The following is a 72,089-nucleotide window of genomic DNA, read 5'->3' as shown; positions in this document are numbered from 1 at the left end:
TTTTGGCTACGTTTTATGTCATAGGTTTATTGTATGTTGTTAACCGGACCGTGATCTTCAACTCTCACTGGATCGGTTCACTGCTGAGTGTGAAGTGGCTGGGACGCGAATCAGCACCTTTCTCGCCCAGAAAAGGGTGGAGTGCCATCTCCGGGTCGGGGATGAGATCCCCCCCCCAAGTGGAGGAGTTTAAGTATCTCAGGGTCTTGTTCATGAGCGAGGGAAGGATGGAGCGTGAGATCAACAGGCAGATTGGTGCGGCGTCTGCAGTGATTCGGCGGACTCTGCATCGGTCCGTTGTGGTGAAGAGGGAGCTGAGCCAAGAGGCAAAGCTCTCAGTTTACGTCGATCTACGTTCCTACCCTCACCTTTGGTAGTGAGCTTTGTGTAGTGACCGAAAGGACAAGATCGTGGGTACAAGCGGCCGAAATGCGTTTTCTCCGTAGAGATAACGTGAGAAGCACTGCCATCCAGGAGAAACTCGGAGCGGAACTGCTGCTTCTCCGCACTGAGAGGAGCCAGATGAGGTGGCCCGAGCATTAGGTCAGGACGCCTCTCTGAGGAGTTGTTCAGGGCACGTCCGACCGGTAGGAGGCCTCGGGGAAGACCCAGGACACACGTTGGACAGACTACGTCTCTCAACTGGCCTGGGAACGCTTCACAATCCACCGGGAGGAGCTGGACAAAGTAGTCGGGGAGAAGGAAGTCTGGGCTTCCCTGCTTAGGCTGCTGCCCTCGTGACCTGACCTCGAATAAGCGGAAGAAGAAGAAGAAGACGGATGGATGAGTCGTATAGGCAGGTCCAGTCACGCTACTTAGAAGTCTACGTTCCGACTTTTCAACCCCAATTTAACACACTTCCTCTCTTTCGTGACCCTTTTTTTCCATTCTTGGCCATCTTTGGACTGCTGTACATTGTTCCCAAATCTGTTTAGGATCGTCCACCGCGATAGGATATGAAATTGACTTGTAAAGAAGAAGACAAGTATTCACTGAGGAGTTTGCCATTGAAGGTTGATTTCATATTAGGGCTGTCTGTCTGTATGCATGTTAAACATATGGTGTGTGTGTGTGTGTGTGTGTGTGTGTGTGTGGAAGATTGTGCCTTATATCTCTACCATTGACTTGGCTGTACACACGTCACACAATCTCACTTTTTATACATGGTTATATTTGACATATGCTTAACAGGGGCCAAGGGGATTGCTCACAGCATTGTGTGCATATGTATGTGTGTGTCTGTATGAGTGTGTGTCTCCCTGGGCAGCAGCCGTCTGTGCTCCTGAACCAATCCAATGAAGTTGTCTGGCTGTCTGGGAATGACAGCTTCATTATCTCGTATGAAAGTGGGACAAATGGAGGCTTGTCTGTGTGGATCACACCAAGTGTAAGCATGGCAAGATGAAAAAACAACATTAACACACACACACACACACACACGCAGCCTGGCTGACAACCCTTGACTTGTTTTTAGTTGAGTGGAAGCTCAAAAAGTTGTTTGGAAAATGACCGACATCTGGGGAAAAAAATATGCCTCTAAATCAGGGGTGTCCAAACTTTTTCAGGCCACATCCTGAAAAATGAAAGGATGCAAGAGCCACTTTGATACTTTGTCAACCTACACATGCAGATATGCTAAGACGTTGCGTATATTCAGAGAAAAAACTGCATCTAAGCTTTTTGATATACAGTAGATGAAAAAGCATATTGTTAGCATGAACTTTGGTCTTTGCTTTTTGTTGCTGTTTTTTTTCCCCAAAATATTATAAATATACTTCCTGTAATTGGCTGGCGGTGTACTCCGCCTCTCGTCCAAAGAAAGCTGGGCTAGGCTCCAGCATACCTGCAGTGAGAACAAGCAGTACAGAAAATGGATGGATGGATAAATATACTTCTTCTCCAATAATCTTCTAAAATGTTCTTTTCATAATATTATGATTTATTCCCATAATATGATACCTTTTTCCCCAACCTAATTTTCCAAAAATTACAACTTTATTTTGTTTTGTTTATTTATCATAAAGTTACGACTTTTAAAAGAAAACATATTTGAATACCTATTGTTTTTATTTATTTAATATTTTAAACTCATAATATTATAAGTTTATTTATGTAAAATTGTGACTTTTTTTTCTCAAGAATATTACTTTTTTCGCTTCATATTTTTGCTTTATTTTCATAATAATTACAGCTGTTTTTTCCCATTTCTTTTATATATATTTTTTTCAACTATTCAACTTTGTACTTATACATTTTCTTCTTGTAATTATGACTTAATTCCCATAATATTTGGTCTTTATTCTTGTAACATCAAACTTTTTCCACAGCCTAATTTTCCAAAAATGCCAACTTTATTTTTATATTATGACTTTAAAAAAATTAATTTTTCTTTAATATTTCAACTTCATGTTACTAAAATGACGTTATTTTTTATGTTCTCTTTAGATTATTACTTTTTCTCGTTAGATTACAACTTTTTTCTCTTAATACTTTGACATCATTCTTGCGAAAGTACTGCTGATGTTTCTATTTCTGCTGCTGTTGTTTTTCTTGTTAAGTTTTCTTATTAAATTATATTTTTAGAATGTTCCGTGGGCCAGTTAAATAAACAGCCGCGGGCCGCAAATGGCCCCCGGGCTGCACTTTGGACAGCCCTGCTCTAAACTGAAAGAGGTCAAACTGTCACCACCATGTGTGATAAGCGAGCAGCTGAAGGATTATCTCCACAATTGTGTTTTGCTTTTGCTTTTGCTTTGGGTTTGGGGGATTTTGTGTTACCACCACATAAGAATACCTGCAGTAGCAAAGGAAAAAAGTGTGCTGATGACCACGGAATCAGAAATGAAACTTATGAACATGTAGCAACAAAAGTGGCACACAAAAGATCAGTAAAATATGGCCAACACATCAAAAATGAAAAGAAGAATATAAAGTACTCTTTATGTGAGGAGACTCGCCTACCGGGCAAACTCAGTAATCTCCCTCTCATTTAATGGTCAACAGCTGCTAACTTCTTTTTGCACTTGTAAAATCTGCTACCCTCCCTGTTCTCTTCCTCAAAAGCCACGCCTACATCCAACGCTGCAACTAGTTTTATTTCAGTTTTTTGTTTCATCGACTTTACTATGCTTGCTTCACTTTGTTTTCCACTTGTTTGACAAAAAGTGCAAAAAGGAGCAGCCTAAACATGGGACGATAAGAGAAGAACACGAGAAGAAAAGACGCACGTGCACTGGAAGTTAGTCTAAATAAGCGAACCAGCATTCAAAGCGGTAAGTGCCAAATCAGTTGAATGTAAATGTGAAAGGAATGTCTGACAACATCCATAAGCGTGAAAGTAAAAAAAAAACAAAAAAAAAACACTAAGCATGGAGCCTAGTTAACAAACAAAAACATCACTCGTAAATTTTGTCTGAACACCTTTAAGGCATGCAAAGTTTTTATTTTTACATTTCTTCGGCGGTCAACTTCTTTTTACATTTGCATCTGCAAAAAATGAGATGTGGGACTTGTCATTGTTATCATGTTAGGTTCCTGAGGTTGTCATTCGACTGTTAGGAATGGTAACATGTTACTTAAAACATTGCCTTAACATTTGCATTATATCCTACGGGACAATGTCAAAATAATGGATTGTGTTCTGACATTAGAGGTCCCACTCTACCACTATTTTCCGATCCCCCTTCTGTGGAACCAGTGCAGTAACTGATGGCTGTGTCCAAATGTTGATCATAGGGAGATGCTGCGTTGTTCTGAAATGAGGTGCTAGTGCATGTGTGTGTGTGTGTGTGTGTACAAGGGGGGAGATGCTGGCAGATGTCAAACAGTTGAAGCTTCCCACGGCACTGCTGACAACTCTCTTAGTAACTGTGCACCATAGGGGGGGAGACAGGTGAGCGTGTGTGTATGAGAAAGAGAGGGGAGGGGAAACAGACATGACCTACCCCCCTTCTATCCCTTCCCATCTGCATCCTGACATCTGACAGGGGCATCACACCAGGCAAAGCCACTATATATATATATGTGTATGTGTGTGTGTGTGTGTGTGTGTGGCACATCAAATCCAGTGGAAAGGTAATAGCATGTAAATGACCTCACATATGTCATCCATAAAAAGATGGCCATGCACACACACACACACCTTCTCTCTGTCTATAACACACTTGACACCCTCAGGGTTGGGGGTTCCGGCCTCTGTCTGATATCTTTGGGTCAGTTTCTCACACTCCTGACAGGGTCACACACCTCTCCTCTCATTATTAACCTGCGGTTAAAATGCCACACGGCCAACACTGAAGGACTGTTTTGATATGTGAGTGATGGTAAAGAGAGTAAGAGAGAGCAGGGAATTGTGGGTAGAAGACTGAGACATATGGAGGAACTTTGTATGGAGATATAGATAGAGATGTTGTGTGTGTGTGTGTGTGTGAGTGTGTGTCCTGCGGGCTTTACCTATCACATTAGCAATATGACAGACTGCCCAGCCTCCTCTCTCATTTCCTGTCAATCAAGCACACTACGTCACAGGCACGCCGACAATAGCTCACATTAAAAGGGGAAAACCATCCAATTACAGTCTTAACAGGCTGCTCATATGCTTTGGGACATTTTCACGTATATATCTGTGGACGTTTAGCTCCGGTTAAAAGACACTCACAGCCTCCCATCTGCAGCCATTCGCTCGCAGCTATTTTCTAGACTATATACTGTATAGACAATTTCCACTTTCATTTGGAGAGGATATTATGCAGAAGTGCCTCAAGGGAGCGAAATGATGGTCATGGAAAAGAGTGGATGCTTATTTGGGCTTTTGTACAAAGGAATAATGGCATGTGGCGTGAAAACGCAAGTCAAATTGAACAATAACAATGTGTTGACAGGCATTCCTGGACTAAAAACTGTATGACATAGTCTACATTGGCAGCATTATTCAATGTGAGTGTGTGGTCAGTGTTTGATAGATTGCGTGGATATCACACATATGTGCATTAAAATGGCAAACCATCAGAAACATCTCCCCGTATGATGCAGCACAAGCACAATAATAAATATTTCGTTAGGAGCATACCTCTCTGATTTGTGACACAGCGCCTGGATGGTGCAGGTGTACCTAACAAAGTGTGAATGTCTAGTGGTGCACATGTTTATGTGTTCCCCCCCCTCAACTTCCCCACCAGGATCATTCCCTCAAGCTCCCTGCACCAACAGCTGTCTCCGCTCATTTACATACCCTCTCCTCCCACTAATGGAATTTGCCGTAAATTTCCTGAGGTGAAGAAGAAAAAAAAACAGAACTACAGAAATGCGTACTGTACCCGGTGCATGCTGGGGGAAAGATAGGAAAGATTTTGGTCGGCGTGCAAAGTCAATCAGGGTAGCGCATCAGATTTAGAAGTTGATGACAAAAAAAGAAGAGCAGCATGCAGTTGAGCTTCGACCTCAACCAAGGCTGACCAATAGTATTTTAACCTATGTGAAAGGGAATAATGGACAGCTGGACGGTGAAGTTTAGCACCATGCTGGTGTGGACATCGCCATGCACCGAATTATCTGTTAGCAAGAAACTCAGTCCGTGTTTGAACACAGCATAGCAGAGCACAGCAACAATATCCCGCTTTTGTGGGTTCTGTGTGAAAGACGCAGGCAAATAAATATGGCCTCCACTGTCTTCGAAGCACCGATTTCGTAGAATCTCTGTATGACAGAGGCCCGAGTCTGAAACGTGACCTCCTGATTTGCATATTAAAGGAAAAATACACATTATAAATGTAAAATTTTGATAATACTGTCAATCAATAGTTTGTCAGCTGATTGGAGTTGTTTTTTTGATATATATATCCCTATTTCAGTCCTGGGGAGAATTACACTTCATTTGCTGTTATAAGTGAAGGTTGAACTAAAGTTGAAATGTTAACAAAAAATGTTTTGTGTTTGTCTGTATGTTACCTGTTTCCTGGATCACAGATGATCGGAACCGGATGATGATGCGACCATACCATTTTGGATTTTCATGTTGAGGAAACGGCTCCATTGTGGCTAAAACAGTGAAAAAACAACTGTGAGCCGTGAGAACAATCAGTAGATCCCAAATTGGAAGAGACACCGTTCTTGGGGGTGGGCTGTCCACACACTGAACGAGTCGCATACACACAGGAAATGTACTACCAGCAGACCAATCACAGCCTTTATGGTCAGGGTTTGGAGGAGGCGGAGTGCCGTGTATGAAAAATGCTTACACGTTGGCAGATCTGAAAAAGAGAAATTCATTCCTCAAAGAAAAAGTTAACAAAAATGTCTTGCTGTATCTTACGATGATTTAAGTAAGTGTGAGCCTCCCCTGGTGAGCGCCAGAAGACTTCAAAGAAGGTGCAGCAGCTTTAGAAAAATAAAGAAATCTATGTTGAAACATTGTAAACTAATCTGAGGTGAGGCTCACTCTCCCACACACTCACACGGCTTTTCAACCCATGCTGTACAGTACAGTAAGCCGCATAGTTTTGCACAACAAACCACAAACTGGTGATCAAAAGACTACCTGACAATAACAGTTCTAAGGTGACCCAGTAAGGTCTATATGGACTGATTAAGTCCAAGTATGGGCACTTGCTATTGTCTTCTTTTGTCTGTGACCTTGACAAAGTTTTCCCTGGCAGCCAGTCAGCATTCTCCCTGTACCTTTTCTCTACTGTCTCCTGCCCTCTCTCCACCAATTGTTTCCTTTTGTTTCGTCCTCCATCACTGTGGCAGCGGGTCCCGTCCATCAATACAAGGCTGTCAGTCACTGGAGTGACAATTGGCAGCTGTCGATACAGTGACCGGGGACGGCCGTCTATTTTCAAGGCTTCAACTAGTGAAATGCTATCAGCTGCCAATACACACACACATCAACGTAGCACGTGACATGCGCTGAAGCTCCAAACCCCGCACGTGCATACTGTACATTATTCTCCATGCACCCAAATCACATTGGCTCATCGCTGATGCAGGAAAATTTGGTTTGGTAGCAACAAGATCTGATCAGATGTGGAAACAAAGAACCACCTTCTGACTTCCATCTATACAAGCACAGAGGCTGACACACACACGCTCACACACGCAGACGCAGACATGCGTTCCAGGAAGAAAGCAGACACACTAACACTGTCTCCCCCTGCTGGAGACCTGTAAGACCTTTGGTAATGATACTGAGGTGCATTAACATTCATTAATTGATTCAATCATCCATGTAGTCATTTAATCACTCCTCCCACTTTCTACCAACCTTTTAGCATTACTTCCTTTCTTTACTTCTTGCAGTCGCCGCATTTTACTGCCGCATGACTTGTATCCTTGAAGCCTTCCTTCGTCACCTGCCTCCTCTACTCCCCCCCCCCCCCCCCCCCACTCGTACAGTATGTGCTCTTTAGAAGCATCTGCTCCTGCTTTACAGCTTCAAATGTAAAAAGGTGAAAAGTTGTAGTTAACCTTTTATTATGGATCGGCTAATGGACGCATACACTCTCCAGATACTTCATTAGGTACACCTGCGCGATTGGGAATCGTCCACATTGTGGCTAAATAAATAAACGGAATATAACAAACAGTATGATGCAGTACGGTGGTTCACCATTTCAAACTACTACCACAGTAGACATGTTGTGAAACACATACCTCTATAGCTACATCCATCTTTAGTTTTATAATTTGAATCAAAATTGTCCACAATTTATGTCTGAAGTTGATGGTCATTTTGTCCAACCCTACCTACTTTGCACGTGTTTGTAGCAAAAGATACTTCTAGTCGGGTTGTCACTGTTCGCTTTTCTTCATTTTAATGCAAAACTTAATACAAACAAAAGTGTTTCTTACAATATGAAATGTACAAAAATATGACATACAAAGTACTGTGCAAATGTTTTAGGCTGCAGGTGTCAAACTCAAGTCTCAGGCGCCAGATACAACACGCAACCTAGCTTTTGGTGGCTCGTGAAAGCCTGAATAGAATGAATGCATGTAAAAATGACACTTGATCTTTCTTACTAATGTATTTCTATGTATTGCATTTATATACTGTATATCCAATCCATTTTCCAGAGTTCTTCTGTACTAACTATCAGAGGTGGGAGAAAGCTAGTGTTTTGCAAGTCTCAAGTAAGTCTCAAGTCTTTAATACCGAGTCTCAAGTCTAGTCTCAAGTAAAGGCAAGGCAGGGCAAGCTTATTTATGGAGCACAATTCGTACACAAGGTGATTCTAAGTGCTTTACAGAAAAGCAGGGTAAAATCACTTCATAAAATCATTCCATAAAAAATACAATCACTCTAACATCATTCCATAAAACAAAAAAAAAATACAAATTAATAAAAAATGAAGAGTTCAGATAAAATACTTTTAGTTGTCATATGCACAGTTGAATAGAAGTGTCTGTTCACCACTTATTTGCTGTAAGAAAAAAAGTTAATACATGATTTATTCATTAATATGTCTTTGAAAAACCGTGATAGAGTGAAGCTGCGAAATTCGAACAACAAAGCGGCAAAGACCGTACATGCTTTCACAGTTATGAGCGTCACTCTCGCTGGCAACCATAAAAACAATATTAATGCTCCTGTATTAGGCCACCACTAGCTTAGTAAAAGTAGTCACAAAGATACAATTAGCAAGATTATACAAAAATATTTTTATGAAAAAATATTGAAGGAGAGAGGTGCACGGTCCAAGGAAGAACCCATTATATTTTGACAACGATCTGGATAAAGGTGCTGATATAGGAACCCATTTTCACCGTCCACACCGCAGAACCATAATAGCAGCTCCCATCTGCTTGTCATCCTCCATAAACCAGGAAGTAACCTGCTGACTAATTAACAAATATGACGCTCCAGTTTGGCCTTGGCAAAGGTCTTCACTCTGCTTGGTAAAGCATTGCTTAAAGAAGAGAGCCAATGGTAGTTGAAGACGTTTGCACGGTACTGTACGTATTTCGCATTTCATCCAAGACTGTATGGGTATTTGATCAAAGTGCTTCAGCATCTAAAATACTGATTTCAACAGACTAAATGTTGTTTTTTTCCATTTGAGCCCACAGTAAGAAAGAGCTTTGAGGCCCACTAAAGAGCCAGGCAGCAGCACAAGTACAAAGAAACATTTTAGCAGACGTTGGGGTCCAACGCTACAAGAGGAAATGATCATTTCCTTTGTAAAACGTTCTCAGGCGGTGCACTTGATGACGATGACAGACGCCACAGAGAAAATGTAGAGCAGCAGATTAAAAAGATCTATCCTGGCAGGCACTGCATGGGAAAGGGCAACAAATGCGTATCCGCTCGCTCACTCGCTTTTGCGCACATGGCATCCATCCGTCTGAGAAATGTGATTACAAATGAGAGTGTGAGCAAGCGAGCCGAGCGCCACAGCTGGCATGGCATCTGGCTTGGCATATCGCTGCCCAGCCTCGCCCGCCGCCTGCACCACGCTCTAATGTGGCTGTCGACAAGCCCATTAAGAAGCCATTACTAAACGCTCTGTCTCTGCTAAGCCTTCCAGGCCTTAGAGCGCAGGCCTGCGGGAGTGCCAGCGACATGAAGTGGGAGGGTGGGCTGGAGAAAAAAAGAGAGGGAAGAAACAAAACACTAAAGTCGTGGGGTGGGAGCAAGGTAATCTTTTATCCGCACACAGGGTCACTCGAACTTTCAGAAGTGCTAATTTTGCGTATATTCTACTGTATTACACCGTATTCCGGAATAATTCCACTCTCTATCAGTCTGCAGTCTGCAAGTATGAATCCCCTTTTCCTTGATTCACCATTATTATTGGGCCTTTTTCTGGAAATAACTTTCTTCAGCCTTCTGATTGGTTGAAATGGCCCAGAAGTTAGGGTTATATCGCCACCTGATGCTTTGGAATGTGCTTGACAGGCAGCGTAAACAAATATGATGTTTTAAACAACTTTAGTAAGGGTGGTATTGACTGGAAATCTTTTTGAATAGTTGTGAGACTCAATCCTGATTGAGCCAACCTCACAGAAGCAGTTGACATTAGGTGCATTTCATGTTGTCAGTATGAATACTGCTTTAATGTTCATGAAAAATGAACATTTTGTAAAAGTAGGATTTTTAATATGAATGTACATAATTGCATCAATGTACTTGAAGACTGACGAGTTAAGATCATTTAAAACATGTAAAGTACTTGTTATTTAGAAAATTCAATAGAATATTATTGGTGTATTTTTGGGGACAAGTGATGACATTGCGCCGAAATTGGTTCCTAATTGCAAGATACTCTGCCCAGTATCTAACATTCACAAATTGATGTCCTCATGTCCATGATCCATAACACGTGTGAAGAAACGTTACCAAGATATTCAGATCATCAACTATACATTTCCCCCATACGCTCACATGCTAGATGATACTGTATGAAGATAACACCAAGATGATAAACTAAGTAAACCAGATACATTGATGTAAAGGGCCTGCTCAAGAGAGCGCGTGGCGGCTGGTGGTTAAGATACGTTTGTGAACCTGCTGCTTGGCTTCCTCTGGATGCCCCCCGTACACCTCTGCGTGTGAAATGTGAGGCTGGATGGACATGTGACCCTTATGCTGTTCGCCTGCAGCAACCCTGTTGAGATCCTTGAAAGCTGGTGAAGACTGATGCTCTCTGTAGACATCCTGAGCAGTTGTTGAGCACCCTGAAGTGCATTCTGTGAAGAAAGTTAAAGATATGTTAGGAAGTTTGTAAGCACTACTTGTGCACATTGATTATCTAACTTGATCTTGCAGAATTCCACTGCAACCAGTTGGCATGTATTACTCCTACTGCTATGACTTGACTTGGGTTTCTGTTTAAGTCCTGCCTTCCTGCAATGTAATTGGCTGGCTTTTCATCAGTAAATATGTACCATTGATAGGGATGTCAGTCTGCGTGCATGCTGACACTTTAACGCCTGGAAAAGAAATGTTATCTATAGTTTTTTTTAAAACTAGGAGTGCCCAAAACACCAGCGTTTGAGTCAGAACATGTAAAGTGACTTAGACCAGCGTCAGAGTTTGCTTGCTCTCTGTGTGTGTCAGTGCCTACATGGGTGAATCATTCACAAAAGACCCTAAACACATAAAACAGTCTACTAAATTAGCTGATAGCATGTAGGGGTGTAACGACTCATTCACTACATCGATGCATCGATTTATATTCCTATGATTCAACTGCATCAATCTGGGTTCTCAAGTTATATATATATCGATCTAACATGGTTTAAAAGGTAATCAATCGATTAAATCGATACTAGGAAATGAAGCATTGGATTTAAGATATTTTTTTTAGCACTTTACACGTTACAGTGTGTCCGGGACATCATTGTCTTCCGGGTATGTGGTGGTAATGGGAGTTGTAGTTGACCTGTGATATACAGTTGGTCAGTTCATTCACTTTATTCAGTATTCATATTTAACTCATCTGGCCTTATTTGAAACTCCTTTTAAAGACATTTATGGGGATAATATGTAAAGTGAGGACATTTTGTACGCCTCTGGACGGTATCTTACGGTCCAGTAGCAGTGACGCTTAGCGATGTCATCATCCAGCGCGGTGTGTCCAGGTCAAAGTATAATATTTCAACTTTATATAAGAATGATATAATCCCCGTATTTTAGCAATGCAAAAATCTAACACTGTGCATGCACGTTCCATTAGGACGTCCTTGAAAATTTAAGTTTTTCATATCGGATGTACTTTCATTCGTATACAGAAAAGTCAAGTCCAAAGTCTTTCAAGCTCATGGATTGGAGCTTCAGGACAAGATAAGAGGTATGTCGGATATAAATTCACTTTAATATGTATCTGCAGATTAAATTTCATTAAAATCTGATGGTGCGAAATATGTTCATTTTGCGGTGGAATTACTGTATAAATGCAATTAGTAGTGTGGCGTGGAAACCAATACAGCATTTATGACACATGATTTTCTTCCCTGGACTTTTGATTATCAAAAAAATGTAAATGGCTCCTCTGTTGACTTTTAAAACAAATGTTCTGATATATTTTGTAGTACAGTTATAAAGCTTTTGTCTTGACGTTGTCTTGATGTTAAAGCAATGTGAACCAAACTATTTTCCGGTATGAAATTTGCTTTAACTTTTTCGAAACTTGGGGTAGAGAAGTGAATGAGGTATCAAATTTAAGTTCAAGTCATGTTTTATCAGACTGAACTAATCGCAAACTTGATTTTGCATATTTCAAAATTTTGTAACATTCCTAACATATGTGCGCTGCAAAACGTCCGTCAGTGTATTCTTGCTAGTTGCTGCACCGTTTTCTCAAATGGCTGATCTGATCAAGAGGATTATCAGCCCAAAAAAATCCCCTGCTGCCATCAGCCGTACGGATAAATAAGTAGAACAAACTTATTTTTTAAAAAGTTCATGTCACTATAACTTAATTTCTATTTACTTGTTTTTTTTAAAGGCAATGTGTTTGCATGTTTTTTTAAAATAAGGTTTACTAATGGATTTTACAGTGGTCATCAGTGTTGCAAACATCTCAGGAGGGATTTTGATCAGAAATGCAGCTCCTAAACACAATGGTTCCATCTATGTTTGACAGTAGGGAAGGTGCTGCTGGGGTCATATTCACCATTTCACTGCCTCCAAACACGTTGAGTCGAGCCGATGCCAAAGAGCTCAATTTTGGCCTAATCTCACCACATCACATTCTCCCAAGCCTCGTCCGAGTCATTCAGGTTTTCTTTGACAAACTTGACACAGGTCTGTACATGTGGCTTCCTGAGCAGGGGGACCTTGCAGGCAATGCAGGACATGCATCTACTGTATTACAGCAGTGTTTAAGTGTTGAACCACTTCCTTTCAGTTGTGTTACCAGACTGTTAGCACAGTATGTTAATTCTAAATACGTAACTTTGGGAACCAGAAGCACTCCCAGCGATGGGATTGACAGCATGCTTGCTGGGTGGTTGGGGATCAAATACTTATTCCCCTCAATCAAATACAAATTAATTGATAATCTTTATTTAATGTATTTATTTTTTTCATTGACGCTTTCTCTGTTCCAATAAACCTATAAATACATTTTTCTCAGTTCTTTTTTTTTTTTTTTTTTTTTTTACAAAATCAGCACAAATAGTGATCAGCTCTTAATGACTGCCAACATTACCAGCAGCAGACTAGTGATGAGTGCCTAAGTTTGTAAAAAAAAACAAACAAAACAACAACAACCAAAAACAACCAAAAAAACAACTGACCTCCTTTTCTGCTGTGTTGAAAAAGCTGGAGCTCGCTCAGAAAATACACACTAAAGCTTTATCAGACATAAAACTACCAAATGGTGCATTAAAACCTGTGTCTGGATTACAACCTGTTCTCCTAACCGATCTCTTAGATTAAATAAGCAGCTGTCTGATGCCAGAAGAAATATCAAACATCTTGCTTGGCACATGCAGACACACAGACGTAGAAATACAAGATCAGATTACAAGAAGAAGACCACAGATGGTAACAAAAAAGGAGACCAGAGAGGGATTTTGTAGCAGAGTGAGTGTTAGTTGTAAACGAGTGCAAAGTTTTGATGAAGGACAAACTAATGTCAGGGACTGAGGCTGTTCCAGCTTCCTGCTCCGCGGCTAGCACATGTGATCTCGCCTGTCACTCACACTACATCGCCATGACAATCATTGTGGCGCCGACGCCCGGGGGCGGGAACAAGCCTGTCCTTGTAACAAACAGTAGCCCTCCGTGATCTGACGCCGACAACTGCCATGAAGGCAGTGAGCACAATGGACAAACGGACCCACATGACTGCAATCACATGAACACATTTGCAACACGTCATACAAGTTCACATAACCTGCTACATTATCTTCTCAGCAGCAATTATTTGATGCATTTCTCTGCATGCAGCATCTAGTCTGCACAGGTGCATGCCTTCTTGTATTCATTATGTGCATTCACTTGTGTGTGTGCTGCGCTCACATATCATTATACTGTATGTGTGACAGAGGAGTGAGAGCGGCAGAGAGAGGGACACTTGGCGTTTTTGTGTATGTTAGCCACAGGGCAGGGAGCAGGGACTTGTCAAGCTGTGGAAGAGATGGCAAAGTGGACGGTGATGCCAGCCCTCTGTGACAGCTCTTTCACACACACATACTGACACAAAAAAAAATGTACGCTTGAACCACCCTCCCTCAAACCTACCCTCGTGCACACTGTAGAGCTGTGAAAGCTGGGATGCAGCAGGAAAACAAGACTGGTGGAATCTCCCTTTAACTGGAGGCCGATTGGTGTGTGTGTGTGTGTGTGAGGGGGTGAGGCGGGCTTGCGGGGAGGCAGGGTGGGGGTTCAAAGTGTCACATCAATTTGTGCCTGCGCTGTTTCTGAAAGAGGCTAACCCCACTGCCACTTGAGTTTAGCACAACAGTGCAAAACATACTAGCAGGCAGGACACATACAGTACACACACACACACACACACACACACACACACAATGTATAATTGCAGAGCTGGAAAGAAATGCAACCATAAGAAAAAGAAAGGTTAATTAAACCTCAATTACTTCAAACTGACCAGGAACGCTTTCGTCATGTGTTCCTGGATTATAGACGCATCTTATAGGGCAGCTGCATGATAGACGCCTGTCCGTTATGCAGAGTTGATTTATTACTTCATACAGTAGTTGTACTGTCATATTATTAGTAGAATATTTTTATTCAAAATCTGAAGACTATTTTGAATGTTTTTTTTAATCTCAGGTAAAATAATACAACACTAAGGCTAAAGTGAAATTATTGACACATATTGATGTATTCCTTGAGAGCACGTCTACCTTTTCTTATGAATTGTTTTATTGAGATATTTTGCAAAAAAAATGTGGTTTCAGGGTAACTTTAAAGATGCCTTATATTTATACTTTATATTTCCATTGACTACATTTACTGTAATTTTAGTTGATTAAAATATTTTCTTATGGAGTCGACTAAAACTACATTAAAACTAAACCAGTTTACATCAGTGATTCCAAAACCTTTTACAGCGGCCTACCCCTTCAGACATTTGACCTGAAGCCATGTACCCCCTACTCCTGCACACTTCAAAAACATGTTATCTTTATTAACTTGAAATATTGAACATAATTAATTGGTTAATTCATTTTATAGTAATTCTGGGTCAAAAATGTGTATTTTGCATGGTCAGAAGTTTCACATGAGCACTGATAAATAGATAAGTAATCATGCTACATCTTGAAGATAATTGGTTAATTCATTTTATAGTAATTCCGGGTCAAAATTTTGTATTTTGCGTTGCATTTTGATAAAGTTTCACATGAGCACTGATAGATGTGTGATCATCCTACATCTCTTTTAGAAATATTGAACATAATTAATTGGTTCATTGATTTTATAGTAATTCCATGTCAAAAATGTGTATTTTGCATTGTCACATTTTGATCAAGTTAAAATAATAAGTAATCATCCTACATATTTTTTTATGTCAGTTTGATGTTGGCATCCTTCCGTTTGAACGGGTTGAATTTGAGCATCATTTTTTGTCCACTCACGATGGCTATGGTTGAAATGGGCATATTAATTTAATACCAAATTGAAGGGGAACGTTTAATAGTCATGATAAAGCAGTATTTGAAGTACAAAAATACACACAGCCAACGATAAAGCCTCATTTTAGGGGGAATCCCCACTCACAGTGACAGGTTTTCAATGTGCCGCGTGGGCATTGGAACACCAATATAAACAAAATCTTCAAGATGAAACACTCTTAATGTACGAAATAATCATCCAACTCACTTATTTGTTCATGCGATGCACACAGAGCAATTACCAACTTCGTGCTGTGTCTACTTTCTGTTCTGTTCTCCTTGCGCCGTGAGGCGTTCAGGCGCACTCAGCATCGCGAGTGGCAGGCGCTAATTGTTTTTCATTTTTATTCACGTACCCCCTATTACAATTGGCGTACCCCTGTGCCCAACACTGCATATGCACATAGATTAGGTGAATGTAGTTTCTGCAAATATATCAAAGAATTTTCCAGATATATGTATAACTGCTGGTGAGAACCCCCTGGGGTGGACTGGCCAGGGCCCCCAGACCACTTAAACCACTCGTCCCCATTAACAGGCTCCCAGATATCATTATGCTCCCTGGGGAACATGTGTGCTCCAACCATTTCACCCGGCTCCTCTTTTTGGCTCACTCAAACGTACCACGACCCTACCTCCTCGTCATGATGCTCCTCAATATATGAGATTGATTTATTTGTTTCGGTGTTCTCTGGGACGGACTCCTCTCCCTCCCTTTCGCTCTCCTTTTCTCTCGCTCATTCTGGGCAAACTGAAACCAATTAGTGAGCAGAGCACTTGTAGCGGAGAATGTAGGGCAAGCGAGGAGTAATAAAAAAGTATTGACTTTTCGGCGACTGTACGCAGCGTGAAAGGGGTGCCGCGGCCTTGTCCGACATGAAAGGAGCTCCATTAATTTCACTTATTTCACCCGGGCCCCTGTCAGGAGGCCCTAATGCGTCCCATGCACACTTCTCGCATGCAGCCACCGCTCAAGACAGCACACCATGCAGCTCTAGCCTGCTTACCAAATGAGTTGACATTAAACATCTAAGCAAGAGAGAGGGGGGTTGCAAGAGAAAAGAGTAATTTCTAATTCCCTGCTTGAGACACAAAGCGAGGCCTTTCATACGAAGCTAATTTTTCACCAGCCCCACCTCCTCCTATTGATTTTTACTCTCATGTTAAGGCATGCTTTGGTGGAAATTGACCTACAGTACCAAAACAATGACACTTTTGGTTCAACTTTAGGTGATTAAGAGTCAATGAACCCTAACTCCTATTTGGCTTTCCTACCCAATGACTTAATACAATATGACTTTACTGAAGCTGTAGAGTGGCTGTCTATAGCATTTAGATGACTTCTAGTTGGTCCAGCAGGGGTTTACACAGCACGTTTGGAACTCCAAATATATAAAAGCTGGCATTTTGTTTACAACACTGCACAGCATGAAAACACAAACGTTTGAAAATTTGTGAATGGTGGCCCATCTTTTGTGTTTATAATGCTACTCCTGCTCATGGGGCTGGCCCACTGTCACCTTGCAGTCGAATTCAAAAACAAACTATGAATGCATTACACAGGAGTGTGTTGGCATATGTTTCACTGTTTGCATGTATTCATATGTGTGTGTGTGTGTGTGTGTGTGTGTGTGTGTGTGTCAAAGAGAGTAGCTGTGTGTGTGTGTGGGGGGGGGTGTACAGGAAGGAGGGAAGAGTGAGAGGCTATCGGCAGACAGAAACTAATCAGTGTGTGTGAGATAAGAAAGCAGCCTTTATGGTGTATGGTAATCACCCAGCACCACTCCTCTTGGCCTGCCACCACCATGCATAATCACGACGACTTATTCACATGATTGATGAAATATGCGTCTCTGAAATCTGAGCTGCTTTTGTTACCATCCTGTTTTTTCTCGTATACCCCCAACATTCCCGTCCCTCCCCTTGTGTCTTTCCATTTCTTCCAATCACGCTTGTCGTCTTCAACCTCTCTGCATATCTCCTCTGCCTGTGCAGTGGCAAAAGATGTCTGGAAATATGTACAAACAAGAAATTACACACACAGCACGGGGTCCCTCTTGAAGCACTGTTCACTTCGCTGTCGTGATACCATGTATGAGAATGAAGGGGGAAATGAGGGGAAAGAAGAAGGGGGAAATTTAAAAGGAAAAGATAGAAGTGTTGATCAAAGGGACACTGGAGTGGAATGAGCAGGGTAGAGAGCTTTTGTCATTGACACTTTATCATACCAGACAAATGTTTCAACGGTGGAAACCACTTGAGCACAAAGCAACGGCAAGTCCACTTGAGGACACAACAATGGTGACTATTGTCGGACACAGAAAAGGTGAGTTCAGCCCTCACAACTATTATATCGTCTCAAGGAGCAATAGTATAGAAATGAGAGTAGTCAGTGTATAAGCTGCACAGGTTGTGACTGGAATCCTCTAACACTCCTCCACGATGACATCACTGATGAAACTGGTGAATGTTAGATACCTTGTGCTCCATCACCTTCACCTTCAGCTTGCTCAACAAGGAACTTGTCATCTTGCAGGTGTGTTTGGGCACCTTATTACCTGTGTTGAAAAACTGCTATGTGGCCTAGTTTCCCGGTGAGATCATCCTCTGCTTGACTACACGTTTGAATTCACGTTTCCCTCAATGAACCGCAGGTCCCCAGTGCCAGCATCACTCATGTAGCCTCATGGACTCATTAGGCTTACCATCACCATGCTTGACTCTTGGCAAGATACAATTATATTGGTACCAGCTATTTAGACAATAATGGCTGTGTAATGTGGAGGAAAAAAAACAACTCCAGGAGCGACAAAACAGCTTATCAGGATGCAGTGGGATGTAAACAGCATAAATCCAGGCTCAAGAGGGAGTCCAAACATATCATACCGACATGCAAGGCACAAATAATTATCTGGTGGGTAGCAAAGGCAATGGCAAAACCTAACTAGCACACTGATTGCCAATCAATGGCAAGTGCGCTCTAAGAATCCACAATCCAGCGTAAAGACGCGTCCTATAGTTGTAAGCAGGAAAAGGAAATACATAATAAGAGTGCTGGACAGGAAATGTGGAAACATAGGAAAACCAACACTGAAGTCCAACATGTCACGCAGAACGTGACCACAAGATCTCGTGTCACAAGATGTCGCAAGATAAAAACGTGAGATTTCTCTTTCAGGAAAAAAACGGTCTTGTGGGCACTAGGCTTGGGACGATAATAAGTAAATGAATGAATCACACAAGAAATGAAAATGAACTGGATCAGTTTGCAGAACTCAATATATTGCCATGTGCATGTGTCTGTTTTCTTTGTCTCCTGCATCCCAACAGCCAGGAAGAGGGGTCACTTTGTGCATTGGTTTCAGCACCTTGGCGCGTTTGTTCCATAGAACAACAGCATGAACGGAGTGAGCCCTTTTGTCAGTCACACGGTCTCTTTGTCTCGGTGGGTGGAAGCGGGGCCGGTAGCATACACACTGAGTGCAGAAGAGTGTGGCCTCGTGAGGACCAATGCAAGGTAACGTAGTCGAAATTAAATGAGCAGATTGCAGTATATTGTCATATATTTTGGATATTTTTTCTCTGAACTTTTATTCTAAGTAATGTTAAAATCTCATCTTGTCTCATAGACCCAATCTCGTGTATCTTCTTGTCTCATGACACCCCTAGTGGTGAGTCATTTTCAGTGGATTGTAAATATACACTGCTATAGAAGCTGTACACGGTCTACTCTACAATATATCCAAGTTTTCTTTCAATAGTATTGTTCCTTGAGGAGATATATTGTAGTAAAAATGGTTGCTGAAATTTGATGGCTCTACCTACTTGCTTAAAATACTGTGAAAAACATAGAACAAACACAAACTTAAGGATGGATTAGAGAGGAATCTTGGAAAGATTATATTCTTTCATGTTTAGATTGCACATCAGGGAAAGTTGGGGGCAGAAACTCAGGTTTAGATTAAGATTGGGGCTGGTGAATTAAGGCCCCCAGCCTCAGGGTGCTGTAACATATCAATAATGAGAAACTGGGAAGAGGAGAATGAGGTGGAGGGGAGGGGGGGCGCTTGTCTTTGCTCCTCGCCACACACCTTAGATTAAATATGCACAATTCCAATGCAAAATGGGATAGGAGCCGGCGAGGCCTGCGTGCACTTCTAATCCCCTACATTGGAGTTGTTTCAGGCGGGGTTAACAGGCTCATCAGTCAACACAGGCTGCTTAACACAGGACATCAATGCCATTTGCACATTTAAGTGTTTGTGATTGCTTCGCTTTACAGATCACACTGACTCGCCGACACCCCCAAACCACACACACATGCACGCACGCACACACACACACACGCACCCTTTGCTGACTGGCAGTAAGTCACACATACACTTATAGAAACACACACCTGCTGTAGCAAACATCTCGTAAATGTAAACGTCTTCAAATAGACAGGTCGTATGCCAATGTAAATGTAAGCAGACATTGTGAAGAATAGACTGTACTTTCATATTTACTGCATATAGAGTCCTCTTGAAAAAGTGCATTGAGTTCTTTTCCCAACACATTGTTTATGAGCTGGCTGTCATCTGGCTCGAGTGAGTGTTGTTTGATAGCACATACAATACATGCACGATACATGTTCTCTGAGACCAGGCTAGCAGATTGTGATCGGTCAGAAGGGGAATAAAGAGAGGATGATGACAGGAGATAGAGCTAGGCAGTGATTAGACCACACTACATATGCAGTATGGTTCAGTGGAGCATATCCATAGCATATCCACAGGCGGCCCATTAACGCATAAACATCCAGATCTTACATGTCTGCTTCCTCTATGTACACTAGGACTATATAACCATGATGACACTGCATTTCAGATAGTAACATTACAGCTGTGGTTTCTTCGGCACAGTAGAATTCAATTCTGACGCGCCTGAGGTTATGGAATTCTCAATTTGACCAACATTTGGGGAAACCTGTGCATCTAAAGTTGTATTGAATGTACTAATTTAAACTGCTGCCATGAGAGATGTCAAATAAAATCTCAGAATCTCATAAAATCTTGCTTTTTCTTTGACTTTTAAAAAAGAAGACTGAAAAGGGGTTGGTTAAGGGTGTGGAGAGAGTAAGTTTGTGAATACAGTAGGTGACGTATGTAGACTCTTAAACTCTCACTTGTTAGCAAAGTTAAGGGTGAATGTTATGTTTTTGCCTTTCATTTGGGGTTCACTTCTTCTTACAGTTGTGACAATTTACAGTGATCAAAAATGATATATGTGTGTGAAGTGTGCAGACTCCTAACAAACATGCAACAAACCTCACTTGTTGTCAAAGTAAAGGGAGAATGTTTTGTTGCGTTTACATTTTAGAGTAGGCAACTTCCTTTTACACTTGTGACAACTTTGAAAGTTCAAAACATGATATTGGTGAGGCACTTCTGTTACGTGAATCACCTTACACCTCGTTAATTCTTCATTGAAGTTAAGACTTAATTGTTTTAACTGTTTTTACATCTTAATTTTAACACTGGTTACTAACTTTTACACTTGTATGTTCCTTGGAACATATCCTGTACTGTTGATAGTTTTTTATGTGTTAATCGTTTAATCTAAATCTTTCATTAATATTGTAATTATTTGTCATCTGAGGTGAAACGAGACAGTGTTTGACCTCAGGGGTTCGACTGTACTGTGCAAGCGCATGTTGGACATTGAAAGAACATTATCGAGTCATTTTTAAGTGTGAACGTGGATAGCATGACTGCCTGGTGACAAGTCCTTTTGCCCAAAGTCAGCTGGGATACGCTCTAGCATAGAGCACGGACCTTGTGAAATTTGTACCCATTTGTCGCGCATGTGCCAATACCAAATAGGTACAAATTATTTTTTTTATTTATTGGTTATTAGTTATATGTCTAGTGGGTACGGTTAGGGTTAGGGGCCAGGTTCCTGAAAATATCATCATAAAACATGTACCGCTGATTTTACAGCAAAACTGCCAGGTGTACAAATTTCATAGGGTCCATATTTTATCAGACACCGGCTGAAATAAAAGATATGCAGGATGAATACTTGCTACTGCTTACTAATACTTACAGGACGATACTTTATTCATCTCCAAGAGACATTCACATCTACTGTATATATCAGTGCTCATGTAAAATTTCAAAATTTGACCATGCACAATACACATTTTTGAACCAGAATTACTTACTATAAAATGAATTAATGTTTAATGTTTCAATTGAATGAAATGTAAAAATGGTTTATGTTGTTTAAGTGTGCGGCAGTAGGGGGTACATGGCGTCAAGTCAAACGTCTGAAGGGGTACGCGACTGTAAAAGGTTTGAGAACCACTGCTCTAGATCACCTTCAATCCTCAACAGGATAAGCGTGAACTAGAGCTTGGCATTAATGTCATACAAAGACATAAAAAAGGTAAGCAACTGCGCAAGTTGATCTGTTCTCGTCATGTCAACAGCTTTGAGCATAATTACTGAACTCTTATGCCATCTATTGTCTCAAGTGACAAGGACAGTTAATCGTAATCCAGATTGCACATTTTGAATCCTACACGTGTGTCCGTGATCGTTATCCCTCTTGCTGAAGGCCTCTCAGAGTAAAACGCCACCATTATGGAGGCAAAGTGCGGGCTAATTGAAAAACACACACTCCTGACTAGGCAGGAGTACGATAGGGGGAATGTTTTACGACTGTGCAAATGAAGGGGGCTGCAGAGTTTTACGCACGCTGTAAAATTATTATGGAGAATTAGCGTTCTTTCTGTCCCACCGCAGTAACCTGTACACTTATGCAGAATGACGGAGGAAAGATGGATGGACGTGTTAACGCAGGGAATGTATACACTGTCGGGAACATAATAAAAGTAGACATGCCTTCAAGCATTAGCTGCCCCCTTCGCCTGCCCTATACCAATATACATTATCCATACTAGTATTTCATATTCGGGTATAAATTGTGGAAGGATATTGCTATAAAAGATCCTCCATACATTAGCTGCATTGAGACATTATGGCTTCTTAGAGTAGGCCAGCATGCATTGCGGACACTTTCTTTTGCATGAAGCTTTGCAAGCAACAATAACAAACCACTCCAAACTACAACCAGAATATAAGCACTTTGCTAAATTGGTACCTCTCTTTTGGTGTGAATTAAAATATGATCTTTCTAAAGAATTTCTAAGAATTTTATAATCCAATACACCTTTCCTATTAGATTGTGCAGTAGGTAGGTGAGCATTACTTGGGTATGTTTATGAACTGAATGCATTGCATGGCTGTGCAAACAGGTTCTGGTGTATATTGCAGCCATAATTCTAGTCAGACGTTAGCTTTTCAAAGTGGTGATGGGTGCCAGTCTAATGCGAGCGGAAGGATATGCTGCAAGCACAGACAAACACAGACGTGACCACTCAGTCTAGTGTATTTGATGAGCACGTGGCCTCCTAATTAGCAATCTTTTATGGTTACAGGCAGTACCGCTGGTGACACAGCTAATAACACAACCACAAAATTAGCATAGGCCTACCCCATATCTGCATTTAAAATTACTCACTATTCATGAAACAAGATGGTAAAGCCGAAATAACAAAACACATTTATCCAACCATCCATTTTCTATGCCGCGTCCTCATGTCCTAATTAGGGTCGCAGGGGTATGCTGGAGCCTATCCCGGATGACTTCGGGCGAGAGGTGGCGTACACCCCATACAAAACACATGTCATTTCCAAAAGCATAGTTAATCTTATCCCATGATTAGCTCATGACTCCGGTCTGTTATTTTACCTGGACTACCAAACGTGAGAATAATCGAACATTTCCCTCCCTTGTTTGCCCTCATAAGGTGGATTTTAAAGTGCCGGGTTTTCATGACGTCGCAGGAAATACCTTCTTCCTCGTGCCTCTGATCTGCCCCTGGCTGGATGAGTATACAAGGGGTGGCGTGCATGCTGTAGACCCACCAATTAACAGAGGACAGCGTTGTAAAAATGCAGGATTCGCTACACTTTTAACTCTTGGGTGTCGAGGACCTTGCAGGCGCGGAAAATGCGTCATTAATCATTCAAAGCATCATTCAAATCATTCAACTGACGCAGAAACGCACGTCATGGCTTTGAAAGGCCTACCAGGGTCTGACTTTTCCCTCTGGATGTTCCATGATGTTATGTCCAACTTTCTTGAGGTAGAAAAAACATGGAATTTGGAATGGGACATAAGTGTAACTGCCTGAAGGTAAATTATTATGAGTTTTGTAGTATTACTACATTTAACTTGGTTTGCTAAAGTTGTAAATATACTTTTGAATCATACATTTTGTATTCAAACAACTCTTGGAACTTGGCCCAGTTTAACTGAGTCAAACAACCCTGAATTCAATGAAAATCTGGTTAAAAAAACTTGAGGGTAAGCCAAAAAGGAAAATTAGAATGTAGAACTTCTTCCTGCTCTTAGATTATGATTAACTGTGCTAAAGTGTTACTGGAAACATTACCAATGCAATATTATTATAGTTTCATGGTGAAAGTTTTTACCCGGCACGAATGACATAATATCAATTTGAAAATAATGCAAAACCCTACGAAATTGAAGGTTGAAAAACCTCTGAAACCCAATTCGGCTTACGAGGGTCCATTGTTGTGCATAAATGTGAATGACCACATTATATTAACTTACACTATTACATCAATATAAAGTATGGTCTTATTTCCAAGAAGCTGATCTTTGAAGAGGGACCTGAGTAATGAGGGCAAGGACACGTGGATAGATAAAAGGACGAGCACTGCACAGCACCCTTCGGTCGACGGCGAGGCCATTGAATTCCTGGAGAGGTGGGGCCTGTCATCATTGTGATTATGTGGACGCCTGTAAGTCGTGACAGGACATGCCACATTAACACTGACAGACTTTCTTGCTGTGACACAGATGGGTATGGTAAATAAAAGGTCCAGGAGTCATGGGCTATTTCCAGAGCTGTAATGGTCAAGCCACAGAGGCAGAGCCAGCAAAAATTGGGATATGCTAATGATGGGACTTGAGGCTACAAAGCAAGGCTTAAGGTGATGATTACAAGCAGAGTCGGGTAATGTGGCAGGGTGGTTGATAGGGCTGCGGCCTGGATTTGAAAATAATTAGGAGCATGGCTGGATAGCACAGCCAGATAATGTGTCTGGGGGGGTGGGGGGTGCGTGGGGGGGGCATGGCCTGGCACAGTATGAAGATGATGAGTATCAAGGCTGAGCTGTCCACTCCATCGGCCCTCTGAGCTGTGACAAAAAGCTCTGCTGGCTCTCGCTGTAGCTGGGGGTGCTTCCAACGATAGGACTTGTGCGCTAATTACCACAGTCAGAGAAGAGAGAGCGCAAATAGAGGCAGCAAGAGGCACACTAGGATGAAGCCGCAGATGGAAATGAACATGAAAATGTAGTTAGAAAGGCTGTGAGTCACAGTGTGATGATATAACTGGACACGGGAGGAAACACCACTATTGCTTTCTCCCAAACACCATCCTCCAAAAGCACCAATATGTCCAAAGAAATAGTCAAAGTGTACACTATGTGGGGAAAAAAAGAATTACCAAATTAGGAAAGCGCTTAATTTAGCATTTTACCAAGACATTTAGGACAGTTCTATGCCTCAAACGTTGTGGGAACAGTTTGAGGAAGACCCATATATGTTCCAACATGACTGTAGACAAAGCAAGGTCCATAAAGGAAATATGGAATATGTCAGAGCAGCAAACAAGTGTAAAGGCCAAAGCTTTAGTCAATTTAACATACAGTTGAACCTCTAGAAGATAATAAGGAAATAATCTATTCCGCGTGAGGACTACAACTAGCAGCATAACTAGTGGCATTTAAACATTCATATGTCATTCACATGTAAAAATGAGTTACCCAGACATCAAAACAATGAAATTAACTTAACTAAAATCATGCAAATACTGTAGAAATAATGTGCTCAGATGTTGAGACTATAGACAGTTTAACAAGTCACATTTTAACAATCGTATGGTATTTAAGTGGAAATATAAGTTAAGTACTGTTAATATTCAAACGGAAAAACACTGTAACAGTCGTAACTGTAAAGACAAATGACAAATATGTTGCTGATGCGTCTCGCACCTCATCTTTTTAACATTCTTAATTGGCACAAAAATGTAAGAAGAAGTTAATCACTGTAAAACATGTAAACACTCCCTTCACTTTGGTAAGAAGTGCTGAAGTCTTACTGCTTTCAATGTGAATCTTTGGATAGCTTTTCCTCTCTTCTCATATTGAAGCTAGTTCCTTTTTTAATAAATGCAGCAAAAAAGCCACAACAGATAAATTGAAGCTTATGTTAAGTTGGCTAAGGTCATGGTTGGGGTTCAATGACTGATGCGCAGTGGCATCACTGCTAATCTTGCTATTATGCTAAATAGCCCACATGCTAGCCATTCAGTATATTACAAAGCCTGCATAGACCGACTGACCACAACAGAGCGTACTCCCCCAGCCCCAGTTGTTAGCTGCAGGAGACCCCATTCAACCACCCACTCAATCCCCATTCTTATTTATCTCCACTTCCTGGGGCCGCGTTACTTCATTCCCGCGTTGCTGTTCTCTCCTTCTCCTGCTCTTTTCTCTCTCGCTCGCTTGTTTCACTCCTTGTTTCCGGGCAATTGGGTCTGGGTGCTGGTGGTAGTGGGGGGCTGGTATAAGAGGTTGGGGTGGAACTGCTGGGAACTTTGAGTGTGTGTGTGTGTGTGTGTGTGTGCAGACACATATATGTATGTGTGCGTGTGCTGGGAAGTGAGCTAATAAAGGACGGTGATCCATGAAAGGCCTTGAGCAAAGACACAGTCAATTACCTAATGCCTGGACCAGACCGTGGGGCCCACGCGCGCACGCACTCTCACTTTCAACCATGCAGACACACACACGCACGCACGCGGCCGTGCATACACCTCATTTACGTATACATGGAAAGGGGGCAATGGAGGGCATAACTGGGAATTGTGTTCGTGTGTGTGGGTGGGTGTACATATGCGTGTGATGGAGAGCGGCGATTTATTAAATTGCTGTCACTTTTGACAAATTTGTGCAACTCAAATTGAAAGGACTTGGCTGCAGCGAGTCTCTGTTTTCCCTCGTTTATTCTCGAGTTGAATATTGTGATCCACTTCAGACAGAAACAATGGCATCCCCAATTTATTGTCTAGAACGGTGTCCACGTACATATAAACTGAATGATGCAGAGTTTGTACATTAAAGATGCTAAAACCAATCAGGTCAATATATGCTAAGTTATCCAAAAAAACATTGACATCTTAGCTTTGTGTTATGGGTGACAATTACTGTAATATCTAATAATTAGGGATGTCCGATATTGGCTTTTTTGCCGATATCCGATATGCGGATATTGTCCAACTCTCAATTTCCGATTCCGATATCAACCAATACCGATATGTGTAACATCACATATCTCCTGCTGTGGAATGAACACATATCACTTGTGAAACTAATGGATACAGCATCAGCAATTAGCTTCTCAAATGGCTGTAAACATCTCTCATAAGCAAACTACCTCTGCTTGCTGCTATTTCCACGTTTTTTTAATATTGCCGTTACTTCATAGACATATGAATTCCGGTTGGGCGATGTTAGCATGTATTGCAATATTTTTGGGATGTTTCGCGATATGACGATATAATTAAATTCAGTTTGAGACCCCTGGTGTAGGCAGTGTCCAAAGCAAGTTGTCGGAAAGCAGCAGCAATTCGTCCATCTTGTTAGCCAGGGAGCGAACGTTGCCAAGATGGATAGATGGAAGAACAGAGTGAAAACCTCTTTTCCTCCACCTCACGAGCACATCGGCTCGTCTTCCTCGGCGGTGCCGCTGTCTCCCGCTGCTGCACTGACCAAAATCGCTGCAAATGTCTCCGGCTCGGTGAAAACTGGAGAAAAAGGTTCGCCAGATAGCTGGTTAATATTTAAAAGTTGGTCTGTAACTAGCGGATAGGTAATTTTTAAAGAAGTGTAAAAAACACACACAAGAGAGCGAGTGGCCAAGGCTGCCATCTTAGTCACAATACCGGTACAAGTCATTTTCTTACCATTGGAAGAATGTATATCGGTATACAAAAATTATCACCCAACCCTAATATGAATGAATGAATTGTGCGTGGGAATACAGTGTTTTCCACAATGTCGGAAAATTATGCTGTCGAAACAATGTTATAATGGCCATGTATCATGCAGTCCAAGGCCAAATACTACCAAAGGTAATTGTTAAGTCTTACCTGTGAAATGTTATTCTCTGGGATTTGGTTTGCAGGACATGAATGAGACATCTTATCCGCTCCTGCTCTTGCCACATCTAACATGGCAACGACGTTGATGTGCGGCTCAGCGCTCGATGCAGCGTCTACATATATATGTTTATGAGCTACCCCGCTCACCATTAGCCCACCACGTCCTACCACCCTGAACACAGTTAAGCAAAACATCGGCTCAAGTAGTATATGCTGCGTGTTGACTGTTAGGGCGACAGCATATGGCCTTCCATTATAGGGAAAAAAAACGATACCGATATTACATTTTTAAGCCAATATTGGGCTGATAATATATATATTATCGGACATCCCAGTAATAATAGTTTCATTTTCATTTTTAGAATATACTGAGGGCCAATAAAAAACAAGCTGTTGGCCCAAAATGGCCCCCAGGCTGCACTTTGGACACCCCTGGTCTATTCCTATGCACTGTATTGATGTTAACCCTTAAGCTAGCATGTCGACATTGTACCACATTTTAAACCACGTTGTCTCTAAGATAACCAATTAATTCAGTCATTCATTTTCCACCATTCATTAAATTGCATTAACAGACTTTACTCAATTTTAATTGAAGACCCCTGCTGCAAACAAACAATCATCCACACTCACATTCACACCTTTAGGGCCTCAAGTAACATAACATACATCACTTTTGACTGTGGGAGGAAACTGTAGTACCAGGAGTAAACCCACAAAAGCACAGGGAGAACATGCAAACACCACACAGAGAGGTCCAAAAACTTCTTACCGTGAGGCAGACGTGCTAACCACATGCACCACCACCCTAATTATCTCAAAGTATGACTTACAGGTTACATGAATAAATCTATATTTGTATTTACAGTTACCAACCTACCTCATGTGCGTGACCACTATGTGAAGCTCTTGGCATTGTCTGGCTGAGGAAGAGGATTACTCGTGTAGTCCAACTGTTGCTCCAGACTTTCGGCTCCTCTGGTTGGCCAGTGGAAAGATGGAAAAAAAAAACAACACAAGCGGTGTTTACACTTGCACGCATTTTGCCGCAACATTGTTCTGCAATTTTTTCCTGTGACAAAGTCATTTACTAGTTTGCGCTGTTTACGCATAAATTACGCCCTTGGCACGCAATTCGTGACCGGAAATGGTGCGCATTGGCACAAAATGACCACGCTCCCCTGCGAGTTATTTTCACCTTGTCAAGTACTGTTTACGTCTAGTGCACGACAACAGTATGCACAACGTGCATTGTTCCCACATGGGTATCCATTGTCATTAACACTACCTGCATCCGTGGCATGATTTGATCCTGCTGTGTCGCCCGCGTGACGACACGCAACAGCAGGCATCACACCGAGCTTCATTAATTCCTCTGTGTGCATTGGACCTACAAGATGTTGAACTCCAGAGAAGAAGCTCTCATTGCAGAAGAAAGAAAGGTAAGTCTATTTTATCGCGCAGCTGCAGAAAGGGAATGTGGAAAGAGAAGGAAGGAGGCATGAAGTAGAAAAAAGCAGACTCGAAGACGTTGCTTATGATCACTTGTTACCAGAGATTCACAAGGAAGATCCAAGAGGGTACAAAAATGAACTGAGAATTCCCCCCGACTTGCTCCAAGAGGTGGGGGAAAGTTAACCCATTCATGTGAATGAGACACGCTTTGATATGCATAGGTTGCGATGCGTTCGCCGTGCGTTCATGTTGCGTTCACCGCTAGTTCAAAGAAATTATGCGTGCCACAAATTTTGAACATTTCTAAATTTTCTTTGCACACTGGCACAGAGCACCACACAGTTTACACACATTTCACACCTGTTTATGACCACTTTACTCATTGGCTTTGTCGTATGATAAGGCTGAAATTTCTCCAAAGCCAATGAAAAGCCTTCTCATTTGACTGAAGCAGTACTAAATACAAAAGAAGAGTACAGTGGTGAAAAAAGTGGGTGGTCTTTTGCTCTGTTGCCAGGGAAATTACAGTATGAAGAAGATCAAACTGAGGGTTAATACGAGTGCTTCACACAACTGAGTAGATTAGCCCGTGAGTGGTAATGAGGTTATAATCAAGTGTTTGACAAAGTCACAATACACTGCTGCTAGACTTGTTACACATACACACACACACACAGACACACACACGCGCGTGCCATTCCTAATTACGTGGAAAAGTCTGTGACATTTTTCATGAGAAATATGTGATAAAGCAGTATTAAAGTAATCACCAGGCATACACCTATGAGGTTATCTAATAAGGATGTGTTCATTTACTACTTAATGTTGAATGGATTGTGTATAGGGCATAAGAGAGAACGTGTTAGCTAACTAATCTGCACCAGGACACAAAATTAGGTACACCTGCACAAATGAATCAGATCCAGTACAAGAGCATGATCAGAAATATTAATTTAACAATATGATTGTGGTTACATTTTGCACTGGTGCAGAACTGAGATTTGTGGTGCCCCGTATCGGTCTAAATGCTTTGGAAGACATGCTAGCATACACGCACTTCAAATATCCTAAAAGTTTTATTATCATCAGAAAAATGATCAATGACTTATGGTATGGGCAATTAGTTGCTAAGTCCCGCCCATGTCCCTGCATGATGGTGACCATGTTTTTCAACCAGTCTTGCTCAAAACTATGCTTGCCAGTCCTCCAAATTCCGTGGTAATTCAGCTAGACACCCAAAAGTTAGTTAGTAGAGCATACTGAGCTGTGGGAGAAATCACAGTCAGTCCGACTGATAGGATCAGGATCAAAAGGATCAAAGTTTAATAACAGTGCCACCACGTGGTGTGTTTTTCAGAAAAATAATAGCACAAGCAACACAGTAGGGTTTTAACATTTTGTGACACATTTTTACAGTTTTCTGTGAAGAGTTTCAGGAGCAGAGGAGTTAGCGTTCACAAACCAATACACAAATCGATTTTTAAAATTAATTCTAATTTCTCCACTTGACTGTATATACCTAATACTATTTATGCACTATACAGCTCTTGTGTTGGATACTTTTAGACTGCACAGTTTTGTTGTGGCCAGCCATTACATGTGTTCTTTGCAGTTGACAACAGACAATAATAGAATACTGACATTATTTTGTGGGACTCACAGTGTGCGACTGTAGAGCCGTAATTCATTCTGTGCCTCCTCCAGGTGCCCGTATGAGGTCTGCAGATCCAAAGCCAGCTCAGGAAAACGTACGCCTTGCTCCCACATCTCCCCGGGGTCTCTGATCCGGACCTGAAATAACCACAGAGACGCACAAGTATCAGATAATGATCACTGTTTCTTTCTGCTTCAGCCTCCCTCCCGCCTCTGTCTTTGTCTGATCCTTCTCCCACAGGTGGTGATGGTTTACAGCTAAAAGCAGAGGCCAATCCTCTTCATCTCTCCTCCTGTGACAGAGACCATGAGAGAGGCCGAGAAGGAAAGAGTGAAGAGAAAAAGAAGCTGGACAGGGTAAATCCAAGCAAGTCTCAGGATAAGTTAAGTGAACAATTGAAAAAAAAAGGGGTGACAATGGATGTAGGACAAAAAATATTCAGTATGCTGAGCTTTAACTGATCATTTAATCAAAACTAATGGTACACAACTGGTAAGAGACAAGTAAGTATCTAATTCAAACAAAGTAGTCACTACAAAGTACATTAAAACGAAAAAAAATAACAAAATGGAATTAGAATGACTTTAGTCAAAGTCAAAGTGTTGATGACGATATCATTTTTGTCAAATAGTGTGGAAACCATTATCATATGCAAAAAACGTAAAATAAAAGGAATTTGGTGACCAATCATGACACTTCAAATGCAGCTAATGCCATCTTGTGGACTTGACTTGAAAAAAACCCAACAACAATAACATCAGGAGGTTGCCTACAGCCACAACTCTTCATGCCAATTTTTTGACACGGCGATTATTTGATTTTGTAACCTGCGCAATTCTTCAGTCAGACGGCATAGATCACCGAGGTGTTACATGTTCATCTTTTGCTGAGGTGACCTTGTTTGCGAAAAAGCAAGGTTGGGGTGAAGACAGAGGAAGGGGGTGGGTGTGGGGGACCCTGTCCTTGCTCCTATCGCCGTGGGATCAGTGGCCTGGCCTGACCACTTCCACAACCTGCACCTCAACCTTATTCATCACCTCCAGATAGTTATCACGTTAAGTTTGGGGTGAAGGAGGTGATAGAGAAAAGAAAGAAAGAAAGAAAGAAACATGGACTGTCTGCAGTAATCACATAGAATAATTGCAGCAATTTAACTTAGATTTCATTTGCATTCTGTTCACAACTTCTATTTTCATTATTAAACCTTTATATCTTTGTCAATCACAAACTCGGACTGTGTACTAAAATTAAACAAATAGTCAAAAAGAAGGCTCTGAGACCATATGCATATAAAAAGTACTGGAACCTAAATTCTTTTTTGGAAAAATGACACATTTAAAGTGACACAGAATCTCTGTGTCCAAGAGCCCATCATGATGATGTCATGCAAAACGGTGAGATGTCAGCTTACCTCATGAGATGTCCGTTTAATATGCTTCAAAAAATTACGTTTTGCTTTTTTCTTTGACTTTTTGCAACACTTATTAAAAAATGACCAGCCTAAAACACCTTGTTGAGTAGAGAAGCTTGGGTACTGTTTTTTTTCTTCTACATTTTATTATTATGTGTGCTAACTTTACATTTAATTTAACACACATATTAAGAATGTTGAAAAGTGAGATGCAGCTCACTGTTGCATTATGCCTTTGTCTTTAAAGTTAAGACAGAGTGTTTAATTGTTTGTAGGTATTAATATTAACCGTGGTTAACTTATTTTTAAACATGTATGACTCTTAAAATGTTACTTACATACAGTAAAAAATATTTCTAAATAATTTCCTATGGGAAAAATGTTTCAGCACCCAAACAAATCTTTTTTATTCATTTTATATATATATATATATATATATATATATACACTTTTTTTTATTTAATTAAACCCAAACAAATCAAAGTTCGACCAAGTGTACTAGTATGTCCTAAGTGATGTTGAACAATGTTATATTGGAAACATGAAAATCATTTCTGGGGGGAGTCTTAGAATATTCAATAGTCGACAATACGATTTGTAGGAGACTGAATCGACTACCAGGCCTATGAAAATGTCACGTGATCAAGATTCTGTCCACATGGGGGTGCTGCTGAGCATACATTTTTACATAGAATGTCTTTGTTTTTGTTATGAATAGCCTATTTTGACACACATTCAGCCTCATTTTGGTTAATTAAGAATTGAAAATGATGTGTGTGTTTAACAGAAGAGCTATACTTATGCAAGATGGCAGTGCGTACAGGGTCTCCAGATTTGCAGTTTTGTAGTTATTTTGCTCATATCAGGTGTAGTTTAACGCCTCACACTCGACAAGAGCTTTTGGATATTGGATTTGGCAGCACCATCGACTCGTCCCTGAGATCTCCAGAGTACCGGAGTCTACACACACACACACACACCACCCAGCCGGGCGGGCTGAAGTGCTCGCAAGTGGCGTCTAGAACGTAAACAAAGGCGAGAAAGACGTGGAGTAATACGAGCCAAGCTCAAACTACCACCACACAGACTCTCCTTACTGAACCTCGCTAATGTGCGGGTCTATGGCAAATAAAGTAGACAAGTTACAACTCCACATCACCCACAGTAAGAGACTTTTGGACTGCTACATCAACACTTTGAGCTGATAGAAAAGAGGCTGAAACTGGCAAGACCAAAGATGCTTTCTGTGTCAGGTACTGTTGTTGCACACTTACCATTTTTATGTGTTTATCTGAGTGTTGTAGCCTTTTTTCATTGAGGTGGAAAAAGTCGCAAATGAGACATGTTTATTTGCAGGGATCGCCATTAGCGGTGCTCTTAATAACAATTTGACTATCAGTCGACTATGGACAAAATGTAGAGAATCAGATTCGACAATGAAAATCCTGTCGAAGCCAGCCCTAATCATTTCCAAAGAACACACACATCCATTGGGTTTTTCCTACGCGTGATCTGTGCAAATGTTTGACAGCTGCACACATGCACGTGCGCGCACACGCACACAATGCTCAGTCAAATGCAGACACTAAACGTCTCTTTACAGTAACCCCCGAGAGAGCTGTGTGCCATGTTTTAATGATGCAATTCTTCTTTGAAAGGAGTTTTAAAGGAGCTCTGCCTTCAATAAGAGTAATTCCCCATTGGACAAAAAGAGGATGTTGAGGGGCTCATGTGATTAGAATGACGCTCTGTAAAACTATTACTCTCTCATATCTGTTGCGCAGCCTCTGGTATTTATCTCAGGCACAACATTAGGTACACCTACATATCTACACATTCATTTTCATTCAAATCTTTGTGGAGGGGTATGGCACATGTCATATGCAATATTCCCATCTACAGCACTGGAGAAGGAAATCAACCTCTCTTATGTGCTCTTTCACATGAGCTGCTGTCGGAGGGAAAAATGCCTTTTTTTTTTTTTTTTTTTTTTACAGCTTCTGGTGTAAGTCAGTAAATGTATAATTTCTCTTACCTGCTGTTTGGTGCTAGTGATCGGAGGAAGTATGGGCCTGGGAGAGCAGAAGGCTCTACTTTTTCTCCTTGGGGATCCAGGAGTCACAGCGAAAGTGGGGGGCGTTGGGGCTGCAGGTGTGAGATGAGTGCTGTCCCTTGAGACTATCCTGGTGGGGGCCTGGTACTTGACCTGTCTCAGTAGTAACTCCATCTCATGGGGGACTATCCTGAATGGAGAGTTGAAGACCCCTGGGCACTAAGGGGGAAGAGACAGGTTACTCCATTAAAGAACTACTAAGAAATGGCATGTTCATGTTAGCTGGATCATTTTACATAAAATTCCCCCAGTTTCATTCACCAAATAAATAAGGTTACACACTGACAAACACACAGATGGTCCAACGTTGTATTATACTTGTACATGAGCACAGGTACACACATGCATGTGCACATGATCTAAAGTGGATTTGCTACAGAAGGCCTGATCAAGAATTATTCACATAACAGTTGGAGCACTCTGTCTACTTTATATGCTAATAACACTACTTGCTACTTAGGACACTTAAAATGAGAAAGGGGCTTAAGTGGGAAATGAGGAGTACCATGCCTCGGCTTTTTCCAAAATAACATTTCCGGACTAGTTGATTATTATAAAATGGTGTTTAGTTAGTATTTCACAATCAATAACAACTAAACTCTTGTTGGATACGTACACAGGACAAGGGCTCCTATAGCTCCTAAGTTCCTAAGCTCCTAAGTGATCACTATTGCAGCATGCAGTTTATAACGATTGTGTCTTTTCAGAAGACATCAGAATGTATGAGAAGAAATTTCATAACCTCATCAAAATTGATGAAACATTTGTAATTTTTGGCCCATGGTGAAATCTCAAGTAATGTAACGGACACGCCAAGTTACCATGGGAACCAAATAAAATCGTGACCTGTATTTTACACACAAAAATCTACCCCGGCAGATGGACAACTATGAATTCCCAGTATGCCCAAGTTCACCTTAGTGGGGCACAATGAATACCAATCAATTTAAGAACCAGATTGAAAGAGAACTTAAAATAGCAACCAAAAAAAACACAAAAGTCCATCTATAGTGAATGACTGAACATCGAAAACCACCTTGGTCCGCTGGGGACTGGAACATTTCAATAGACAAAAATAAACAGAAATTAACACAAACATGTCACTTGCCACAAATACAACAACATACACACACACAATCCCACACAGTAGCAACGTGCAGGCTATGGGAAGAGCAATGATGTTGACCCCAGGAACACAGCATCTCTGTCTCTGTCAGAGGGACTTGGGGCCTTTTGGTAAGCTGTGAGTGTAACTGTGTGTGCGCGTGTGTGTGTGGGCCGGGGTCCGAGAAGTGCAGAAGGATGAACTGTGTGGGAGAGCCATCTATTCACTGCTGACAAGGTCAGAGCTATGAAGGGAAAGAGTCCCCTGCCATATGCAGAGGAAGAGAGTACGATATATACAGTCCAGTATCTATGGAGTGAGAAAGAGCTGACACAGGACTGGGAGGGAACAACAAAACTTTTCCTCTGAAATGAATATGCAGTTAAGTGATAAATGAAAGAGACACCACAGATCAGATTTCTATTTTACACTTTAGATATTGCCAAGAGAGTCAGATACTGTAAGTATGACAGTTGGGGTCAAAGGTTATATAATGCAGCACTCCACCAACATGCTGACACTATGCCAATGTTTGTGTGTTGCGGACCAACCTGCTTAGTGCTGAGTAGATGGTGCCATCTGTAAGCTTGATAGGCTTTGGCTTTCTGCTCGTTCACCTTTTTCAGACAGATTCTCTCTCGCTTCTGGAGCTCTTCAAGTTCATCCATTTCCCTCCTGAAACAATATTTTACATGTTAAGTATTATCACGGAACAATATCTACACAGGCGTTTATTGTTTGGCAAATCATCATCAGTATTGTTTTCCAGATTTTAAGTCAAGATAATTACAGTTTAGTGGCACTCAAAGATCAGCAAAGACCAAGGCCAAACAATGCTGTTTTTTTGCACAACTTCTGAACTATGCACTTCCTGCAAATGCCTAAATTTGTCACAAAAATACAGTCATTATTCAGAGAGTAACATGAATCTCGCAATGTTAACAAAAGTGAGAAGAAATGTAGAGGACCCGTGTGCACCATTATCATGATGAACACCAAATCTAAATGTGTTCCTCATTGGCCTGTGCCCCACCACCTCAACAACGTTGTATATAAAATGCCTAAGAAGTCTTTGAGCCATCCTGCTGACAAACGATCGTCCCTTTTTGCTAAAAAAAAAACTTGAAATGCATGGTCACAGACAACCCAGTAGGGATTCCTCATTGTCAATGACACTGTCCATGTCTTTGTACCATTAAAAGTTGTTAACTAATAAGACCAGCAACAAATTCCACTCACTTAAGTGACTGAATCTATAAGAAAATATGTGAAAACTTCATCAAAAAACTGAAGAATATTGATAATTTTTTTAGTGATGAATGACTTTTTTGGTAGGCTACTGTTATCTATGTTACAATACACTATTCTAACTAGCCGTGTACTGTCCTGTTTAAATAGCCGTGTTGCACCACTGTTTGGCACGCACTGTTTGGAAAGAAAGCATTTATTTTATTAATACTTAAAAAAAATATATTTCTGTGCACTAAATATCCCATTTTATGATGTGCAAACCTGCGACTTATAGTCCGGTGATGCTTATGTATGTACAAATCTTTTATTTCCTCTAAATTTAGTGGGTGCGGCTTATACACCGGAATTTACCGTACACAACATTAAACAATTTGAAAACCATGAGCTTCCTCTGGTGGCTGCCAGGCACCCATGGCAGCCATTGGCCAATGAACTGCTCTGCTGGATGTACTGCATTATGGGTAGGAGTTAAAATAGCAGTTTTTTGTTATTTTAAACTAAAACATCGGTACTTGTATATTTCCTAGCTATGAGTCTTAAGATGCTGTGTGATGAGTTTAGCGTTCTTTGTAGATGACACTGTGAGTCTGTGAGACTGTTATATTGACTAATGACCTCCTGTGGTGTCGTGAGTTCACTTATAGCTTGTGATTGACTCCTGCCAAAGAAAGAGATACCGTTTTCTCACTGACTCCCGAGCGGCACAGTATTTAAACGGTTAGCAGTATTTCTGAAGTACAGGAGGTGTCACGAGATTAGAACATGGTCATAAAGTAGTAGGTTCAAAGTTTAAGAAAAAAGTAGCGGCTTACAGTATACACCTGAAATTATGGTATATGAACACATATTATATGTATAGTAGAACCAAGTGCAACAATAATTTCCACTAATTTGAGTGATGAGAAAACCACAAAAATGAAATTGGTCTCAAGTGCTGTTACACAGAAATTTCAACACCCAAATACAACTGCACAGACAAAAAAGCTGCAGCTGCAAACGAACAGAAGTAGAACCAACTGTACTTATATAAAATAATAATGATTTGAGCAAAAAAACATACAAGTAATGTGGAGCTTTGCCGCTGTATTTTTAATTCAGCCTTTAGTGGTAATTCCCTGAAGTGTCCTTCAGATGAATGAAAAAGTGCCTGATAATAAGAGGCTGGGACAGCAAAGGTACTGTGAGAGAAAAACAAGGGGGGACCAGTGAGCGAGCTTGAGGGTATAAGTGGGAGGATGATGAATATATTTCATCACAACAGCCAGGACAGGTCTGTCTGTGACATCTGTTAAGCCAAGCTGCTTAAATGGGATGCATTAAAAGCCCATACACAGCAATCACACAGCCTTATTGTTACAAGGGGGTAATAACTTAAAGAGGGAATTGGAAACAATTACTAAAACACTCATATCACGGTTACGTGGAAGAAGGACGGCTAAAGCCAATCTATTTCCTCAAGAGCAATTCCAGTAAGAGTTTGGCTCTAGCTCATCAACAATTCATCCCTTTTTCACATTTCCACTCCACTGTTCTAGCCAACTTCTATTTTCAATTACAAACCTCCACAGACAAATCAGAATATTCTTAGTGGGGTCTGTAATGGTGGGTTAATACATTCAGCGGCTAGTGGCGTTTAAAAAGAAATCACAACACCGTTCCCGCCGCCTTTGCATTCTCATTTCTTTCTCAGCATCAGATTATATTACAAGATAAATGAAATATGCAGAACATTACCCCCGCACATGCAAATCTATATGTGTGTGCATGTATGTGTTAAGCTCAGTAGTTTAAGTCTATGCATGATAGTGTGTATATGAATATAGAGGTTGCTTGGCCTCCATTTGTCACCCTGGCTAACGGGGATATTACTTATTAATGCAAAATATAAAGTTGCAGTTTACTCCGGGACAGTGTAAATGAACTGAATAGCTACAGTGTACTCTGTGTGTATTTATGTTCATTTATGCTGTAAAGCTGCTTTAAAAAAATAGATGTGGCCTATATTTCCATATCAGCATGTGTGTCAGTATTCATGCAGGGTGTTCAAAGAGCTTTTCTTGAATGTACGTGGAACCTTGCTAGAGTGTGTGTGTGTCATGTTGAATGGGTGACCTTTGTTTCCCTGCCCCCACCCCCAACATTATTAATTGCTGTGTAGTGGACAAAAGCCAAACAGATTTGTAACGGCTGAAGGCACCTCGATCTGTGTCGACCCAACCAGCCGACACAACATACAACCCTCATTAGCCCTGTTCGGCACGCTGCACATGCACTTGCTACATTTGTGTGTGCGTGTGTGTGTGTTTTGAAGTAAGTGAGAGATTGAACGGTGAAGTAGATTACAGGAGGGAAAAGAAAGATTCAAGCAATGAATGCCATGTCAATAAATCAAATGAATAATTTGTTAAGAGCTATTTTTGTATATACAGTGGAACCTTGGTTTTCACACAAGCTAGTTTTCAACAAAAATGATTGCCACAAATATGTCTTGGTTTTCGTACGGCCAAACAGTACACATAACAAACTAGTCAAGTGCTCAAACATCCACAAGCATCCATGCATTGGCGACTCAGTCTCTGAAGAATGGATAGTGGTTCTTTGAGAGTTGGGACACTTTGTGACCAGGGAATATAATCATCATCTTATGTGTGTGGGTGTGCGTGTGGGTGTGCGTGCGTGGTTTATTTGCTTGTAGAATGTACACAGAACGATGAACAACTCTGAATATGCCTCCTTCCTTCTTCCTTTCAAGCACTGCACTGTGTACTGATGAGGTGTTCAAGTGCACCGCCTATTTTTGAGTACTAAAGGAATCTGTTCTTTTTTTCTTAAATTAAGGATGACTACAAACGAGTTGCAAGTGCCAGAACTTCAATAAAGAAGGTGAGAAACATGACTGAATTCGGAAAGAAGTTGTAGCAAAGAACAAGGGTAGCGTCTGTTCCAATAGGGTTGTAATGCAAAGGTTCCTTATACACAGTGGTGGAGCCAGGGGGTGACCAGTGGCCAGTCACTCCCTGGCCACCCCACTGGCCATCTAGACATTTCAGGTAGCAACTTATTGCCACCCCATGTGAGTAATGGTCTCACCTTGACCACCCCAATGGAAAATTTCTGGCTCCGCCACTGCTTATACACAGGTTGCATGGAGATAATAGATAATAGACAGATAATAGATAGTGAGCCAGGCTTGTGTGTGTAATGATGATTGTACCTGCTGCTGAAGTTTACAATAAAGTTTAAGTGAGCAGGAATACAGCTCTAACCGTCCATTCTTTAAAGTTAAGTTTGTAACGAACGAGAGTGAAACAGTGTCCATGTGGCTCTTCCGTCTCCTCCATCCTCACTGCACTCATCACCGTCTTCAATAAAAGGTACAAGTGATGTTCATTATTCATTTATGCATTTTGTTTCTCATGTATATGAGTTTTGCTTTGTTTTCTGCATGCAAAATTTTAATTATTCTCTATTAAATGTGTTTTGTGTTAATATGTTTGGGTGTCTGAAACAGATTAATTGGATTTACATTACTTCTTATGGGAAAAATGTATTTGGTTTTTGTGCATTTTGGTTTTCGTCAGACCTTTTGGAACAGATTAAGGAAGAAAACTGAGGTTCCACTGTAACACACTCAATTTGTCATCATATTATTGGATACCCATGTGTTTAGTGTTGCTGTTCCATGAAAAACATGTCCAATGGGATCACAAAACATCTTAGGAAAATTCAAAATTCTACCAAAAATTATTGTGGAAACAGCTCTTGAGTTTCAGCGAACATCAAAGGATTAGCTATGCCGATGTTATTTTCTTTTTCTTTGGCTTTTTTGCATTCCACAAAAGTAAAGAAAAATGTTACTAGAGAAAAATATACACTTCAAGTGTGCTTAAGTGTCGATATTTTTGTCCACGGTCAACTGTCAATGTTTTTTACATTTTACACTGGTTAACTACTCATTAAACTTGTGTGACCATTAAGAATGTTAAAAAAATAGATACTTCTGGGATGCAAATTGCTTTCAAAATGATAATAAAGATATTCTTACGACATGTTATCTGTTGCACATTTTAACCTATTTTTTTACACTTGTACGACAGCTAAGAATGTTAAAATGTTCCTTTATAAACACCTGCACAATGAATACAGGTTTAAAATGGCAACAGTTTGACCCTAGAACAGATGATTTCCACTTCCCATATCTTTAAATGGGAATTCAAAATACAAACAAATCTGAGGTTGATCAGTTGGTTGTTTGACTGGTTTTAGTTTATTTGGAACATGCATACATGAAGTAGGAACAAGCACAGCTTAATTAATCTTACCAAATCTCCATATCTCAGCAATTGCTAATCATTTTCTTCACCTCTCATGTTCAATATACAATACTAAGAAAAAGGTAGGGATGTCGGCCCCCACCGGGAAAACCCCCAGGATGCAGCCAAAACACGCCTCCAGTGCCGCAGGACAATCCAACCTGACGCTCCCAAATTCCCGAATGCACACGTCCAAACACCAGCATCACCAGCAACAATGGGTACTGTTCCATCTTTAAGGCTCTACTGTATATCAACATTTGGTGAGTTTTTTGTTTTTATCCCCAAAACCATAAACATCATTTCCCTTTGTGTTTGATGTGAAAAAAAACTCACAGTAAATGCTTTGTATCAGCGAATATCTTATAATACAGCGTGTAGATGGCGAATAAACGAGCTAGCGCAGCCTCCTTCAAGTACTTTCAAATAAGCCAAACCTGAACCGACATTTGACCGGGGACCTGCTCACTTATTTAATGGCTAATATAGTACAGCTAAATTTCTCACCGCTCTCTCAATAATTTACCTCCTGGTTCAGAATGGGGAGTCAAGGGCTGCTGGGATATCAGAGACCGAGGCACTTGCGGTCATCAAGGCCAGCAACAGAGCAACTAATTGGCCAAATTCTAAATATTTAATGGAGGCTTGACCTGATTGGCTGCTTTAATTGCTCCAATTAAATGATTCAATAGGGCGACAAGGAGGAGGAAAAAGGGGTGTCAGCCAGTCAATTGAGACAATGGCCAGTTGAATGTATAGAGCCAGTAACACTGAGTTACCACTTAGGTGACTCATAAATTGATCAGTTCATTGTGCAAAGTACTAAAAACTGGTGCCATGAAATAGTTTTGGAAGCTGACAAATATATTTTGCAAAAAGTTCAGCTGCAAAAAGCCTTCAAGTTGTCCTTAGTTTCCTTCATTGTTTCCTCCTCAAAAGTAATTTTCTTAAGAGTCAAGGAGAGCACAGCAGCCAGATTATACTGCACCACACATACACGCACAACCCCCCACACGCACGCTCAATATACAAATCCAATCAAACTGAGGGAGTGAACTTGTCTCCACCCAAACTGGATCAGAAAGAAGCGGCAAAAGAAAGACTGACGCATAGAAGCGGTTAGAGTAGGCAGTGCAGGTCCCACTCCACTGTAGCAGCTCGCCTTTCATCAATGTCCTTGAGAGGGACACGAGGAAGGGAGCAATGAAGAAGGCTGGAGAAAAGAGACAGGAGAAGAAGTAGCTGGGGGATGTGAGACGCCACAGAATAGCAGAATAAATAACCCTGACTGTGTCAAGTCTGCATGTTTTTTTTTTTACATTTCAGTTCAAATAAGCGTATGTAAAATATAGCTAGGTGTACATAAGTTGTGACTGTTCCCGTGTTCTTGCGGCATCACATGGAGAATATTTATCAGATGATGGCGGTAATAATTACCCAGCTGTTTATGGCAGATAGAGGAATAATTCATGCAGCCAACAGGCCGTGTTGGTGGCAGCGGCGATGACTCCAGCACATTTAGTAAATATGCAAAACAGCCTCGCACCGCTTTCCTAATTGCCCCCATCGTCCCACCGCATGCCCTTATTAAAGCCCAGGAACTTTAAGTGTCTCGCTGACAAAGTGATAAATTGTTGGGGTGCCGAGGAAAACTGTGGCAGAGTGGGGACTGCGCTGGGGTCTTGACTTCATTAGGCTATGCAGAAGGAGAGGAAGGATGGATGAGGATGGACGCTGATGCACTGGTGGCGGTGGGGGTTGTGGGCGGCGGGTGGTGCACACAACAAAGTAGAATTAGAAGAAGATTTGAGTTTAACTCAAGTGGTGTGTAGAGCCAAACACGCATTTTAATAATGAATTGAGCATAAAACACTACAAATATGGCAACAGTTTGACCCTGGAAGAGATTATTTCTATTTCAAATTATTTTCTCTGTTTCATAATATGAACAAACATACATTTTACAGTAGATCGCTGTTATGATATTTTTTTGTTTTTTAACCAACACAGAATGCTACAAATGATTATTATATATCGATTTGTGTTTCAGATATAAAGAAGATTAGGTGTATTTTTTTTTTTATTAACAAGCTGATACTGTTTGGTATACTTTACCCTTGACTTATTGTTCTGCTTTAAATATTTGTATACTTAAAATTATATTTAAAAAGTAACATTAAATTCTTATTAAATATTTATTAATTGTATAATTTCTTTTGTGTTGCTTCTTTTTTAATTTACAGTTTATATTTGTCATTTTTAGTTTTATGTTTATATTTAAGTGGGCTTATTCAGGAGTAACATCACTATCAGTCCACGTGTGTGATTCCCTTTTTCCTTGATTCATATTTGTTTTTATTGGGCCTTTTGTAGAAAATACTAAAATCTTTATGGTTAGGGCTTGTAGTGCCACCAGTTGCTTTGGCTTGTGCTTGTTTTTCATGTGTGGAGTTTTTTTTTCCTAATTACCATACAGTAGGGGAAATACAGGTGTGAAAATAGACATAGAAATAAATCATAAGAGTCAGAGAAAGATTGATCAGTCAGACTAAAACCCTAATACTGTATGATTACCATGAGCAGCCGATCAACAATGGGGACCGTTCGTCCAACATCGAATTATTCATTCAGAGTGCTGGACAAACAGACAGACAAAACAAGTCTCAGAGGAAAGGGGCACGCTGGCGGATTAAAAAGTAGACCTTGGCGGGATGAGTGATCAGGCAGCGTGCGATCTGAGGGCTTGCTGGCTCCCAGAGAAAGGATGTTTCAAATAAACGCCTGTGCGGCATTAATTGATCGGGAACCTGGCAGCACTAAATAAACATGTGATTAACTGGAGAGGAAAATGACCTCAAAACCTCAAAGCACAGCAGAGGAGGGGCTTTGTGTATGTGTGCGTGTGGCTTGTCACACATAGTTGACAATCAAACCTAATCAGGTGGAACTATAGTCATAATTTCTTCCTTCATAAATGTGAACACAAACAAAACATGTTCTCAAAAAGAAACATGTTTAATTTTTTAATCTGTGCTGTTGAGAGCTCTGATATGCAAATTGAGTTACAAATGATAATTTGTTGCTTGGTTTACTCATTTAAAAATTACAAAAGCCTATTTGACTGTATCGTCTATTGTTTTCATAATTTCTGTAGTTCATTTGATCTCATATTAGGTTGGGTTTTTTTTTTTTTTACATTTTATTGGCAATATAGCATCAGAATGAGTTTGTGCAGGGATCAATCTGTTTTTGTTATTATCGTGAAGTGGCAACACGTCCTTAATAGGCTTTAAAAGCCTGCTCCCTCAGCCCTCAAACAGGGGCAAAGAGTGTGTAGAAAAGCGAAAACTGCTGTTGGGAGGTAAGGACAGAAGTCAGTGATCCAAGGAGCACTTTTACAAATTTACATTTAATTTTAGCAAAACCCTAAAGATATTTTGGGGTAAAATATATTAGCAATGTTAAAAAATGACTATTAGCTAAGTGTGTGTGCTTTTTTTGTCAGAAGTAAAAGATGGGTGTAACTCTCGCAGTAAGCCCTGGAGCACGGGGTGTTTTATTAATGCAGCAGCTGGGGTTCAAATCACAGGCTAATTTTTAATTTTTTCACATCGTTCACTTCTCACTCTCTTAGCCTCAAGCACTTTAAAATGATTTTTCCTCCTTTTCTCTTCTTAGCGATCTTTGTCTTTGTCTCAGTGTCACTTTCATTCCCTTACATTTCCTGTAAACTAATGTCTACTCTGCAAGGACAGATCTTAGCGCCGCCATATATTGCCTGGTCATACACACACACACACACACACACACACACGCACACACACACACACACACACACACACACACACACACACACACACATACTGTACCTGCACACATGCGTTAAGGTCATAGGTACAGCATAGCTAGGATAATCTTGACCAATCCTTGAAATTAGGGTTTTCCAAACTTTTTTCTTCCCTGAGAGACTTGCTTACTTAAATATATCAAGTATTGTCATCACATCAACATATACTGTACATAAACTATAATGATAAAGAACACAGAACACATGTTAGCTGACAGCATTTTTCACTGACTATTGCTGACCCAATAAAAAATCCACCACCCACCAAAAGTTTAGAAAACCAAGCTTTGAGGCTATAAAATAAAGAAATTTCACTGACTGAAGGTAAAAGTTTCATAAACAATAAAACAGTCAATGGTTGGGCACATCAACAAGCGCTTAACATTTGTCCCTCCCTCCTCTAGCTTTACTAGCCTGCACTCCCATTGCTCTACAGACTCTTCAGGCTGCATTATACAATGCTCTATTAATGCAACTTTATTGTGTGAGTGTGTGATTTTGAGTTGCTGTGTTTATTTCTACTGTACAATGTGACAGTTTACATTAACTAACGGGAGGATGCGTACTGTGGGCTTTGATGTTTGAGGATTATTTTAACTTTTTCCATTCATTTTTATTCATTTATTTATCATGTAAGGTGACGCTTATTATTAATAACAGGCAATTGCATCTACTATATGCTTGGCATAAAAGTCAGTCTCCTGAAAGGGGTACCAGAGAGAGTGGCGTCACTTTGAGGGGCATGATGCACAGACAACATTGATTTGTGGACCAAAAAATATATGTATACTAAAAACACATTGAACAAACAGGGGAAACAGTGTTGAATAATGTACTCGGTCTGTTGTAGGGGTGTCACGAGACACTCAGTTCAAGGGACGAAATGATACACGAGATTGGGTCTACGAGAACGAGAAGATATTTTGACATTACTTTTGAGTAAAGTACAATGAAAACATAAAAAAATATATGACAATAAATTGCAATCTACAAATTTAATTTCTACTACGTTACACTCTTCTGCCCTCTGTCTGTATGCTAGCGGCCCCGCCTCCACCCGCCGAGACAAACAGACTGTATGACTGACAAAAGTCCTCACTCCGTTCATGCCGTTGTGCTATGCAACAAACGTGCCAAAGTGCTGAAACCAATGCACAGAATGAAATCTCTTCCTGCCTGTTTGGAGGCAAGACACAAGGAAAACAGACACATATGTACATGTATTTTCATTTATTGCGTGATTAATTAATTCATTTGTTACCGTCACAGGCCAAGTGCCCACGGGACATTTTATTTTCTGAACGAGAAATCTCGCAAGATCTTGTGACCTGGGATCTTGTGACATCCCTAGTCTGTTGTGTATGAAACACGATCTGATATCAATTTCAGCCCATTTGCGCATCGCCATTTTGTTAGGTGCAAGTGTTTTCAAAGACGATGAAATTAATAATACAAAACGGTGGAATTTAGGTTTCATCTACTGTGATTTCCATAGTATAACACCTCATTGTGCACCAAATGCATTTTGCAAACGTAACCAGCACAATCCGCACGCAATGTAACTAAAATTGGCCCAGGCCCACCTCTTCCAAATGTGTAGGTGTGAGTTCTCTAATGTGAGTGCACCACAGTGTTTTTAAAAATATTTATATGAAATAAAAAATAATGGCAGTAAGTACCACAACCTTTCTATATAGTAAATTCTAGCAGAAAAGGGAAGAGGATAAAATAGTAAAATGTGCATTATTTTCTTTTTTACCTGACTACTTCATTTGTGCTGGATATTCTTTCCAAATAGCGCTTGCGTGAATAGAAGCTATGGATGTACTTGCGCACATAAAATCCTCGCCACCTTCGCTGTATCTGCAGACAAGCACAGCATGCAAGACACATCAAACAGATGACTGTATTAATGGCGTGAACAACAGCCTTAAATCACAGATCGTATCATTATGAATCTTTTTCCCTGTCATGATGGAGGGACAAGCCAAGGTGGGATGGACAGCTGTCACAGCCGCTCCATACGTTTTACTGCGTCGCTGCAGATTGATCGTGGAAGCTGCAGATTAGCCTCGCCTCGCACACACCCACACATGTGAGTGCAGCATTCTGAAGCAGAAGGGCGGATGTCCTTCAGACTAATTAGGAGATTAAAACAACAGCGAGTAAAAGAATCATCACACTATACGAAGAAGGAATAAAGAGAGACGATGGCTGGAGGATGGGGAGGAAAACAACAAAGAGCAAAATGAGAATTAGCATTGATCTGCCAGTCAATAGATAATTTTAAATAAAGTAATTGCCGCCTCTCAAGTTCTTGCTGACCTTTGTTGACAAGTGAAATCGATGCTGCTGAATCTGATACAAATCCGAGGTGCAGCATGTAAACATTGGTTTCTATTACGGCCTTAATACATTATCCTCCGTTAGCTTAGCGCGGCACCATAAACAGGAGAGAGGAGAATAATTCAAAAGGAAGTATCACAGGGGGATTCTAGGATGATTGTTTCTCCCACTGTGTCTTTTCGCTTCCATTCACACACAGCAAATATTTCTTTGGTAATAAAGGGCTGCGACTACCGTCGCCCTTCACTGATTCGTTCTTGCAAAGGGTCAATGGTACTCCATTTTGGCCTTATTCGTATGTGCATGCACTCTTGCAAATACAAACCAGTGGCCACAGAAATGCCAAAGTTTTTGCAGCATTAAATACATTCTTAAGGACTTTTAACTTTTAAACAAACAGTATTTAAAAGGATTAGAGCATTTTCTCAGACTGTGACCTCTGCTCTGTTAGACGCTGTGCACCAGTAAATCATTCAGTTGAAAAAATAAATGCCACACTTCAAAGAGATGCCTGCAAAGGGCTGTAATTACCTTTAGTGTGGCTTATGTGTTGCAGTACACGTAGCACATGCAGAATGAACATTGCATCTGTAACACTGAGATCTTTGTGGAGTTCAAAGTGCTCATGACACCAGAAAATATTAGAAAAAAACAACAACAATATGAAAGTACTGTTAATAAAACATTTTTGTCATACCGCTATCATAGATAAATAAACAACAATGAAATACTGCACGAGTGAAATGAAGTGGTGATTTTGACAAGATTTTAAAGGGTTTTCTGAGCCATCTTGGCCAGAATACGTTCCGGGAACCGAATGCAGCAAAGCCAAGAAAGTGACAATATTCACAACAATAATACAATAACAAAATTCACAAATAATGTGTTGTGATGACTATGCTGTAATACGCACACAAAATTGGCCACAAGTATGTTTTTTTGATGATAAGTGACTGCTTATCTAGCTCTGGCATGAAACCTCATAGTATTAAGATTTGTAGAATAGAGCTACTAAAAAAGCATGGATTTACTGAATGAAAATGACAGATGACTGCAAGATAGGGTAGAAAGATGAGTGACTGCCATTTTTGTTTAGCTAGCAATTTGGCATGAAAACCCAATATTATTATTGTAAGATTCGTAGTGACGCTGTTATCAAAGACTACCCTTTAGATTTATTGTTATTAATAGAGAGCACATTTGCCCCCTAGCTAGTGTGTCATAACCAAGCCATTTACGAATCAACACTGCATTAGCGCAGCAATAGGCTGGCTACTAAAACATGTGGATTGACTTACTGCCACCTTGGCACACTTTTCCACAGTCAAACGTCTTGTTGTTTTTTTACTTTTTATTTCCATCTGTGGGGCAGTATCAAAACATTTGTCCTTTGAAATTTGCCAAAGCATCTAAAGCAGCAAATGGAGTCTTTTGGAAATGTGAACACGTTTACTCCATCTCCTCGAGTGTTCCAGCAAAAGCTTTCAACACAACAAGCGGTCATAATACAAAAAATATATAACAAACAACAGAATTTAATCCAGAACTGGACCATAACAATGGGGAAAGCATTGGAGTTAATGACAGCTTCCGGGTGGGAACTTCTAGTGGAAATGTCACTTGCTCCTCCTTCTCCCAGTCCCAGAAAAAGTGACAATTCATTTTCAACATTTCAACATTTGATAACACGTCTAACGCAGGAAATATGCCTTTCGATTAACGATTAACATGTATTTTGGTGTCATGATCACTTGAAAGTAAAAGTGAAGAGCTGAGCGGTGGTATTCTCTGCAGTTAAGTAAATAAAGGCCCCCAGCTACTTGATAACATTTTTTCCAGCAGCCATGACTAAATCTTCTTCGAGGGCCAGTGCCTTGCAATGTAGGACAATGGCAAATGTGTTCCTACAATGTTCACTTTCACGTCTGCGTTGGGAGGACATGACACGATCCAGACAAAAGTCCTATTAAATTCAAGGAATGAAATACGAACTTTGCAAAGAAAAGTCTGGATGGGCCCTTGTGGGGTTCAAACTTAGATCCTTCTTACATCACCAGCCGCGGATCCAATTCCCTGCTCCATTCACGTTAAGTTCTCTTTCATTAAAATTGCTATTGCATCCTAAAGGAGGCTGTGATATTTTATAGGGGTAATAAAGCACTTTTCCCTCTACCTAAAGAAGCTTCTGCTCTGCTCCACTTGGTGACAGCAACTCCTGACCTTTTAACCTATGCCCTGCACCAGCTGTGTCAAACACTACTCCTGGATATATGTCCTTTTTAATTTGACATTTACTGAAACAACTGGGTGGTCACTTGTAGTTCTTTCATTTTCCAATAAAAGTGTAAAACTTCAATTTCCAAGCCTTTCCACAACACATTCAAGCTACTTTGTCCAGCTGGTCATTGACACAACCTCTTCAATAAAAGATGGCGAATTTTAGTTTTTTGTTGGCCTATAAAACCCTTAATGGTTGACACAGAATGAAGTTGTTAGCAAAGGAAGAGGCTATATGGAATTGTAAAAAATATGAGGTTTCTGTGGAAATTCATTGTGTAAAAATGTCAAAACATCAGTCATAGATAGACTGTGATGATATACAGTACAGTAGCAGCTGCTCCCCAGAAAAATGGGAACATTTCAACACTGCAATGCTATTAAATGTTGCTAAATATATAGCAGCTAAGACACTATATAGACGTACAAGTAGAGTGTAGATATACATCTTAATCAAGGTTAACCATACATTTACACAGTGGTACATTGGTTTTCGTATGCCCTGGTTTTTGTAGGTTTTAGTTTTCGAGAAAAATTATTGCCAAGAATGGTATGGCCAAACTAGTCCGTTTGCCTGCACATCATTCCACTGAATGAAGTGCCCAAACAAAGCATCCATGCATTGATGACGCATTGGAGTCTGTGAAGGATGGATAGTGGTTAGTTGGGACACTGTACAATAGTTCCCAAAAGTTTTGATATTGACAGAAATATTATTTTTTACAAAGTCTGCTGCCTCAGTTTTTGTGATGGCAATTTGCATATACTCCAGAATGTTATGAAGAATGACAAGACTAATGACAATTAATTACAAAGTCTTTCTTTGTTATTATCCAAAAAAACATTCTCCACTGCATTTCAGCCCTGCCACAAAAGGATCAGCTGACATCATGCGAGTGATTCTCCGGTTATCATAGGTAAAGATGTTGACAAGTACAAAGGCTGGATATGACTCTGTCATACTGATAGAGTGAGAATAACAGACCGTAAGCTTTAAAATGGAGGGTGGTGCTTGAAATCTGCTTTTTTCCTCTGCTAACCATGGTTACCTGCAAGGTTACCTGCATCAGTGATTTGCACAAACAAGGCCAACCATTTATCAGATCCTTAAGAACTTCAAGAAGGGAGGTTCAATTGTTGTGAAAAAGGCTTCAGGGCAGCCAAGAAAGTTCAGAAAACATCTGGACTGTCTCCGAAAGTCGATTTAACTGTGGGATCGGGGCACTACCAGCGCAGTGCTTGCTCAGGAATGGTAGCAGGTAGACGTGACTGCATCTGCTCACACAGTGAGGCCAAGACTTTTGGAAGATGGCCTGGCGTCAAGACAGGCGCATAGACGCCACTTCACTTCAGGAAAGATGAATCCCCTTTCTGATTGTTTGGGGTATCCAGAACATAAGATTGTCCAGAGAAAAAAAGCTGAGCGCTACCATCAGCCCTGTGTCCGCACATCACCGTGTTGGCCAACAACAGTCTTCAATAAAGGTAACAGTGTTGTAAAATGTTAATTTACCCATTTCATTCATCACATCTATGTATTGTTGTATTACGTTTTGTATTATTAAAATTTTGGGGTGTCTGGAATTGCATTCGCATTATTTCTTATTCTTATGTTAGGTTAATTAGCAACTCTAAATTGTCCATAGGTATTAATGTGAGTGTGAATGGTTATTTGTCTATATGTGCCCTACGATTGGCTGGCGACCAGTCCCGGGTGTACGCCGCCTCTCGCCCAAAGTCAGCTGGGATAGGCTCCAGCATACCCCTGCGACCCTAATGAGGATAAGCGGCATAGAAAATGGATGGATGGATGGAAAAATGTATTCGGTTTTTGTACATGTTGGTTTTTGTGTGACCTTTTGGCATGGATTTGCACAGTTTGGAGAAGGCTATTTTCTGTTCCCAGTACAGCAAGGTTCACAAAGCCATTTTTTGGATTGGTTCTGCGAGGAAGAACCCCATGAAACCCTTTTGGGATGAGCTAAAACAGAGATGGTGAGACCTTTCTCAGGTCCAACATCACTGACGTCTGACCTCACAAATGAATGGACCAAAAAAATCTCACATGCAGGTGCACTCCAATTAGACCTGTCACGATAATCAATTAATTTAAAAAAACTAAGTCGAAAATTTTGCTGGCCTCGATAAATTGACATGTGAATGCATGCGTGTTTTCCTCGTCACTCTTTACCACACAGGCTGGATGACAAGAGGTTTCACTCTGCATCTGTCTATGCGCGCTGGTGCCCCGGTGGAATGAACGGAGAGAGTGAACCCAACTCTCAGACATTCAGCCTCTTTGTCCCAGTACGTGGAGGCGGGGCTACTAGTGAGCGGATACACAGAGTGCTAGCAGCAAGTTAACCTCGTGAGCGAGCATATGCTAACATGAATGAAGATTCAAGATTCAAGAGTTTTATTGTTATATGCACAGTAGAACAGGTAGTTCTAGGCACAGATGGGATGGTTTCTAAGTCGAATGCTACGGCCCCAGTGTGGGAATATTTCGGTTTTAAACAGAATGAACAAAGTGAGTGCATGAACACAGATGAACCGATATATCGCATTTGTTCGAAGATAGTGACGAGGAAGAAGGGCAATACGACCAACGCTTACTGAGTCGTTTGGTCTGCAAAGTAAATTTAAACAAAACAGCACAAAATGGTGCGCGCGCACAGACAGTGTCGCTCGCTACGTTGCAAAAGAAATGCAAACTTTCAATACTGTTGAAAAGCCAACATTTCGGGAAATGTTAGAAATGTTTAGTACAAATTGCCTGGCAGAACATACAGTACATGTACATGTCACAAACAGCAATTCCTGAACTGTATGACCGAGTGAAAGAAGACGTGTTGAAGGACATCAGAAACATTGCATTTTACTCCGCCACCACAGATATGTGGTCACATATGTGCTCAAATATGATAGTAAACTAACAATAAACTACATAACTGTGCGTGTGTGTGTGTGTGTGTGTGTGTGTGTGTGTGTGGAGTGTTTTTTTTCTTAAGAGAGACTTTGTTTTTGGTTATGATTGTGATTTTTATTTAAATGCAACTTTTGCTAAAAGAGACTGACAGTCCATTTTATTTTTATTGAGTTTTTTCTGTTTTTTTTATATTTATTATGTTTGTTTAATTTATTTTAAAGCTCTTGACATTCCAATGACAATGTTAAATGCTTTTGAGAAATTAAAGTTTATTGCTTTTAGATACAATGTACTCTCATTATTATGAAATATAATTCAAGAAAAAATGGTCTCAAAAAATGTTGTCAATAATATCGATTATCAACAATAATTTGTAGGACAATTATTGTCCAGCAAAATGTGTTATCGTGACAGGCCTAACTCCAATATCTATTAAAAAAACATTCTCTTTCTAAAAGAGAGGAAGCTTCGATAACTGCAAAGTTCGTACTGCTTTGTGTAAGTCTAATAGTTAAGTGGCCCAATACTTTTGCTTGAATGGCGCATAAGGTGCTGACCTGGTCCATGTTGACCACTGGAAATGAAATCACTTATTGCTGAGACTTGGAGAAGGGGTAAGTTTAAATCAGCTCTGCTTCTTCCTACTCCTTTTCACAGAATTGTGCAGGTGTAAGCATGTTATGTACTTCAAATGTCATTTTTGAAAGCAGGTTTGAAATAAACAAAACCAGTACCATTGCCGTCACCACGCATAAGGCTAATGCTCAATGCATTAACAGAAACAAGACAACAAATTTCCAGTGAATCAAACAAATAAAAATTAAATTGGACTAACAATAAATAAATAAAAGAATAACACTGCATGTAATGACTCCTAAGTGCATAAAACTGCTATATCCAGCACAATCTAATTTGAGTACTGTGTACATAGTCCAGTGTATACAGATAATATTTTAAAACTGTTGTGCATTTTTGGATCGATAGATAATATGATTTATGATGGATGGATGGATAGATAGATACTATGATGGATATTTTGTCACAATGGTCATTTTTGATCGGGTGTCCCATCACCGCACATCCCGTGTCCCTCCACCGTGACATACTATTTGTTCAAACAAGACACTGTGGCGATATTTACCCTGACCGCCATCTCGTTGTAGAAATTCATCTTCATGATAAAATATGCTGCCTGTGAACACAAAGGAAAAGACGGCGTTACATGTTGTCTCACGGCCCTCTGATCTGTCCACAGCAGGCGTCAAAGATAAAGAGCTCTTAATACATAATACATTTCACACAGGCAGCGCAGATAGGGCCACTCCACGGGAGGAAGAGAGAGAGGGGGGAAAGCACCAGAACAGAAAAGACAAAGAGTCAGGGGGGTATGAAGGTAGAGAGAGAGAGAGTGATTAGGGGGACTTTGTATCAAGGGGAGGACAGTGCTCTCTTAATACACCAACACACGCGAAGGCCAAGAAAATCTATGGCGGTGAAGCAGCAAGCTAATGGAGATGTATGACGGCCCAACACTCTCCTCTGGATTTCATAATCAATGACAGCACCGCCAGAAGAGACTAACAAAAGGCCAGAGAATATGCAAGCCGTCACACACGCAGTCATCCAGTGGGGGCACATTTCAGGAGCACTCTGAAGAGTTGGCCATAAAAGGGATCCATATTTCAGCACATCTTTTTCTTTTTTTTTTTTTTAATACCGACGGGTAAGAGACGAAGGAGACGGAAGACTTGAAAGGGAGCTGTAAATTCAGCTTGATGTTTGGAGATGAGGCTTTTGTAGAAGTTGCATTAAACATGATAAGGTCTAAAACTATGGCGGGAGTCAGACAGTCGAGGAACGGAGCCTCTCTGGGCTCATTCAAAACTGTGGAAAACGTGAGTGATTCAAATTAACGCTCGTCTGTTCCCAAACAGCCTCTTTTTAGCCCATATGCGCGTTGTGACACATCCTTCATCGTTTATACCAATGCCCCTCGCCACCAGCCTCCCCCACCCCCTTCACTTTTTTTTTGAACGCCTCCCAAACCGCGGCTGGCAGTTATGCTTTAGCAAACAGTCAATTTAGGGGCATGATAAATAGCTTGTTGTGATACGTTTACAAAACTCAATCCAGGGGAAAATTATATGTGAGAGCGCTGGGTATTGGATCCGGTATCAACAATCTGTTCAATTAAGAAGCAGTTGGAGGCAATATGCCGAAAATGTGGCCTTGTTTTACTAAAGCTCACACGCACGCAAACAGACACACACACACACGCGCACCACGCTAACTACTTGTACCATTTTGCCTCACACTCATTCTAAATGCATCCCAGGAATTGCCATGCAGATAAAATTCTATCTCATATTACATCATATATCCTAAGTGCTAATTTCTCAATGTAATGAGTGAATTATATTTCTTAAGGTCAGATGTAGGGACTTAGGTGTATAGCAATTGAATTCTAATGCCTGCTATCATAACCTAATCAATACATCTATAGCTGTTCCGGGTTTGGGCTTACCATCACCATTTGTCTGAAATGTGCCCTTGCTATGAAGCCCCGCCATGTCTTCTGTATAATGACCGCCTTCTCGTGCAGATGCCTGCAATAAAGTCATATTGGGAAGAGGATTAGGTGGATATTTTATGCATGTGAAATGGGGGAGAAAACTTAAATTAAATTGTGAATGTGTTTTGTGTGTGTAAATAAAATATAAAAACACAGGAAATCCTCCTAGGAGCTGCAAATGATTACAATAAAAAAAAAATGTCTATCCTGCATGAAATGTATTTAAATTAGGTGTTGACTAAATGGGAAAAAAATCAATTATAAACTCTGTTGAAAGCAAGAAAAACAGCAATTTTGCTTGCTCACATGTATGTGATGTAAAAGAGTGGAATTAAAAGGTCACAGAATCATTATGCTTCTTCACACACACTCATAGAAAATTGCTGCTCTTCCAGGCCTTTCTATCATGTCCGATGAGCCTTTCTTCCCCCCTTTAAACAGCAGCACACATTTGTATTCATCTTCAAACATACTCTAAATGCAAGTCCATTGCGAATCTCCACCTCCAATGAGGCCATCAATTTCCAAAAGGCCATTTATACACCCAGAAAATCAATGCTTATAGTGGGATAGCACAACCCCAGAGTTGCACTTAGGCAGCTAAAATTGTTGCTAATTATCCACTTAACGCATTGATCAATTAACTAAAGTAATCTGAATTAACCTACTGTCTGGAAGTTTGTCTGCTGACCCTGCAGAATGGTGCTGGGGTCGCAGCACAGAACAGGCATGGCGATAGAGACACTCATTTCTCTCGGTGTGTGTGTGTGTGAAAGGAGCACATAGAGCAAGCCACATTTATTCCTCAAGGCCATTTGCAAAGCTCCAGAAGTCCTATAATTATGGGTGTGAGCCACTATCTGGGTTTTCCCTGTAAATTAACATAGCCTGGATGTTTTATAAGCCCTGGAGGAAATAGGCAAAGCTAAAATTGGTGGGACATGTATGAAATAAAAAGTGTGTAATCTATCACGTGACAAATGAAGACATAAGGATCAAGTATTACCTGATGTAAAATCTCACCCTGTGGCCTCTGAACCAGCTCTGGATCCGTATAGCAGCCCGGAATTTTGCCCGTTTGTGTGTCTCAACTAACCTAAAGCAAAATGCATTTGTCAGTTTCATGACCACGACTTGCTTTCACAATGAAACTGTAGCTACAGAACTCGGCAGTTCGAAAAACTAATGCTCACTAATCAATACGTTTATTTAAACCTAAATCGGTGGCGTTAAAGTAGTACAGTAACTGTAAGTGGTTGTTATGGTACATGCGAATATATCATTATTCGTGCTACTATATGGAGGTGTATGTGAATGAATGAAATCCATAATAAACTAAAGGTAATTTATCTTGCGCTTCTATGGGTCGTATGTATCTTAGCTTTAGCTTATTTAGCCGTAAAACCCGAATAACGTGTAATTAATTAGCATGCCTTTTTAAAATCACACATCGTTACCGATACCTTGCTTTGTAGAACTGTTGCTTTCTGAACTCTTCAATTTTACACTTAATCTTCAGGAGCTCCGCCATGTCTGCGCAATACCAGCGTCCGTTTACTGTTGCCAGGGAAACACAGCCCTCAATCAAAGAAGAAAAGGCTACTTCCGGTAGAGTTTTTTTTTTTACTTCCGGTACAGGTTGCACAAGGTTGCTTACTTTTTGCTTACTTCATTTGTTAGCATCTCCTCTCTCTTCATTTAATATTCAGAAGCACCGTCATCAGTTTTAATATTTGGGCTTTGCATATAGTTTGCCGTCAAATGTATGTTAATTACCATTAGTTAACCACGCTTATGCTCATGTGTTGCAAAGTGAGGCGCGTTCATGGAGGCTAACGTCAGCACCTACATACTAGGCCGTAAGGTAAGTACAGTACCACTTTGATATGTTTCTTTAGCAAATGTGTTATTTTTTTCTTAGATCTCTTATTAACAAGGTTTGTCTTATATGTAGTTGTACAATGTTTCTGTTGTTTGTTTTACTCTTACTGTATTTATTATATATTCATTTATTAATGTATATATATAATTGTCATAAGTGTCATCATGTTAAACGTGTTGAAAAATAACTGTCCGTAATTGCTAAGATTTGGAGGAGAGGTTGGATGTTGATTTGTGCAAATGTAATCATATGATGTTCTGTAATGTAACTTGTTAAACATGTGGTGAGAATAAGTAAACCATGACCACCTACGTATCCCCTTACAAGTTTGCGTTTTACTCAAAAACTGATTAGGCTTAAGACACAAAAAACACATATCATACATACCAGATGTGAGTTGTCTTTTTATACTATTTGTTACGTACCCATGATCATATGGAATTGTATGCGGCTTCTATGTGTTGATTAAGTGAAACTAGTCATAACTAATAATACAATTGTTTTTGTGATCATAAATCCCTGCATTAAACAAGGAACTGAAGCAGGAATACAGGGATAGATCGGAAAAAACCCTATGAAAGTAATTCCTCTTCTGTGGATGCAGATTGTGCATCTGTGTATTGATCTGCTTGTGCCACAACTCTTCCATTCCATTCCATCATCCATTTTGCCTCCTTCTTGACATTATCTTCATCTTCCTTCTTCATCATGCAGTTATCAGTTTATTTCTCATTGCAGTTCCTCCCTCATTTTGCCCGCCACTCCTCCTCTTCAGCCATATTTACCTGTCGAAATGATCGCAAAGCTATCTGACTAGCCAAGCTATTATAGATTATTTTTTAGCAGGCAGGCAAACCACAAATACAGCAATTCGATGAGTGTGTCTCCATACTTAAGTGTCATTTTCTCTTTCCTCTGTTTTTCCCTCTCAGGCTAATTTGCTGTCCGAGGGCCACTGTGGTTGTGAGGAGCAGAAGGCCGACGTCCTACGCAGAGTTATGACTCCAGGGCGAACGAATGGCACCTCAGCCCATCCATCCAGTGGGGTTTGGCTGGAGGACGGCTGCCCTGGTAATTACAGGAGGTACGTTGTTGTGACAAGACAGCACGGATACAGAATGCGAAGTGCCGTTTTCTGACAAGGCTGTGATGACGGTAGGAAGCCATTTGTCCTGTCGCCGCACTGATTAGGTGTCACCAGGTGAACGGAGGACTCAAACAAAGAATGAGAACACTTCATGGAAAGATGCCCTGTTTACACACTGTGTAATGACCCACTTCTAGGTTCAGACGGACTGTCGTCTTCTCCACGGTCCTCTAATACGCACTTCCATCAAGTTCCTACACGCTCATCCTTTCTGACATCCTCCCTTTTGCTTGCTTTATTCCCCTATCCTCATGATCACATTGAAAAGACAATGTTTTGTTTCCCCACAGTGAGTCAGTAATTATCCAGCATCATCTTTGCTCTCTCTGCCGCGTGCTCCATCTCTCCATACGGGGCATGTCATTTAACACGCCTCCAGTCACCTCTCGCAGTCAGGAAGCTCATCCAAGCAGTCATTCTCCATGCCCATTGTTCCTAAATGAGGGCCATATGCACTGTGGCCAGCACTGGTCATAAAGACACACACTTCTCCTGTCTATGGATGAGTATATGTGTGAGTAAGACTGTCACACTCCCATCCCCACTGTGCGTGAATCATTATTGTGTGTGGCGGTGTATGAGTGATTATACGTGGGCGTCTGTGCATGTGTTTGCGTGCGCGTGCCACAGTAGGGTGGATGTGTGTTTCTCGGCAGGGCCAGTTCGGCCATTATTATTAAACATCTGTCCACAGCACATTAATCCCCCCACTCTGACGCATCCCTCTCTGCCCAGGGATCACTTAATTGAAATCTATAATGACTCTTTCTTCTCCTCTCTCCTGTGCCGAGCAAAGTGAGGGCAGAAAATGCATTTTAGCTCAAAATAAAGGGTGCTTGTAATCATGCGAGTCTTATGAGCGATTGCAATATCCTTTAGCCATGTGAAACAACTTAAGGTATCGTAACAGACAACTGAAGTAAAGTTAACAAAATGATAAATCATGAATTAATTTGATGCTACATAATAATACGTATTACATAATTTAGAGCAGGGGTCACCAACGTGGTGCCGTGGGTAGCCCCCCACGACCACATGAGGTGCCCGCAAGCCTGCTTTTCATTCAGGTTTTCAGTTAATAATGAAAGAACAGTAGAAATAAATGCATTCTGAAATACAAAACGTGAGTTGTGGACACCATCATTTTGTTAATGTTCTGGTAAAACAAGCATATTCGCTTTGTTTGGGTTTAAAATAAGCTCTGAAAGTAAATGTTACAAAAATGAGTAGCTCTTGGCCATTTCCATGTTATAAAAGTAGCTCTCACAAGGAAAACGTTGGTGACCCCTGCTTTAGAGTCACCAATTAATCTCACATGCATGTTTTAGAATGTGGGAGGAAACCGGAGTACCTGGAGAAAACCAACGCACGCACGTGTGCTTCATATATTGATGAGTTTAATTAATTCAGTTGTATTTTCTATTATTTTTAACTGGACAGTTGAAGAAAACAGCCAGCTCAATTAATTGACTTTTCTATTGTGTTTTTTAACCAATTTCAGGGTGTACCCTGCCTCTCACCCAAAGTCAGCTGGGATAGGCTCCAGCATACCCCCGCGACCCTAGTGAGGACAAACGGCATAGAAAATTGATGGATGGATTCGATTTTTTATGACCAGTTGAGAGCAGAGACATGACTTAATACTACTTCTAATAATAATAACACTTATAATAATTGGAAAACTGCAATATCTCCAAATTTCAAATTTCTAAAATTGTTTAGAAATGCTTTCTATTAATTTTGACTTAATCCATTGTATATATGTATGATTTTAATATATAAAATTCTTAATATTCCTGGACGAAAATGCTGCTGAAATGTATGTGATAAAATTGCACCCATTAATAGTCCCAAGTCCGAAGAAAATGGAGCATTCCTACAAACTGAAAGCTCACCAAAGACCTAAAAGGAGCGTTCCTCACCTCATTTGGGCTTCTGTTGCTTTTTAAACCAATTTTAAGCCATCCTTTTCCCACCCCCTCTCCATCACCACCCTCATTTCCCATCCTAATATCTTACTAATGGATAAAATCTATGATTGTGCCGGTAGAGGAGCAATATCATACCTGTATTAGCTCACCTATACGCACAGAAAAAAAGGGGGGGGGGGACAAGTAATGAATTGAGCATTGTGTAAAATAGTTTAATGCAGGGGTGGTTCATCATTATTTGTGGCGGATTGTGTGCAGACAGGGGTGATCCATTAGTGTGGTCGTTTCCATCTGTGTATGTGTGGCTCCTTATGTGTGCGTGTGTGTGTCCCACCCAGAAGGACATTCACTGCTGCCGGCCCCGCTGTCACCATGAGAGATTCATCGGCACACATGCTCTCACACACACTGGTTACTACGGTACTGTACACATGTGGCATTATTGTCCATCATTATTCCTCCCATTCCTCCTTTTAACAATTGTCAGCCTATCGTCTTGTGTTGACGCACAGCCACACCTCGACATGGCTTTCGTGTGTGTGTGTTTTGAGGCAAGAATTACAAATTCAACAAAAATTTAATTTGGTCAACCAAATGAAGCAATGCCCCGTGCCTTCAATAGGTAAATCATATATTGTACAAATAATTTGTAAATAATCTCTAAGTCAATGAAATATTTCAGTCATATTTCAACATATGTAAGCCGCACCTGACTATAAGCCGCACATGCCCATGTCATAAAAGGGCATATTGTGGCATGAACGAGTCCGTGAGGACCAGGCAGTTCTGTATTTGACAGGAGCCATTCATGAGCTATGAAAAAACTCACGATGAGCTGGTCAACGAATTGGAAATTGCAGGAGGTCATTACTTAATATAACAGTCTGACTCACGGTGTCATTTTACAAAGAACACTAAAGTCATCACGCAGCAACTTAACACTCAAAAGGTGTACATAAAAAAAAATATATATATAGTACAAGGAAGTACCAATACGAGTTTAAAATAAAAAAAAATATGTTAAAGTTTTCCCATAATGCATTGTGTCATAGAAAATAGATGGATGGAGCTGCAGTGCTGCCTCTGTCTACCAGAGGAGCCCAGAGGGAGGCTATTGCAGCGCCCCGGCCGGCGTGTGTTTTGCTGAGACGCAATGCATTATGGGAAAACTCGTGTTGGTACTTGTTTGTATATTTCTCAGGTACACCTTTTGAGTATTAAATTGCTGTTTGATGAGTTTAGTGTTTTTTTTAAGATGACACCGTGAGTCAGACTGTTATAATGAGTGGCACAGCATTTAAACGATTAGTGGTAGTTTTTAAGTAAAGGACTTGTCACGAGATTAGAATTTAGCCAGAAATTAGCTGCAGCGCTGTATGAGCCGCACGGTTCAAAGTTTAGGAAAAACATAGCGGCCTATACACTGGGAAATACGGTACCTGTAGAGCACCTGTTGTTCAACAGTAAATATTGTACACTCTGATTTAACTCAGTGCTGGTGCTCAGTCATAAGTTACGTATTAAATATCATTTTAGTGTCAGTTTAAATAGAAGCTTTACATTTAAATAAATGAAAGCGGCCATGAAAAGCAGTTACCCTGAAGGAAAGGAAGACAATGTACTGTATATTATGTGATTGCTGTTCCCTTTCATCTGTCAGCTTTACATTGCTTTTTTTTATGTATCTGGCTTTCGAATTTGAAATTATACTCTTTCTGTTTCGGGTTTGTCCATCCATCCTGTAATATAAGGCATCACATGACACAGATTTGAAGGTTTTTGCTTTGACAAACACTTTGAGAGAGCAGTTTTATGAACAATAACAGAGACATAGACATTGATGGATTCATGCCTCTGTTGTAATGGTCTATCTGAGATTCCTTAACTGCACATACATGTCCCATTGCCGCATGTAAGATTTTTCTTTGCTCGCAGCTAATTGGTCGCATCGTGCGAGAGGCAAACCTACGAGGTGTCCAGACCTGACGGTGATTGTGCGAGCGTGTCAGGTGTCCTCTGGCATGCCTCGCAGAGCTAATCATAACCACACTGCAGAGATTAATGAAGTCAAGAGCAATCAGACCTGACACACAAACAGCGACATGCAAACACAAGGAAAATATCGCGGCTCTGGCTCGGGTAAACTGTACCTTTTTTCTCTATTCACTTGACGCAGTGACATGTGGAGTCACTTAATGATGGATTGGATGGCTTCTCATGTAAACATCTGCAACCACATACTGTATGTTGCTATTGTCGAAGTTCCTTTCTTCATGCTTGCTTAACTTGTGCTTAGGGGTTGCTTTATAACAGTCAAATGTTAGTTGTCAGTTTTTTCTGTATTGAACATGATAAACATGCTATTATTTGCTGTATTTAATTTATCTCACCGCCATTGCTTTTGCCATCGAGATTTTTTGTACAAACACAGGTCACAATTATGTTCAATCACATTCAATTCATGTGTTTTGTGGAAGAAGTACAGTCATCCCTCGGAATATCACAGGTCCATTATCGCTCCCTTGCTATATCGCATTTTTTCAGAAATTAATCAATTAATTAATGATCACTGTTTTGTGGTTGTCTACTATTAGTCAAAACCCATTGAAATACGAGTCATATGTAGTATTCTGGCCAATAGATGTCGTTATTTTACGTCACCGGCCCACTGCATGTAGACTGGCTGCCAAGCCAGCCGAGCGGAGCCGACGTGCGCTGAGGTGGACATACCATGGCTGAGATTGAGTGAAAAAATGGTTCTGTGAAAAAAAAATGGTTCTCCTCTCATTGCTTGTGGAAACAGTAAGTTTTTTGCTTCTTACTTTGTTTTTCTTCTCCACGCCATCTACTTCCGCGATGGAGAGCCGCAGCCATCTTGTTTATGTATGTGTTCTACAGCGGAAGAAGATGCGAGTGTCTTTGTCACATTCACATGAACACACAGGCGACAGTTGGCAGGGATACGGCGAAGGGATACGGGAGACAGATATAACGCCGGGCGTTTTGTGAAGTTAGAGTTTTTTGAGAAGGCATTTTTTTTAATGCAAATGTTTTCATCTTTCGAACGCATATTGTTTTGAGAAGCCAAAGTCTTTACTATTGTCCCCAGCATCTAAGTGGAACTACGTTCTTCATCACAGAAATCTGACCAGAACTGGACTTAACAGACCAAGTGGGGGTGGGGGTAAGTCGATGTTATTGGACTACAATGCTGATGGGGATGTCATACAACTTCATGTCAAAAAATCTGAGCTATCCCTTTAAGATACTGTAATGTCATGTGTCATCAATGTTTTTGTGTCATTACTGACACCTAGTGACCAGAATACTACATATGATTTGTCTTCTAACATTTTTGACTAAAAATGGGTCATAGTCAACCGCGTAACAGTGTTCATTCATTAAGTCATTCATTTTTGAAAAAACATCATAGAGTGAGGGAGTGATGTTTGAACCGCGATGAAGCGAGGAACAACTGTACTAATGTACTGTATGTGAGGAAACGTCATTTGGAGGTTTGCTCCGCTAGCCACTATAGTTTGGGAAACCACTGCCGGCCTATGAGTTGATGGATACCCTTAAAAGTATTGCTGTTTTTTTGTTTTTTTTGGCTACTACCTGCAAAAAATGCTACTGGTCATATATCACATCGTATAGGTCTGTACTGCAACCTGACTGATGGGAGTGGTGAAAATTAACCACCCACTATTAGCCAGTCAAGCATATGAACACCATCTCATCATTTTCATATTTGAGCCTCAGGCAGTCAGTAATGGCCGTGGACTCATGTAGCTTGAGGCGCACCTGCCTTTGGGCCACTACGTTCCCCAGACAATGACTCTCCTGTCCCGAACCAATTACACAGTCTTTAGGGGTCTCAATACAAAAACTGTAAGGCACAATGATGAAGTCAACCACACAGACTTCCACATGGTTTAGTTATTTTCCAATGGATGTTGTTATGTTTAACACCAACAGTGCTTCTTTTGACATTTAAAGAGAAAGAGAGCTAAGGCAATGATAAAACATTTGTTTTGGAGCTTTGAATCCTTCATCCAAACCTTGACCTGTGACTTGTATGGATCTCTGGGCATTGTTCATAGGCCACAGCGGCCCCTGATGTCGTTTATCTGTTTGTGTATGTGCTGGGGGATGGTAAGGACTGTACATTTAAACTCAGTAAGGACAAATGTAGCGGGACATTGGACCATGACTCTCACAGGAAGTGAAGGTAGCAGTCCTACCAATATGCATGCATATTTTGTACCCTTGAATACAATTGTACCTGCTCTGCATTGCATTTCATTTCATCGGTTCAGTTCAGTTCCTGAAACCTGCCTTTTGCTCCTGTGTCGAGGCACCAGCATATGCTACACCGGCTCGCTCCTCCCCCTGTAAACCCTCTTGCGTGGCGCGACGTCACGTCCAAAAAAATCTTTGAGCTGAGGCGATGCAGACCGTAAAAGCTGTGGCTTGTAGAACATTATTTCCTGTATGGATGGAACTCATTCAGAGGGTGTACAGCCCACTTCCACGCACACATTTTCCTTCGATTTTGGATCAAAATTTACAATAAAAATGTTATATTGCATCAATTAGTTCCGGCAGCAGTAACACTACCTACTACCCTCTCTCTTTAATTACCATTCTTCACTCGTGACGCGGAAGCTAACAAAGTCGGCAAGAGTTATGGTTACTCACAGAGTTGACGCTACGCCATGCGTTCAACCCTGATGAAGAGCGATAAAAGCAGGGGAGTCCAAAGTTGGCTTGTGGCACATTGTACAAATGCACAAACAAACGTAAACTGTGAAGCACTTTAAGACTTCAGAAAACAAATTCATATTTCAGAAAACGAATTAACCAAAATCGAAACAAGATAACATTTTGTGAAATGCATTACTAAAAGACGACAAAAACATTATTATCACACAGTTTGACTGGAATGGAGGGACAGTAACAGTATATCTTGTTCAAATGATTAGCTGTAAACGTGTGAGTGTGAACGATGTGTTGAATAAGGACATGAAGTAGTTGAAAATAAGGCAATCAAAACAGCGGTGAACACTCATCTTCCATGTCAGACATAAAGCCACCTTGACACTTGCACAAATTTTGCCTCTGCATTGTCCCGTAATTCGACATGGCAATGCGTGTCATTTAGATGGTATGCCTAAAAACGTGAAGACTAGTTTGCGCATCATTTGTGTCCCGTTTACGCATAAGTTATCACTTCATACACAAGTTGTGACCGAAAGTGGTGGCACAAAATGCCATGCTATCGCATGACTTATTTACACCTACGTCAAGTACTATTTACATCTGGTGTATGACTAGTACTCGCATGCATTTCCCGCATCCTTGAAGCAGTAGGGGCATTTAAAAAATTTAGTTTAAGCTTTATTTAACCAGTTAAATCCTATTGAGATCAATATCTCATTTACAAGGGCGACCTGGCCAAGAGGTCATTGTTTGCGCAAGTGGCACGAAGATTATGCGTGCCAGCTCCACACAGTTTACACATACTTAACACCTGTTTATGGCGAATGTATTCATTGGATTGCAAAATTGTGTACGATTGTGAAGTGTCAAGGTAGCATAATGACTGCAGGAGGTGAAAATATTGCTTCCAACACATCAGTTTGCGTTCTTACAAAAAATCAGTCTGCATGAATACATTCTAGCAGGTGTCCTTCATTGTTTCACTGTGATGTTATTCCATGGGGGTGTAGGATATGACCAAACAAAGCAATCCTAAATTAATTAATTTGTATTGCTTTGCCTAGAAATATTTCTTCTAAATAACAGAGGATGTGTTCTCTTGTAATCCAGTTATGTGGAATCAAGTTTGAAAACTTGTTCTGAGTCGTTGTGCTGTGTAGAGGTGAATGGAGAAGCTCATTGGTCACAGAGTACTCAGGCCACACGTAAAATGTGATGTAGTTAGTGGTCGCTGCTGGTGACCATGTGATAACATGCATCAACAGCCTCCCATTTGTGGTCACATTGTGTGTCCAAAGAACTTTGACTGGCTTTTGGCCATTATCCCAGCACGTATTTGTTTTCCCCCACTCCCATATTTACAGTTGAATGATTGCCATGATTGGACTGTTACTTTTAAAATGTACCTCAGAGACGCTTTGTGTAAATGTAAAAGTAGTCTTTGGAATGAGAAAATGATCCTTAATGGTAATAAATAAAAACCGCATTTGTGAACAAATATAGATAATATTACTGCTTCAAACAGAGTCTGCACAGAAAAGCTCATTCATTTTAGAAACAATACAAATTTCACATAAACAGAGTCAACCTTGGCCACAGGTGACTGCCCTGGGCAAATAACCGTTCATTACACAAGGGTGTATGCTAGCTTGTGCATTTTGTGAATTTAGTTAGAGGGATGTCTAATACACAGACCAGTATTCACTTTCAGGCCATTCCTCTAGCCTCTGTCTTGGATTATGTAAATTTAACATACAATGCAGTTGAATATGAACTGTATCTTAAATAGAATTGAATCCAAACTATAAATCGCAGACAGTGGAAACCGAGGCAAAGAGTACATCATTTGCAGACTGCCATATCAACTGTACGCAAAGTGAAAGTGTATGTCGGACGTTGATGATGATGAGCTTGTCTTTTCACATGTCAGAGGCAGCAGCAAAGGTCACTGAACACCGAGGAGCTGTGAGGCTTTTAGGAAGGAGGAAACCACTAAATACTCCTAATCCCCGTTTATTTGCCGCATGGATGGTTAAATGCTACTCTCAGCCTCATAAAATTAAAAGCAAGTGTTCACTGAGCTGTGGCCAAGAGGCATGGATAGTAAGCTAGGAAGGGATGGAGAGGGGCGGGGTTGGGGGGCACAAAGATGATGAAGCAGGAAAGGGTGATAGGATGAGAAAGAGCATGAAGAAGGAAGTGGAATTGAGAAGCGGTGATGTGCAGCCCCAAAACATTCTTCCCCTGAATGAGCTGTCACCTGTGCCTCCTTGGCTTGGCGATCTATGGTTCACACAAGCTGCCTTTGATTAATACATCCCACCTAAATCATTGAAAGTTCCCCTTTGCTTCTTGCCCATAAAATGCAACACACAACACAAATCAGCCCCTTAAACAGCGGAGCCGGATAACAATTGGAAAATAATGCATCTTACCTGGGCCATCCCAATAAATTGTTCCTTAGAACACCCGCCCTTAAACCAAAATCAATTCATCCGCCTCCAACTTATATTAAAATTCTCAGTAATAAATCTTCCCCCAATGTTTGTTCATCTGTTTTTTGATGCATTTATATCACTTTCAGTTCTGCTCCAGTGTTTCCCCTGCCTCTACAGCGTAAAATGGAAAAATCTATTTGGGGCCAATAGAATTGTTAAAGGGGTGTTATGGGTGCCTGTTCTTGTGGAGAAAATGGGTGTCAATTTGTGTGTGTGTGTGTGTGTGTGTGTACGCACATCTGAGTGCAAGTGTATTTGTGTGTAAATGGAATCGATAAATGTGGCAGTGTGGTGAGTAGATAGCACCCTTCCCCTTGCCTCTCTGATTAACCCACACCACTGCGAACCTGACAGCTATATAACAATATTAGGTGTGTTTGAGTGGGAATGTGAGGAGAGCATGTGTGTGAGCATGTGTCCCACTGCCATTCCAAACTGTATGTGAATGTGTACTTGTAAAGTTTGTTTACGCATTTGTTACTTGTGTATATTTAATATCAGGGCTCATTGTAAGCTGATTGTATTGTCACCATACCCTACAGCAGCGTTTCTCAAATAGTGGGGCGGGCTCCCTGGAGGGCACGTTGAGATGACGGCAGGGGTGGAATAATCCTAAACTTTCTTCAAGTTTGGCCTGTTTGTTAGTGCCTTTATGCATGCTTGAACAATGCTGGCGCCAGCAACTCATACATTGGTTTATACAGATAAATAAATAAATAGTATGATCAAGTTCTCAATTTTATTTTATTTTGGGGGAGAGGGGGGAACAGCAGAAAATAATTGAGAACCACTGCCTTAAAACGATGCATAGGACCTTTTCCTGCAGCCTGTCTCCAACAGCATCTGTTCTTTCATTTTTAGGTTTTGTGAACTTTTAGCACAGTTATGAATTGTTTGTTTGCCAAGGGACCAAAATATAATTTGATCCTATATAAGCAAGGTAAAAGGACATCTGACCTGAAGTGCCTCGGATTTGCTCCTGCACTCGTGTAGAAGATGAGTCCCTGTGTAACGGATGCCAGTGTGATGCTGTGCAAGTGTACGTTGGTAAACCTCACTCCCTCTGCCTTGAGAGCTGCGCTGAACACGCGGTCGACACGGCTTATGGCCGTGTGGTCAGCGCTATCGCCTCCCATTGCGAAGGTCCTGTGTTCGAGCCCCGGTTCGGGCGGTGCGAAACAGGGTGGGTTACACCTGCAGGTGTGCATCATTCCTCCTGGTACATTAAACTGTTCAAATTGAGATATCATTTCCAAGACCTACTTGAAAGCATTAAAGATAACTAATCAAAAGCAACAAAAGCTTTCAAAACTTACAGCTGTCGGGTTTTGTTTTAAATCATGAATGTTTTCCTGTACTGCGGTACGGCAGTGTCGCCAATGTAGTGTCATGATGGCAGAACATGGCGTGGATCCACACATTTTAAAACACAACAAAACTTCACATTCTCTTTGACGGAGATGGGCTGGTTTTCCGACTCCTTAAATTCAACTAACTTTTCAGTGATCTGCTAGTACCACCCCTTAAAATTGCCATTTTGCAGACATTGCAAGTGGCTATTGGACCAGTTCCACTTACATTGCAGAGTTTTGTTGAGTTACTACAAAAAAAGCACTTTATGGCAGCTGTCGTAGAGATTTGGTGGACTCATCCTCCTGTCTCAATCAATAAAAATAAGCGCTGTCTTAGGGCCTTATTGCACACCTTTATGATACTTTAAAGTCTTAACATTTTTTTTTCTCCAAACTCTGCTATACTATTTTGAGTGTAATAATAGTCCTAAAACAACCACAAACCAAAAAGAAACATGGTGTTATGTAGGGATCCGTCATTTGGTAGCGCAGTGGGTCACATAGCTGACTTTCTTGCAGCTGGTGTGGTATCTGTTCCCACTCAATGACCATTTCACAACTGCCTTGCAGTCATGGCGATCAGTTCCGAGTGTAGTAAGGTGATTTTATGTAGCCTAACATCAAAAGTGCAGTATTGTCTTTCAGCATGCTTGCTAGAAAGTCTCCAGAGAACATCTTTTAGTAACCATCATATGTCGGAATGTGACCCAGTAATGAAAAAGACTGTAAGAATTCAAATAGCAGAACTTACACCATTGTGTCATTCTTTGGGTGATCAGTGAATGATTTGCCAGTACTAAAAAACTAAATGTGTGCTGATGCTGGTGCTTTAAAAAGAATTTGCTACAATCGATTCATGGTAATTAATTATGCTAATTGAGCGGCCTGAAAACAGATGTCGGAAGTGCCCTCCTGCTCATCCCTCGCTAAAACTGGGCATTTAATTACAGACGCTGTTAGTTTCTAATTTAATTTAAAAATAACTCAACATGAGTGAATATGTTTGAACTTTGGCCTATATATCCACATGCAGTCAAACTAGCAAACAGTATAGTGATTCTAAATGGTCTTTGCTTTTTGATGGTTTACTTATAGTAGGTCTACATGGTTGTAAAAGTTTTAGTTAAGAAGTCCCATCCTTGAGATGTGTATTTATGTATTTGTACTGCGATCACGCAGACTGACTTGCTATCTTTCTCAGCCCAAACCATTGTGTGTGTTTGTGTGTGTGCACAGAGAATATGTGTGTAAGTGCTTTTTGCTAGGATGGGCCAGACAGGAGGCTGCTGCTCGTTGAGCCGCATGGATTTGCTGCTAAATTTTGAACAGCTTTAAATTAAAATGTATTGCCCATTCTCGATGTATTGATCTCAGAGCCAGCTGTGTCAATATACCACCATGGCTATTTTTCCAATAACTCATAAAGATCTGCCAGCCAGGCATAAATTCATTACATAGTATGGGTTATCATTCTCCATACATTTATATACTTTTTTCCATTATTTTGTTAAAATAATACTAAGCACAGTGAAGAAACAAATGCATTTTGAACATAATGGTTTAAATATGGTTAGCGTCAGCACAAAAACACTTTTGGTTAACAAAATGACTTGAATGTGTGGTAGATGGGGATTTGTCTGAACTGTTACAGCTAAAACAAACAGAATAAATATCTAAACTTGTCTGAATTGACTCAGGATTAGCCAATTAAATGTTTATTCATACACCCTAATGCAGGGGCGTTCCAAGTGTGCCCACTGTGCGGCTTCTATGTTCTATGCGGCTTATCCTACACCCTGGACTGGTCGCCAACCAATCGCAGGGTACATATAGACATCATTCACGCTCACATTCATACCTATGGACAATTTAGAGTCACCAATTAATGTAACATGCATGTTTTTTAAATGTGGGAGTACGCGGAGAAACCCCACGCACGCACGAGAACATGCAAACTCCACACAGAGAGAACCCAGGTCTTCCCAATCTTCTTCAATTTTTTTTCACCAATGAAAAAGACAGTTTTGTCGTATAATCAGGGTCTGGATTAAACCACTAGAACCACTAGAAAACTCACATTTCTTGGAGGACTCACCCCCTTTACTTTTCACCTCCTATTCCTCCTTCCTTCTTCTCCTCTTTCCACCTCTCTTTAATCTCCCTCCACCTCCTCTCATTGTCAATACCTATCTAATTCCACTTTAGCACCAGTAATTGGCTGATGGATAGAAGCTATGGATTGGTCTCTTCCTGATGACTGCATGACATTTTTCCTCCCCAGCCCGTAGCTGGTAATACTAATAGAATTCCAAATCCGCGGCACTGGGATTCTGTCATGAGTAGGTCAACTGCTGTGTCAAGGTCCTATTGGAAAGCCAGCATCCAACATCTTAATTTAGATTTAGGCTTTCCCCCCCTCCTTCCTTGTCTATTCTTGCCTTTCTGGATGATGACCATCCCTGTGTTTCGATTACGTTGCTGTGTTCCATACAGTCACTTTACACTGTTGCAAAAGTGAGAGTAAAAGAAAGTCAGGCCTTCTGATGTATTTTTAACTAAACCATTTGCAACAATGCATCTAATCCTAACCTGTGCGTATGTGCATGCTATTGTGATGAATCTGCGGAAAAGAGGCCGGCCAAATTGGGTTGTAATGCTAATTCCGTCACCTGACTGCATAATGCAGTGCAGCAGGGAGTCGGACTGAACTTGACCCTGTTAAACCTGACCTTGGCCTCCCCCCTACTCCCTTCTCACATGAATGTGAGTGCAGGTGTCACCAAATTAAGATAATAAATCTTTCGGTCACAGCTGCCACACATTCATAAACACTGGAGGTTTGGTGAAAAATCCACTCATTCTGGGTTGGTTGTGTGGAATTGATGTTTAACAGAAGACCTGCTGCTCTTTTTACTGTATTTTTTACCATTTTTTTCCCAGAGAAAGTAAACTAGAATAGTTTGATGAATGGTCTGCGTATTTTGTCGAGCAAGCATTTCATTAACTGTGTTGACTGCAGTGACACGTTAAATGAAGCTCATCATTGGGGTGTTTTGTGAGCAGCCATCGATTCTGTTAACTGTAGTGGCCCTTTTTAAAAACTGAATGCAGAGTTCCTTTTTCTACTTATTTTTGCAACAATGAATCCCCATTTGTGTGTAAAACAAGTCTGTGGTTCAGTCAGGTATTGTTGTGTTGTGAGCGTTCAAAGGCAGATGTGAAAGTATTATGGCCACGATGAAAAGAAAAAGTTGTAAAGTTCTGAGAAAAAAGTTATAATCTCACAAAATACTTTTTGAGCAAGTATTAGGTGGGATGGTGACCAGTCCAGTGTGTATCTCGCCTCTCGACCAAAGTCAGCTGAGATAGGCTCCAGCATATTCTTGTGATACTAG

At 40.7% G+C, this 72,089-nt stretch overlaps 1 protein-coding gene across 1 annotated transcript; it reads right to left on the bottom strand.

Moving 5' to 3' along the window:
• Nucleotides 1-31,000: 31,000 nt before the first annotated feature.
• On the bottom strand, nucleotides 31,001-56,729 carry spata17 (spermatogenesis associated 17). Its single transcript, XM_054770778.1, has 8 exons — nucleotides 56,626-56,729; nucleotides 56,169-56,258; nucleotides 55,115-55,196; nucleotides 53,732-53,782; nucleotides 46,798-46,901; nucleotides 36,179-36,302; nucleotides 34,445-34,681; nucleotides 31,001-31,135 (listed from the first exon to the last, which is right to left on the bottom strand). The coding sequence occupies exons 1-8, from the start codon at nucleotides 56,691-56,693 to the stop codon at nucleotides 31,001-31,003; spliced, it is 891 nt and encodes a 296-aa protein (XP_054626753.1). The 5' UTR covers nucleotides 56,694-56,729.
• Nucleotides 56,730-72,089: the final 15,360 nt, after the last annotated feature.

This window comes from Dunckerocampus dactyliophorus, chromosome 3 (assembly GCF_027744805.1).
Source record: "Dunckerocampus dactyliophorus isolate RoL2022-P2 chromosome 3, RoL_Ddac_1.1, whole genome shotgun sequence".
NCBI lineage: Eukaryota > Metazoa > Chordata > Actinopteri > Syngnathiformes > Syngnathidae > Dunckerocampus > Dunckerocampus dactyliophorus.
Note: the sequence above shows the minus strand (reverse complement) of the source record. Positions and strands in the feature narration are given on the sequence as shown.

Coding starts and splice junctions, on each gene's coding strand:
- spata17 (XM_054770778.1), bottom strand. CDS start 56,693: ATGGCGGAGCTCCTGAAGATTAAGTGTAAAATTGAAGAGTTCAGAAAG. Junction 56,259..56,625: donor CAACAGTTCTACAAAGCAAG/GTATCGGTAACG, acceptor ATTTTGCTTTAG/GTTAGTTGAGACACACAAAC. Junction 55,197..56,168: donor AGGGTGAGATTTTACATCAG/GTAATACTTGAT, acceptor ACTTTATTGCAG/GCATCTGCACGAGAAGGCGG.